At 48.8% G+C, this 72,089-nt stretch overlaps 1 protein-coding gene across 1 annotated transcript; it reads right to left on the reverse strand.

Moving 5' to 3' along the window:
* Positions 1-10,734: 10,734 nt before the first annotated feature.
* Positions 10,735-50,233, reverse strand: LOC130403222 (tyrosine-protein kinase CSK). Its single transcript, XM_056607471.1, has 13 exons — positions 50,013-50,233; positions 29,609-29,682; positions 27,544-27,657; positions 26,970-27,082; positions 23,375-23,594; positions 18,948-19,041; positions 16,917-16,982; positions 16,316-16,415; positions 15,673-15,763; positions 15,217-15,290; positions 13,905-14,100; positions 13,009-13,095; positions 10,735-12,151 (listed from the first exon to the last, which is right to left on the reverse strand). Exons 2-13 carry the CDS (start codon positions 29,621-29,623, stop codon positions 11,969-11,971), a joined length of 1,353 nt encoding a protein of 450 aa, XP_056463446.1. The 5' UTR covers positions 29,624-29,682; positions 50,013-50,233; the 3' UTR covers positions 10,735-11,968.
* Between the last annotated feature and the right edge of the window lie 21,856 nt (positions 50,234-72,089).

The raw sequence follows: 72,089 nt of genomic DNA on the forward strand, positions 1-72,089 counted from the left end.
GAGAGGGGGGAGGGAGAGAGAGAGGGGGGAGGGAGAGAGAGCAATAGAGACAGACAGAAAGACAGACAGACAGACAGAGAGAGAGACAGAGAGAGATGTCTTGGTTAAAATGCCGTCATACCTGTCACGCTGCCCTCCACACACCTGGCCTGAGATGACAAACCCACACGCACACACAATTCTAATCACATGGTCAGGGGGGTCGACACGAAGGTCCATTAATCACAGTTCTAAAGGTTCCTACTGGCACACGCACACACACACACACACACACACACACACACACACACACACACACACACACACACACACACACACACACACACACACACACACACACACACACACACACACACACACACACACACAAATATAAACAGACACAATCAGTGGTTCACTTACAACCACAGAGGTGTCAACATACACCATCAGTCTTAATGGAAGCAAACAGCGCTCCTCCTCAACACCACGTCCATCCGAGGAACTCCAGCACACACACACAAGAAGGTCACAGTCTCGCACACGCTCTCACACACGCTCTCACACACACGCAGCTGTCTGGATGCAGTGCTTCTATAGCCTTCACCTTGCATAAGGACTGCGCTGACAGATCGCTCCCCCTGTCATACTCCCTGCGGCCCTGGAGAATGTACGAGCAGCTCCAACCCTTCACACCGCGATCTGTACACATAGCGGTTCTCTAGGAGTGGGCGGGAATATCTATTGACAAATATTGGGGTCATGTGCAGGTTCACTAGAAAAACAAAAAAACGTAGAAGGAATAAATAAAAGGTCCAACACGATCCGTTTACTCCACATTTGGCACTTCATGTACGGACTTATTGTATGTGGTACGTCCTAGCCCTGAAAAATAGTACTTAGCATTGTGGAGCATCTCACCCTAGCCATCTCTGTTGTATACGGGGAATGGGTTAACCTAACAATTGTTAGTGCTTTGCACTTGGTTCTATGAACATCCTTACTGTTCAGACAGCGATATACCGTTGTTTCTCTTTCTTCTGACAATTTGAAGTCCCTTTGGATATAAGCATCTGCTAAACACCCTTAATGTAAATGTAATGTTAAAATGTTATTTTGTGTTGTGTCTCTTCCTGTTCCTCTCCTGGGAACCCACCTCCTCTCTCTGGGCTTCACGGTCTTCTTCCCTGGACCCCCGCGGGTCAGACTCATCCCAGCACAGACGGGAGCGCTGGCTGGAGACCGAGCCTTCTGACCGCCCGGGGGAGGGGGGGGGTCCTCTGACACATGCTTACATAAATCGTGTCGTCAGTCCCTCATTAGGCTGACTCCTGCTCGCTGTGATGCCCTCGTGATGGAGGGCTGTGTGTTGTTGTTTACCTCAGAGCCAGGTGGGATGACGCACCGGTCTGAACTGGGTCAGCCTGAACCTCTGGTGAGGAAACCCTGAACCTCTGCTTAGGAAACCCTGCACATCCTTTGTGAAGAGTCCCCTAATGAGGAGGAGTTCCATTCTGCTGTGAACACCACGCCAATGTAGGGCAGCTTTGTTTTTCAGATCTAATGTTGTGCAAGTGTGCTTTGTTTATTCTAGTCTAGCAGTCTAGCCGGCTGCCTCTGGTTGTACGCTCCTATAATAAGGAGGAGGGATAATACATCATGCAGCGTGGCTCCACTCCGAGCCGTCAGGGCGCTGGAGCCCCGGGGCAGGGGGTCTTATAGGGAGGGGGGGGGGGGGGTCAAACAGCACCAGCGGCCAGGGTTTCACGGCTGGTTGGCGGGACAAGGCAGTGGGGGCAGACGCTAACATGTGTAGCGGCCGCTACTCCCTGGTCCGCCATTCAGAGACAAACAAAGAACGCAAACACACAAGACCAACGGCCTGCCCGCTGCCGCCGCACGACGTGACTGTAAACATGTCCGCGCGCCTCTGAGTTGCCACAATGCATCAACCTAATTAACGTGCAGCCGACCGGCCGCGAGTCATCTCTGCCCACGGTGGAGGCGGTTACATCACGTGCGCAGTAAGAGCAGGGAGAGAGCAGGGTTATCTAGGGAGGGCTCACGTCTCAGTGTCTGCACGCGCCTCCCTTGCTCGTCACACGGTGCAGGCTGGAGTCGTACTACGACAAAGCATCGCTTTCGATAACGTCCACTAGTGAGTCTGAGGTCATGTGATTTGGTTTCGTCCTGTAGGAGTACATAAAGCCGTCTGCTCGATGTTCTAATATGGACTCCTTTTTATCGGTTGCTTTCTGGTGATTAGCTCCTCCTTCCTCCACGATGTCATGGTTTGACATCCTACTGTCATACCGTCTGGCTCCCAGCCTGCTCCTCAGACCTGGTATCTGAGGGTCTGGAAACAGCAGCTGCCCTCCAACGTCAAGGGCCACCCATCCCCATCGGCCCTGCTACCAGCCCGGAGCCACAAACAGGGGCCCCACACCGACACAGACTTAACAGAAAGGTTGCTAGTTTGATCCCCGTGCACACATTGACCCCCGTCAATGTGTGCATGAATGGGGGAATGTTAATATTGTAACGCACTTTGAGTGGCCACTGGTTAGAAAGCGCTGTATAAATGCATTTCCCATTACAATCATACAGTGGGGACAAGCCTTGACCTGCCTGGGTTTGCTTCCCGCCCCACAGCAGTACACAGACCATCACATTAGTCCCGGCTGACTGGCCTCTCGTGTGTCAACACCACTTACAGGCCTCCTGGTGACGCTAGCCAAGCTCCCCAAGCGAGCCTCTGATACACAAACGCTTGTTTTATCGCCGGCTCTGGTTTCCTTGAGAGAGGAGCAGCTTTGGCTGATCGATGGAGATAAACGTCTCAAAGGCTTCACTCATCTCCGTCTGTTTATCGTGGGCAGAGATCGATGTTAATGCTGCCTGTGACCTGGAATATCTAGTTAGTTTCCGGTAATATGAAACTAACTGGGTATAACGATCCGTGCATCTGGTGAAGACGATGATTCCTCAGTTTTGGACACTAATAAACACATCCCAGTTGATGTCTGCTCAATGCCTTCTGCTCAAGTGATGAAGACTCTGACAGCCGTCGGACCTGTTAGCTCCATAGCGTGTAGGCTCATGGCTAACGGTTCTTTGGCAGTGAGGAGGCGTGTCTGAGTTTACCCACTCTATAACCCACTCAGACCCACTCTGTAGTAGAGGCTCCTAATAAACCTCCTTTATGGCAGACGGTGGTGATCAGAGGGATGGGCCTTGACGACCACATCCCTGTTCATCCATTCCTCAGGAATGGATGAACAGGCTGTAAGAGGAGGAAACAGTCCCCTCAACGCCACCAGGGAGGAATCAGGCAGCCAGGAAGGGGAATGTGGGGATTGAGGATAGGGATCATTGTGGGCTTCATGGACTGTTCATTCATTTAGCAGAAACGTTTCTATCCATTCTCTCTTTAAAGGCTTTAGCCCTCAGTCTTTTTGCTCAATGCCTCCGGCCAGGCTGCGGTTGTTGGGGATCAAACCCCCAACCTCTCAGCCAGGAGTCCAACACCCTCGTCGCTGCACCAAGCCGGGTTAGGCAACCCAGGAGCCACGGGGCCCGTCCTCCCAGCCCAACAGATGTGTGTTGGCATGCGGCCCTCCCCCATCAACCTGCGGGTGATGAGAGCAGCGATGAGGGAGGGGTTGGCGGGGGAGGAGGGGGGGAGGATGAAATGTCACCAGAGAAAATGTAAACTCCTGCAGACAAGCGGTGCAGAAAACATGTTCTGTCTGACTCGAGGAACCTTGATATTTCACAAAGTCAAATGAACATGGCAGGCGTAGCTACAGGGGATTATCAGGCTATTTAAAGAGGAGGCCTGAAACGACCCATAAATAAACACACACACACTCTGACACGCACACACAAACACACACACACACACACACACACACACACACACACACACACACACACACACACACACACACACACACACACACACACACACACACACACACACACACACACACAGACACGCACACACACGCACACAGATACAAACCCAGAGAAGGACACACACACAGCACCGTTGCATCACCCTAGACGTTCAGCCTATCACAGGCTGCCGTTGCCTTGTGGATGACAGCGTGGGTCTCTGAGCTGCCCGGTCTCAGCGTTCTCTATCTGAACACCGAAAGCCCCTCGTCACAGAGGTGGCACCGGGGGACACAGGTCACACCACACACACACAAGTCGTGCTCATAGGAACAGTCCTTGTGGGTCTGCTACTTGTGTGTAGCAGGGAGCAGGTAGGAGAAGTAAACTAACCTAGTAACACAACACAGATTTACCATGGAGCCTTTGACCAGGGCTGAAACATTAACATTGGGGTTCAAAGCACCATCAGTGGTCACTGTGTGGTGATGACCCCTAGTTTAGTCTACTGTATCCCCTGGTTCATAAAGAAACAGAGACATAATCAGTGTCATGAACACCACCTGTTTTTGTGCTATGATGACAACTCTGCCTTATTGTGTCGTTTTCTGTTTTGTGTCATTTACACATTAAAACACTAAATGCTGCTAGAGAGTGCCAAACTGTATTTCGTTGTGTATTACAATAACAATTGAACTCCTTGATTGTGCGTCAAGCCGTGCGCGAGTTCAGCTCTCATTTGCGTGATTCATCGCTTCACACAAGCGACGACGACTTCCTCAGCGGCGGCGGCTAAACTGCGGCGAGCCTCCAGAGCTCATCCTGATGACATCACGAGCCCCGCTGCCACGGTGAGATGCCCCGCAATAAAACACTGGGCGGTCGATGGCGCGCTGGAAGGCCACGCAGCAATCAGGGCCGTCTCCAGGGGCCAGCGGACCCTTCCTCCTCCTCCACTACCCAGCCCCCTGTCGATTGAGAGGGCCCCCCTACCGACACATCACTCCACAAGGACGGAGAGGATCATCAACATGGTAAATGGTAAATGGACTGCATTAAAACAGCGCTTATCTAACCAGTGGCCACTCAAAGCGCTGGTCATTACTGCCTCACATTCACCCATTCATGCACACATTCACACACCGACGGCGCTGTCAACCACGCAGGGCGACAGCCAGCTCGTCAGGAGCAGTTAGGGGGAGGTGTCTTGCTCCAGGACACTTGACACTCTAGGTGTCCCTAGAGGGTCACCTAGAGCGAACAAGATCGAACCAGAAACCTTCTTGTTACCAGCCGACATGAACAACGTGCTCTATCTTTACCCGCCGTGTCTGTCATTAGGGGCCGTGTGGGACACGCAGGCTTCCGGAAAATTCCGTCGCGAAACCTACACATTCAGCCTGACCCACGCAATGCAGGAGTGAAGGCGGTGGCAGCCATCTTTGAGATGTTAATTGGTCTGTCTGCACTGTGGCCTGAACACACGCCCACAAATAGAAGCTAATTACAGTGGGAGTCGTCAGCTGAAGGGGAGAAAACAGAAACACGTAGTTTAGGGCTTCTTGGCGGAACGACTGCAGAGCGCACGATCACCGATCACTGATCCCGGACAGGAAGGACAACACTGGGCGGGGGGGGGGGGTGACGGTGACGGACTGTCACCTTGGCGGCCATGTGGATCCTGCCACCCATCACCGTGACAACATCAATATTACTGCCTCCTCTTGTCCCCTCCTTTGGTCAACACCCCTCCCCGTCGCTGCAGAGAGGGCTGGAGAGACGCCCTCCCGCCAGACCCACCCCCCACTGCTCCTCTGACCTGTCAGGCCCACAGGACAGTGGGGTAAATACGGCCCCTAATGGAGGCCTGTCCGACCCCCTCCAGGAGCCGGGGATCTGGTTTTAACCAGAACAACAGCCTGGTGACGGATTAGAAACAACAACATACCGTTTTCCGATCACTGGCCGGCTGTTTGCGTCATTGACTAGAGAACTTAAAAACTATATGGGACTGGAGCTTTGTTCTCGGACTCCTAAGGACAAGGGAGGCTTCACAGTTCCCTTTAAAACTACAAGGTTAAGCGTGCTCATTGCTTCATTCGTAGCTTTTATGAATGGGCGAAGGCTCAGAGAAGGGTTCACTTCCCACCTCTCAGGTCTGTGTGTAGTCGTCATGTCAACCCGTTTTCATCTAATTCATATAGTGCATGCATGTGTGAAACGTAACGACGGTATCTCTACTGCATCATTATCTACATCTAGGTAGCATCGATAAACTCCACGACCCTCATAAGGCGATCGGGAAAATTAATGATCTTCAATTTGCAAACTGAATGACTTAATGAAAGTCTCTAAGATAGTCTTCCTTTGTTTAATTTCCCCAGGGACAGAATCCACTGACAAGATGTGATCACATCTTGTGATCACATCTTGTAATCTACGATTGTTCAGCAAAACCTGACTTAATACCGGCTTTCATGAGGTGGAGAAGGTAATCACAGACATTATATCGTACAGCAGTCCCTTTGGGTTCTATACAGTGGTGCTGCCTCAGCTCCCAGCTGCGCCGCGCAGAGCTTGGATTGATACTATTGGAAACGACCTCGTCCACCTCCACACCATCCGTTCTGCTACGTCTGTCGAGTCCGCCCTCCAGCAGCCCTGAGGCGGGAGCCCACAGCCACATGCCCGCTCCACAAAACATGTGCAGCCATCAGCATCTTAGCAGATTTATCCAAAACCTGTTGGCGTAATCAGATTAATTCACAAGCTAATTTTCTGCTGTCGACCGTCGACGGCCTTCAGCAGAGTAGATCCATCGTTTATCTGAAGCAGCTTAACACATCCGCCCCCCTGAGGCCCCAAGGCTTGTGGGGGGGGGTGGCGGTGCAGGGGGGAATTAGCCAAGTCTGAATGACAAAACGGTCAGCCTGCCAGGAGATACAGCAGCTTATTGTGGTCGTGTTTTGAGCCGTCCAGGTTTGCACGAATCGCCGCCATGACCTGGGTTCGAGTCCCACTAGACTAGAGATTTCTTAAACCAATTTTACGATTCTGTATGTTACATTTCCCAGCTTAATGAGAAAGCTGACGGCGGTGAAACGTGACGGCTCTGCTGGAGCCGAGGAGACGCATTGAACTGAGAAGCTTGCCCAAGGCCACCTTAAAGGTGCACTCCGGTAAACTGGGGATTGAACATAGAACCATTTGTTGGAACTACCGGGCCACTGTCCGCTCCGCTAAGAACTCCTCGACCAAGACTATTCGGAGGGACTCAGAGTAAATGATGGGGCGAGAAAATCGTCAAAAACTGTCTTGAACGATGCCGATGTCAAAGTGACAACTTTCAAGAGTTGTCTTCTAGAGCCACTTACCGACCCCCGACCCCCCCCCAACCCTCCACCCCAGCACACGTGACGTCACAGCGTCTCTGCACAGACTGGCCGTGGCCTCAGAGTCCTGAAGGGTCCTACGGTTCAGCAGGGATGGGAAGCAGCAGTGACATCTCCTGCTGTGGTCCACGGCGGCACTGTTGCGTAACAGCGTTATCCCGGACCTACGGGGAACTGAGGTGGCGTATGTTGGAAGCACGCGGAGAACACATCCATCTTCCACCACGGGAGGATTTGATTTGAGCCCAGCCCTGATCTCCACGGACAAGGCTGCAGAGAGAGGCTACAAATCTCCTGCAAGGATTTCACAAAGGATAACAGCACCGTCCAGAGGGCACCAACAACATTAATGTTTCATCTCATACAGGAAGAATAATAACGGCAGGGACCTCAGAGTGGCCCTCTCGGATCTAAACTCTTGCTGGGTGGCGTGACTGAACGTGTATGTGGTTGGAACACGATGTCGTAGTCTCGGTCAGTGGATTCACAATGAATTCTTGATCAAATCACATTTTTGAATGTCACAAAAACGTGTCTGCATTACAAATATGCTTATTTCTGTTCATGCTACCGAATTACCAAGATTGAGCATCTAAATCGCATTCCGTCCCCGCCACACTAAAGAGGTTATAAAGGTATATGTAGTGTAATGCATTGGATTAGAGACTATGTTGGTTTTTTAGAGTATGAATTACACAGGATTTAAACTCCATTGGGGGACAGTATTTGACGAACAAAATTTCCCAAATAGCCTAATGAGTTACGGACCTCCCAGAGGCCGCATGGGGCCTCACCCGTCCGTGGCAGGACGCACACTTGTTGGAGACTTGGAGTAATGGAGCGGTGATGCTTCACGTCGCACACAGTCGTGGCCACGAGCGCAACCCCCCGGCCTAGTTTCTTCATTGGTCCATGGGTCTACGTCACCAGTCCGGTGTTACCGTTCTGTCACAACCGCTGAATCCCCTGGGGGTCAGAGAGTGAACCTCATACCGTGGGATTCTTAGGGTGATATTTTCGAGTAGGTTTAAGGAAATCTCTGACTTACTAACAAATAGAAATACTGGACTCAAAATATAAATAAAGCAAAACAAAAAGCAGCAGAAGCCGAAGCTGTGTGACCGATTGCATGTTGTGAGTTATGTTGGTGAGCACCGCCCTCCCAGGCTGCTGAGGAGCTCTGATAACACAAGGCAGACGGGTGGAGGAGGCTCACACACAGCTCCGTCATCTCCACCTCTCCACGACACCTCGGCTATAACGGGGTCTTCATAGCACCTATGCCATCATAGGAGTGAAAATTGCCTGTGAAGTAGCTCATGAATATCTCATTCACACCACATCCGATTGGGGACATAGATTTCACAATATAGAGCCAAAAGTAGGCCTACTGGTTCGTACTGTTCAATAAACGTACATTGTAAAACATAATTATCCAAGTATAGATCAAGAGTTGACAGATGCTACAGGCTATGTGGGGCCACAAATTGTTGGGCCAATTTCAGTTAAAGCTACGGTAGGACATTTATTTAAAATTGAGGAAATATTTGTTTAAAAAAGAGACATATTATACCACCAGGTGTGAGTGTGATTAGCCTTGCAAGCCGTTTCGAAAATCTGCCCCTTATGACATCACTAGTGGGTATCTATGCTGGATAAATGAGCAAGTTTACTTCAGTCCACTTTGTAGGCTGGTAGACTGATGTTTCCAGCGCAGACCTAGGTGGACACGCCCACTAGTGATGTCATATGGGGCAGATTTTCGAAACGGCTTGTAAGGCTAATCACACTCACACCTGGTGGTATAATATGTCTCCTTTAATTCTCTTTACATCCTGACAGCAAACTAAATAAATTGCATGTTCTGACAACAAAATCGGGTGTCTGTGGCTGGCACAGGCCTGTGAAACCCTGTCCAATCATTTCATTCGGCTCGAATGAAATGATTGGCTACCCAGCTAACGGAGGCTAGCAGACCTATTGCTAAAGCTAGTGAGCTCGTCATGTGTTTTGGGGGCGTGGCTTTGGAGGAAGGCCTAAACCTAAAGGGAGCGATGGAATTATATTTTCACACCATACTTTCAAAATCAACCTTATTTCGGCTTGTTGCCTACCTCAGCTTTAAACGAAGCGGTAAACTCACACAATCATTGATGTACAATACATGCACAAATTAATCTTTAAAACCATAAGAGGTCCATAGCAGTAGCGAGCTGTGACCCTAAATTTAATTGGAGCAGAAACAACTGGCGCATGACCACACTCACAATTAGTTTTTGTAATATGTATATATTATATACATAGATAATATTGTATTATATATAACTATATATATATATATATATATGCTTCACATCACTCATACCCATGGTCCATATCCCCTTGTTCTGTGCAAACACTTACACGAAAAAGTAGACATAGGAAACAAAACACAGCGTTTCTCTTTGAGCAACCACATTTTTTATTTTCAAACCATGTTCGGGAGAAAGTTATGTTGTAAGTTTTCCCCCTCTTCCTCGTTTGTTGGATAATGTGGATGTCGGGTCTGTCTGGGCCAAGTTTTTTGATTTCTAACTTGTCTTCCAATTTTTTATTTTAACTTCTCAAAGGTTTTTTTTAACAGAAACTCAACACTTAATCACAGGTGCAACACCATGGGGCGGACTACTTTACGACCATATAGGTGTCTTTTAGCGGGCAGTGCAATTTATATTGCAGACTGCAGGATTGTGCGATAAACATACGGAGGAACGCGGCCGCTGAGCTGTCCTGCCCCACATTGCATGACACGCCACCATCATCCAAAATTAAATGTCAAGAGACCAAAATAGTTAGAAAGGCTGAATAAACTATATAGTTAACGTGAAATCCACATTATTAATAAAGAGACTTGGAGCCATGATTTACTGAGGAACAATTTTTTTGGGAGCATGCTTTTTCAAGTAGTTAGCTTCCCTATATGGCCTATATGGATGGCCCGCGCCTGGTCCATAGTCAGTGTTGATGTTCTGTGATCACCGGAGAATTTATTTCATCATATTCTACCAAACCTTTTAGTGTGTGTTTGGATGGTAGGCCTAGTGTGTAGGCCTTACCTCATTTAACACACACACACACACACACACACACACACACACACACACACACACACACACACACACACACACACACACACACACACACACACACACACACACACACACACACACAGTAAGACATCCAGGCTGTTCAGATGGAATGATTTATTCATAATCATGGTAGCATAATAAAACAATGAACATTGAAAGCACTGACGTTTGAACCCAAGCCCTCCCCCACTCAGCATGCACCACCCGCCCAGGACGTCCCGGAGACGGTCACCCAGCGTGCGCCCCCTGCTTCCGGGACCCCCCCCCCCCCCCTCCCAAGTCCTTCAGATGTCCGTTCTCAGTCAGTTTTTTTTCTTTTCCTTGTTCACTTTGAGTAGTTTTTTTTTTTTAATCCTTTAAATATATTTTAATATAAAAAGCCCACATTTAACGACTCGACCGCATTAGTGAACAGTATTTCCCCCCCCGTCCCTCACCCCCAGGGATCCAACATGACGGCCGGCGGGACGCCTCCCCCATCTCTCCCCCGTCTCCCTGTGGATGCTCTCTTTAACGGGGGAGGAGCAGGGGATAGAGAGGGGGAGGGGGGGGGGGAGCTCATCGATAAACGTCCCTGATCAGCCGTGACACAACAGAAGAACAACAAAATAATGAAAAAAGATCCATAAAAAATAATGAACTTAAAAAAAGGAACGAGCGAATCGTCTGATGGGCGAGCGGGGGAAGTCTGATACTCTGGACTGGAGGCACTTTGGCTCAGCGAGAAGGCCCCCACCTGGACACACACCTGGACGCACATACATACACACACCTGGACGCACACACACCTGGACATACAAAGACACCTGGACATACAAAGACACCTGGGGACACACACACACACACACACACACACACACACACACACACACACACACACACACACACACACACACACACACACACACACACACACACACACACACACACACACACAACGCAGGGGGTGTTGATGGTGTCTGGACTGAGGGACTGCATGGGGGGGGCTGTAGTAGGGGACATTGTAAGCATGCAGCGGCATGTCTTGGCACATGGGGCTGTGGGGGAGATGGAGGCAGAGCTAGGGGCCCCGGTCATGTGGTGGAGGAAGAAAAGGCCAGCCTCCCCTCCTCCTCCTCCTCCTCCTCCTCCTCCTCATCATCATCATCAACGCCGTGTCCACAAGAGGAGGGAGGAGCGCAGCACAACTTAAAAAAACACCTTGATCCAAAAAGAAGATCAACCTGGAGTGAGTGAAGAAGAGTGATGCAGAAAGAGAGGGACATAGAGAGAGAGGGCGGGACAGAGAGAGAGAGAGAGAGAGAGAGAGAGAGGGAGAGGAGGAGAGCACGGTGACCCCCTCTCCGAGCTTGGGGCACCCTCCTGGCTGAAGCTATACGACACCGACAGGAAAAACAGTCTCTTCGTTGCTAATGGAAGCAGAGGGGGGACGGCTAACAGGCAGGGGTTTGCCGGGAGAGAGAGGGGGGAGGGAGGGAGGGAGTCCCCACGGGGCAACAGCGTGGTTACAGGTAGTGCTGTGCCGGGCTACGTCCGGTCTCTTCCACCTCCTGCTCCTCCTCCACCTCCTCATCACAGGTACAGCTCCTTGGCCCGGATGTGCTTGAGCTTCTCCCCCAGCATGTGGAAGCTGGGCCGCACGGCCGCGTCCAGGGTCCAGCACTGCTTCATCAGGTCGTACACCACCGGCGAGCAGCCCTCAGGGGCGTCCATCTTATAGCCCTTCTCCACCCGGGGCACCACGTCCTTCAGCGGCTGTGTGTGTGTGAGAGAGAGAGAGAGAGAGAGAGAGAGAGAGAGAGAGAGAGAGAGAGAGAGAGAGAGAGAGAGAGAGAGAGAGAGAGAGAGAGAGAGAGAGAGAGAGAGAGAGAGAGAGAGAGAGAGAGAGAGAGAGAGAGAGAGAGAGAGAGAGAGAGAGAGAGAGAGAGAGAGAGAGAGAGAGAGAGAGAGAGAGAGAGAGAGAGAGAGAGAGAGAGAGAGAGAGAGAGAGAGAATAATTGTGTGCGTTGACTTTTGACCCTTTTAACTATTAGATATAAATAATAGATACAGAATAATATATATTTTTTTATCTCTGTTTTGATTTGTGAAATTTGGTCACAAATCTGAGCCAGCCAGAGAGGGCAACAGAGAGCCAGATCCAGATGGGGACGGACTGAAAAGACCCTTCTGGGAGTGCGAGTCCTCGATAAAGCATGCCCTCTGCTGGTCCTCAGAGGGTTTGACCCGCCTGGGAACACTTCTCTGTGTTTACTGCGCTGATGCTCATGAATGCACTATAGATAATGCATCTACGGCTACAGAGGAACGTGGTAGATATTCATGGTAAGTTAACCCAGGTCACTCTAAGCTGTATCGCCGCAGTATCATAAATAACCCTATCATAAATATTTGGCCTGTTAAGAGAGATTGTGTTGAGACTGTACCTGTGATTAAGGGCTATACAAACAGTCAATGTGCGTGGGTGTGGGTCATCCATGCTGTGTTTAACCACTATGTACGCAGATGGAACGACGTTTCAGACACCCCAGCCACATTAACAATAAAGTTTATTTATTTATGTATATCAAATGGCCAACAGGTTCTTGGCAGAACAGGGAGCTTCTACTTACAATTCTGGGATAAGGCACGCGCCCAAAGGAATAGATCTCCCACAGCAAGATCCCATAACTCCAGACGTCCGACTTGGTGGAGAAGCGCTGGAGGGCGAGAGAAAAGGGACAAAGGCTGGCTGTGAATAAAGAGCAGGCAAACTCCTGCAGTCAACGTTCTTCAACCGGCATCGTCGCCACGGTTAAAAACATGGTTAATATCAAGCCCCCATGTTTTTACAAGTGGAAATGGACTTGCAGAATGACCTGTCCTCATGAATGAGAATCTAGAATCACCAAACTAGAATACATAATGGAAAATGAACCGCTTTTATACAGCGCTTTTCTCTGGGGGGCTCAGGTCAGGGGTTTTTCATAAATATAAGGCCTGTTAAGCCCTTTGAGACTGTAACTGTGAAAAAGGGCTGGAAAAATGAAATTGAATTGAAAATGTAATTATAGCCTCATATTGTGGCTCTGACAATGGGGATGTGGTACCCCAGCTATTGCCATATCAAGCTCAATCTTAGATTGCACTTTGGTCTGGGGAAGCTGCTGTACTTTTCTTCAACACAAGAGGCGTGATCAACGGTTCAAATTACTCTGTATTTAATTGGCTGCTTGCCGTAGCTTCCCTGTCGTCATTGTGTTAAACCAGCCAATAGCGCACCGGGGGGAAAAGCCAGCTTGGTGATTGGCTCCCACAAATTGTATCGAAATGAGAAAGAAATGCATCGCTCTTCTCCAGACCCTTCTGCAGGGCGAACTCAAACAGCCGGCAGAATGGGCGGGGCAACCCAGTCTGGGGACGCTGCATAAGGTGGGCCTGACTGAGACCCTCAACGGATCAACGCATATACAATGGCTGTGACTTGAGGACCGGTCCGAGGCAGTCGGTGAGGGTTGGGGGGGCCCACCTTCTCTCGGAGGGCCTCGGGGGAGGTCCACTTGACGGGCAGCTTTGCCGTGTCCTGCGTGGACGACGCCTCCTTGGTCAGACCGAAGTCGCTGACCTTGGCGATGTGCTCGTCTGACACCAGCACGTTGCGCGCCGCCAGGTCCCGGTGGACGAAGTTGTTGGCCTCAAGGTACTCCATGGCCTCACACACGTCACTGGGAGGGGGAGAGGGGGAGAGGGAGGGAGGGAGGGAGAGGGGGAGACAGTGAGAGAGAGGGACAGGGCAGAGAGAGAGAGAGAGACAGAGACAAAGACAGATTGGGTGAGGAAGAGGGACAGAGAGAGATAGAGAGAGAGAAAAACACACAGAGGGAGATAATGAGAGATAGAGGGAGAGACATAGAGAAACAGACGGAGGGAGAGAAAGACAGGGAAGGGAGAGGGGGAGAGAGAGAGAGAGAGAGAGACGGAGACAAATCAAGACATTGACCATCAACAACTATTTGAGACATGTCTTCACCTCTGAACATACGTGATAGCGCATTGATTGTGGGGAACTTTGATGACTGGAAAGGAGAAACAACCAAATCCTTTCCTAACCATTTACACCAGGGGTGCCCAACCTTTTTTGACCCAAGATCTACTTTTCAAGTAGCCAACCTCCCGAGATCTACCAGCAAACCTACCTTCAAGCGGGGGGGGGGGGGGGGTAGAGAACAATTGTTGACGGGACGGGACGGGGGACGGGGGTTGTATCGTGAACCTACGAACTTCAGTGGGGGTTTCATTCCGTCTGCGCACGGCACCTTCTCAACGATAATCAATAATCTTCCTCCCACTCAGGGTGAAAATGGTAGGTCTTAGCTTGTTTCCCCTCAGTCATGCCAACGTTTAGGAGTGTGTAACTACTGTTGACGGCTTTCAACTGCTGTTAACAGCACATGCGCTACCGCGCGTATATGTCCCGCGCAAATTTAATTTTATTAAAAAATAAAAAAATAAATATATATTTTTTTTTCTTCACCCCTCGCGATCGACTTGGGATCTGTCGGCGATCTACTGGTAGACCGCGATCGACTGGTTGGGCACCCCTGATTTACACCCTCCCGTGAGTGGTGGGTTTCTGTCGCTGGTTAAATCCATCACACAGAGCTGTTGTATTCCTCACACTGGCTGAAGCTGTGAATCTTCAGGCAGATAATTGCGAAGGACTATAGTAGTCTTTCTTATGTACATGTCAGAAGAACCGCTCTAAAGAGCGGCCGACAGCTGAGTGCTGCTCAGAGGACCCGGTTCGGAGAGTCTAGCGGCGGAGGGGGGAGGGAACTCACAGGGAGAACTTGAGAAGGCAGTCCCCGTCCAGGACGGTCCGTCCTCTGGACCGTAAGTAGTCCACTAGACTGCCCTGTGGACAGGAAGCACGGGGGTGAGCACGTCACCGCTGATACCAGCGCACAACACAACAGCCAGAGCTACTTTATACCACCTTAAACGGTTCTATAGGAAAGGGAAATTACATGGGATTTATTTTATACCACCTTAAACATTTCTATATAAAATAAGCCAAAATAACGTGGATTTATTTGAAACTAAAAATAAATGATTCCATCATGGGATCTGACCTCTGAGGGGCAATGGACTAAGAGTCGAAGCAGAAATGTCAACAACTCAGAATGTCCTAATCTAGCCCGCTTTGAGAGAAAACTAGACGGACGGAGATGGTCCGTTCCATCTTCTGGTCTACGTCCTGAGGAGAGCAGCTTGGTGGTGGTGGGGGGGGGTCTGACCTTGGCCATGTACTCCGTGACGATGTAGAGACTGCCCCGCTCCTCCACTATCACCCCGAGCAACTGCACCAGGTTGTTGTGCCTCAGCTGTCTGTGGAGGAAGACCCCAAGGTCAAAGGTCAAGGGTGGAACCAACAACAACATCAAACAGACACTTCAGCTGTTTACCGCTTCTGTTGATGTGATATCTCATCTCTGCATGAAGAGCGAGATCCCAGCACGCTATTCCTATACTCAGAAGTCCTTTTACATGGTTGTGTTTTTTCTAGTCTAGTGGCTAGGGTGTTTGACGCCAAGACGTAAAAGGTTCTACGATTGAATACCAGTGCCCACCAAAGGCCTAACTCCAACCAGCGTCTGAAGGACTTATTTGGATCAAAGCAACCGCTAAGAGACTAAATAGTACACATGTTAAGACTAAACTAAACAGTGTATGTGTTAAGACAGTTGAATAACTAAATAGTACATGTCTTAACACATTGAAAGAACTAAACAGTGTATGTGTTAAGACAGTTTAATAACTGAATGGAATATGTGTAAAGACGGGAACCTGTTCACTGGAAGATACCACCGTGTGTGTCTTGTGTTTACAGGTTTTATTTAAAGTGGGCTACAGCACAGCGGGGGTCAGCGGAGGTCTTACGTCATGACGGAGGCCTCAGCGATGAAGGCCTGCGCCGTGGCGTCGTTCTTGATGCACTTCACCGCCACCTTGGTCCCCCTGTAGTCACCAACCATGACGTCTGACGCACACACACACACACACACACACACACACACACACACACACACACACACACACACACACACACACACACACACACACACACACACACACACACACACACACACACACTTAAAAGGTATAGGTGCCAACTGACATAGATTCCCAATCACGCCTTCATACCCTCGCTGAGAACATTTAAAGCACTGTTATCCACGCGGAGCTGAGTACAGCTGAGCTCTCCCAGGTAAAGCTGTGATGGGGAGGCTCTCTGCAATGACTCATCTGCCTTACTGATTACACACCTAATAGTGTCGAGCAAATGTTCAGAAAACGTTCATAACCCCAACCTCTGCCCACACTCCATTCTTAACAGAGCAGAAGGTATTTAGCAGAGCAGTGAGAACTGCAGAACAGCGTAACGGCTGTCTCACCCCTACGGTAAATATTTCCTTTGGTTTGTCGCGACACTAAGCAGAACTCTCCCCAGAACCCGTCCTGCTCCAGCACACGCCTTTACCTCCGAACTCTCCTTTGCCGATGGTCTGGATGAGTTTCAGCTCTTTCCTGTTTAGAGACCAGCCGCCTGTAGAGAGAGAGACAAAAACCATCAGTCCTCAGCACTGACCCTCACGCCTCTGAAGTTCAACCCAACAGCGACCACACAGAGAAGACGGTCGCCATGTCACACATCAAGCTGGGCGGGATCTTCTGGATATCTTCCAGACGTAGTGTGTGTGTGGTGTGGCTTTTAATGCAAGGAAGCCCGAGTGGGAGGGGCCGGGTCATCCCAGTGGACCACTGCCCTGCGAGTAGCCCCTCAGAGTTAACGTTCACAGGACTCTCAGGCAAAGCAGTAGAATCCAGTATGACTGATTCAGGGTAACTGCAGCATCAGCTGGGCTTTAATGTGCTGTAGCACAGACAGAGGTTTGAACAGATGGGTGTTGCAGTTTCACTTGGCAGAGACTGTCAACAGTCGGCCATTAACGGGGAAACCGAGCTTGTCGTGAAATGACAGAAAGAAGAAGAAGAAGTACGCGAGTCCGGTGTCTGAGAGAGGTGGGTGCTGCTGTCCTTCAGAACCACGTTAGTGACCGCCAGCCGCTCAGATCAGCGTGTGGGTAAGCCTTGATTACCCAGAGGACTAGTGTTAGTGGAGCTTAGGAAGGGCACCATACCCCTGGCAGCTGTGTGTGTGTAGAGCAGTGTACGGCCGAGGTGTGTGTGTTTCAGTGTGCGTGTTCGCTTTAGGAATGTCCTTCTATATGCCCTTACATGCCAACCTCTAAGCGGGACATTGTGTGTGTGCGTGCCCGTGTTTGTGTGTGTAAGTGCCGGCGCATTTGTGCAGGCAGAGAACAGTGCGAGTCTGAGGTTGGTGTATGTGTGTTTGTATGCATGCATAAGCGTGCGAGAGGACGCAGGGCGATATATCGGGCTGGGCGATATATCGATATTTGAAATATATCGATGTTTTTTTCAAACGAGATATAGAATGAGACGATATCGTCAACATCGATAGTTTAATTTGCGTTGAAAGTACAGCATAATGTATCCAAATAACAGCAGGTCGAACCGCGACTGCCGCCTGCAATTCCGTAACTCTGCTTATCTCTCTCCCGCTCTGCCTCCGGCACACACACACACGGCCCGGCCCCCCTTCCCCTCACCTCACTTTTTTAAATCCCCTACGGCGCGAAACATGGAGTACGCCGGCAAACGCGGCGCACAGGAGCTTGTATGTAAGCGGAAGACAAATGGCTACATAGTTTGGTAGAGTGCTTCAAATCTGTCGCAACTCAAGGGTCGAGTACGACCAACCTCTTCCATCACTTGCAGCAGCACGTGCTCAACATGCTAAAAAATGCGTGCAGCGAACCAAAATCTTAAGCTGTCTCGACATCAATTATTTTTATTTTACATACAGATAAAAGGCAGTAGGCTACATTAATTGTCCCAAAATGATTCCGGACACCCGCCGGATTGTCCGGGGGGTGTCCACTCCGGTGGAGATCAGCTCCGGCCGCTGTTGCTCCATGTCACAATTCAATTCTGCGCTTCAGATTGATGAGGAAGTGAAAGAACCAGAGACGTCGAAGAACCCGACAGTCGGGTTCTCGGTCAGGAGATATATTAATAATATAATTATTATTATATTAATAATATAATTATTATATATAATATTATATCCCCTCCCAATCAGCAAGGCAGGTCAACAAATATCAATATTTATCTTATATCTATATTCTGCTTGAAGATATCGAGATATGACTTTTGGTCCATATCGCCCAGCCCTAATGCACGTGTATGTGAAAGTGTGCATTTGTGTGTGCACAAGGAGAGTGGATGCCAGGTTTGTGTGTGTGTGCACGAGGAGTGTGTCGTGTGTGTGTGTGTGTGTGTGTGTGTGTGTGTGTGTGTGTGTGTGTGTGTGTGTGTGTGTGTGTGTGTGTGTGTGTGTGTGTGTGTGTGTGTGTGTGTGTGCATCAGGTGTGTGTGTGTGTGTCTCAGGTGTTTGTGTGTGTCAGTTGTTTGTGTGTGTTCTTACTCCTGGAGAACTCGTCCTGCGCCGCCACCGTTCCCTCCATCAGCTTGGGCTTGATCAGCTTGGTACACAAGCCGTCGGCGTCTTTGGTGTAGTGCTGCGGACACACACACACACACACAGATTTAGTTCACCAGTCCCTGTTGGAGACGTGTCGCCCACCGCGGTGGGTCGACTCTACAGACGGGGGGAGCGAGGTGGGGTTTGGGTGGAGGTGCAGCCGCTGTGAACTCAATGTTCCTCTGGGACGACGGAGGACGGAGCTGAAGCGACGCGGGGTCAGGACGGATTAGTCCTGAGGCCGCGAGGACCTCGGCAGAACCTCAGCTCCTCTCCACGGGTCTCAGGAGACGCACATCGAGACCGGGGGAGACGCGTACCAAGGTACAAGACGAGGAATGGAACAAAGTAACGTGGGGCCTGTTGGGGACACGGCCCGCAGGCTGCACTTCGTGGTCTAGTGCCGAGTCACAACACAGCACAGGCCTACAAGTGCCATGATGCACTTTGGGACGTAAAGATGAAGTTGTTTGCACTTCCTGCACAATTTATGTTCCGTATGCAGACTTATTAACCACTGACAGTTCTTAAGTGCGTGTGTGCGTGCGTGTGTATTTCGTTGTAGGTATATTGTTCTATATCGGAGTTCAAGGTTTGCGATTTGCCCACACAGAGGGGGGGGGGGGGGGGGGGATTAACGCAGCAACCAGCAGAGGGTCGGGGGTTATTGATGGGGATCACTGGGTGAAAGGTCGGCCCTTGTTGTCTCCCTCCCCCCATCGGATCCACGACAATATCAGCCCACAGCCAGTCCTCCTTCTAAAGATGGTCACGGTGCGGTGTGAGGTTCATATTGACGCGAGATCAAAATAGAAGCGGACCTATCGACCCAGTGTCAGACCACCCCTCCTATACTGAACCTATAGAGACAAGGAGGAGGAGGTGAGATGAAGCGCGGGAGAGGAATTAAGACGTTCAAAGATCTAGAGGAGGATCAATAGTAACGTACAAATCTGTTGCAAGGTACCGATTTTGGAGAAAGCGAGATACAGACAAAGAGGGAGTGAGGTAGACAGACAGACAGGCAGACAAAGAGAGAGAGACAGACAGAGAGGTAGACAGAGGGAGACAGAGAGAGAGACAGAGACAGAGCGAGCAGACGTTGTAATTCAGATTGAACAGCCAGGAGATTGATCGTGGCTCTTAAGCAGGCGCTCCAACGGTGTGATATGTTTAATTAATGCAGTAGCATTCACCTCCCAGAACCATGCTTAGCGTCCTGGCAGAGAGGGGGGGGGGGGGGGGGGGGGAGATTAGGTTATTCATGCTCCATGACTTCCTGCTGGGACCGGTCGAAGAAGGCGCGCCGTTTTAGTACGATTCCCGACGCCCGTCGCCCCGCTGTGTGAAACGGAACGGTTGAACGTCTTCAAACACAGCAGCAGCGCTGGGTGGCGTCGTGGCTTTGGTCTTTTATACAGTGTTCCAGCCACCCTAATGAGACGCTCCCGCGCGTGTGCAGAGATTTCAAATGTAGAAATTACATCATAAACCAAGTCAAACATTAGCCTGGATCGTGGGAAATTCAAGGAAATTATGCTCTACTTTGAAGCGATTCTGCTCCGGGACACACATTCTGTAGCCGTTACAAATCTTTCATGTGCCATGAAGATTTCAGGGGGATATGCAAATTAACCCTCAGTGTATAATATTAATATATTTATTACTTGTGGTAATGTTACCCTCTTATTCATTCATAAAATAAACCATAGTAGTTTTTAAAATACACTGATTCTTAAATGTATTGATTGGGATTTCAAACGGAAGATATCTAAATAAACTGGACTGCTTAAATTAATGATATTTAAGTATTAAACAGACGCAACTAATTAATTGTAATCCCCTTGCTTCCATGAGTTAATGTTGTAGCTTTTAGTTTTAACCACCAGTGGGCAGCAGAGTGCCGAAACAGAACTTCCTTCTAGAATATACACCAATTACACATCAAGTCATTAAGACCAGCGCTGCCAAGATGCTGATTATGCACAGTATCAATAATCACAGACCAGTTCCTTACTACTGCCAAAGGTTTATCTAAATGCAGTAAAATAAATCTGTATTTCACACTGGCTTCCAGCAGAACATCCATGTAGTATTAGGATTATTCATAGTAGCAGCATCTTGTTCGGTTCACAGCTAGTACCCACTCACGCTTCATGTCCAACACCTTCTTAATGCACAGAGCCGGGCTGACATCAGGGTACCTGTAATACCCTCAAAGAAGACTCCACAACGCTCAATTCCCCTCAATGTAGACAACATCACCGTCATTTACATTTACATTCAGGGCATTTAGCAGACGCTTTTTTTGACTTACAACAAGTACATTTGTCAAAAGAAGAGGAACAATATAGCGCTTTCGGTACAGTAAGGAAGTTCATAGAACCAAGTGCCAAGCACTGACAACTGCTAGGTTAACCCATTCCCCGCATACATGGTAGCTAGGATAAGATGCTACAAGATGACGAGTACTATTTTTAAGTGTCAGGACCTACAACATACAATAAGTGTGTACATTAAGTGCCAGGGCGTACAACATACAATAAGTATGTACTACTTTTCAGTTTGAATCAGTTTCCCATCCGTCACTTTGGGTTTTTGAAGCGGGTAAACGGATCTGCGACTACGTTCATAACCCCGACCCGAGAACAGACTTGAACCTCTCCCTGTATCGGTTCTCTGCCTTGACGGGTGTGTTACCCAGCCCAGCCCTGGACTGGTTCCTCTGCATTGTGGGGGGAGGGGGCGGTTAGGCAACAGCAGCGTGGCCAGCGTCGACATAAAGAGGAATGCCAGGAATCCACTCTCAGCCTACTATGGAGCGCAGAGACGGAGATGACAAGGGAGGAGAGCGGGAAGAAAGAGCGAGATGAAAAGGAGGCGGGCGAGAGAAGGGCGGTGATACGGCCAGCAGGAGGCGAGAAACAAAAAGCGAGAAACAAAAGAAAAGGGAAATGAGAGGGGACAGACGACAGGACGTCTAGTGAGGCCCCGGACCAGGGGCCCAACGTGGAGCCAGCGAACGCCTTCTGCTGCGTAAGGTGGGAAGACCCTTTGATCCCCTGCCTCCTTCACCGCTCTCAGAGGGGGAGAGCAACGTGAGCGGATCTCAACAGCCTTAAAGAGCCAGTGAGCCCAATGGTTCAGCTGGAATGATCTTAAAGAGCCAGTGAGCCCAATGGTTCAGCTGGAATGATCTTAAAGAGCCAGTGAGCCCAATGGTTCAGCTGGAATGATCTTAAAGAGCCAGTGAGCCCAATGGTTCAGCTGGAATGATCTTAAAGAGCCAGTGAGCCCAATGGTTCAGCTGGAATGATCTTAAAGAGCCATTGAGCCCAATGGTTCAGCTGGAATGATCATAAAGAGCCAGTGAGCCCAATGGTTCAGCTGGAATGATCTTTAAGAGCCGGCTTGACTACATATCAATCTTAAGAAACACAACAGCTCCATTTTGGTCATTCAGGTTTCACAAATACCACAATCCCCCGTTTTATTTTCCATTGATTAATCTAGAATTGATAATACAACTAAAATATGAAACAGATAAAATCGCTCATAGCACGCCATCCAAAGTGCTGTTTTCCTTAAACAAGATCAAATATTTGAATCCGGTGTTCATGTAAATGTCATTGGAATGCCTTGTTAAATACGGAAATGGGATTTCAGATTTTCTTTTCATGGTGACAGGAAATATAATTGAAGAAACATTAAGAATGCCAGAAAATAATGAGGACCCCGGGCAAACATGTGCCCTTTAGTGACAAAGAAATACGGCTGACATTATAAACCTGAGGGCAGTAAAACGTTGCCTTTTACACGCGTGTAGCATGTTAACATGATGAAGGGTCTCTGGAACAGGGAGGACATGTGTAGCAGAGCATGGTACTGGTCCACCATGAAGAGAATTAATCTCTTTCTCTTCTCCTTTCTACATTCCAGTAGTGAAGAAATATGTTAAAAACAAAAACAGTACTGACCCCTCAAACTCGAGACCCAGTCAACGCTGGGTCAATATTTCTTCACCACGGGCAGATAACAAAGCACTCTGCCCTTACCTGCAGCCTGACCAAAGCACATTAACCCGGATACGTCTGGTGTTTTCAAAATCACCCAGATGGACACAACGTTAAAATCTGATTAGAAGTGTCTGCAAAGTCTGCATACAAGACCACCGTAACCCTGAATAAAAAGACGATGCCGGATTTAGCTCCTGATGGAAATAACAAATCACAAAACGGGTGAATGATTGGATGAATGAGTGAGTGAGTGAAGGAATGAATGAGTGAATGGATGGGATTTGGCACCAACAGACATAACCAGATAAAGCTGGCTTCGGGGCCAGCCAGTCGGGACTCGACTCCGTCCCTCACCTCCACGAGCTGCATGAGGTTGCCAAAGAACTCCTCCTCGTCGATGCTGAGCTTGCCATTGTGGTAGATGATGCGGTAGTGCTCCACCTTGCTGTCGCAGCTGACGCAGAGGGTGTAGTCGCCCGGGTAGTTGGTGCTCTCCCTCACCAGGAACAGGCCCGTCTCCGGGGGGTACAAGAGCCGCTCAGCCTGCTCCCTCGTGATCTTACCATGGAACCACCTGGGGAGGAAGAGGAGGAGGAGGAGGAGGAGCAGGAGGAGACAGAGGAGGAGGAGGAGGAGGAGGAAGAGGAGGAGGAAGGAGGGCGAGGATGAGCAGGAGAAGACAGAGGAGGAGACAGAGGAGGAGACAGAGGAGGAGACAGAGGAGGAGACAGAGGAGGAGACAGAGGAGGAGACAGGAGAGGAGACAGGAGAGGAGAGGAGAGGAGGGTGGAGGTCGAAGGAAGAGTGGGGAAGGAAGAAGAAGGATGAGAGGGAGGAAGAGGAGGAGGAAGAAGAGGAGAAGGAATAAGAACACAAGTCTGAACCCCAGGTCGGCCCTAGCCGTCCCTGTCCGTGTACCGTTGAGCCAACACTACTGACCAACACTGCTAACCCAGTTCTCGGTTGCCCTGGATCCAAGGTTTGAGTTTCTGCCAGAATTGCCACTGAGCCCCGAACACGTCTCAGTGAGGAGAGGTGAACCCCCCCCCCCTCGGAGGTGGCAGGTAGCCTGGGGATGTGTGTGTGGGGGGGGGGGGCTTCCCCCTTCCTGTTATCCTGCCATAACAGGAAGCGAACAGGAGGAACACGGCTGGGGCCGTCTGGCAGGACGCTCAGAGCTAGGCTAACCCCATCGTAGCGGCTGGGAGCGAGGCTAACCCCACCGTAGCGGCTGGGAGCGAGGCTAAACCCACCGTAGCGGCTGGGAGCGAGGCTAACCCCACGGTAGCGGCTGGGAGCTAGGCTCATACACTGCAGCAATTATGCTTCTTTTGGGAACATAAGAAGAAGAAAGGACAATAACATTCGCGATCTAATCTCCTCTGTAAAACACCACCTCATGATGATGATCAGATATAAATAAATAAAATATCTATCTATCTATCCATCCATCCATCCATCCATCCATCCATCCATCCATCCATCCATCCATCCATCCATCTATCTATCTATCTATCCATCTATCCATCTATCTATCTATATATATCGTACAAGCATGAAGTAACCATATGATCACACATCAAATCTTGCGTTCAAACATCAACAGAGACTTCTTAAGGATTTCATCCCTGTTTCGATGAAGGTCGCCATGTTTGACGTCTGGTGGGAGCTCTGAAATTATCGCTGAATATCCTTTTCTCAAGGTTGCTTTGAAAGCAGTCTAGACCCACACTCCCTCTGCAGCAGCAGGGAGCCCCCCGGACCCCCACGGACCTCCGAATCACCCCGGGCGGGACCGGACACACCAGGTGATTTATGTATTGCAATATCAGCCGAGCGAGACGACTGCACCAGTGCCACGCAGCGCAATCAGCAGCGAACATCACAGTGTGATGTGGCCTGAGGGGCCGCAGCCATCGGTACCGGGTATTAGTGGAAGGCTTTCTGGGAACGCTGACCACACACATCGCGTTACACCTCTCTTCCCCTGAATTAGACGTTGACCTTTGCTCATATTTTTAGCTGCCATTTTGTTCCTTCCCGTATGCATAATATATGCATACGGGAGCGCCCCGTCTGTCCGTATCCCCAACGTAACTAAATATACATTTCAAACGTTTTGGCTTCACATCCAATATGAGGGCCCCCTCCCCCCCCCAGGCCAGAGCCACCGGCAGAGGAGATCAAAGGACCACCGAGAGGAGGAGAGCACGTGTGAACCGGCCCCGCCACCCAGGCCCCCCAGCAGCAGCGTGGGTCAGACGGTGGCAGACATGCCCACGGGGGGCCATCTGACAGGCCGGCTGGCCAGTGGGCGCTAATTAAATCCCCTTATTGATTCTCCCCGGCTTCCTCCTCCTCCTCCTCCTCTGCCCTGTAGAGACAGACCGGTGCAGAGAGGAGCAGAGCGTGGGCCCCAAGCCGGGGGCCCAAGTGCGGGGGCCCAAGAACGTTGGGGCTCACTGCTACCTCCAATGCTACAAGGTAAACCATAGCCATGGCCTCCGGCGACAGCAGCACCACACCACACCCAGCCATCGCCTGTAGCTACTGATGAATGTTTGAGTGCCAGCCTTCTGAGTCACCACTCGGGCATGAACTTCCTCTTCTCCACAGCCATTTCCGCCAGTTCACCTTTCCATCAAAACACAGCACATTTACATATGTTCAGTTTCTCAGTTCCCCACAAGCGGAGCGCAAACCCGCGATGATGACATAATCACAGCCCCCCCCTCACCCCCCCCCCCCACCCCACCCGACATGTTTCTGCTCCCCCCTCGCCGGGCCGGCACCCAGCTGGCTCGTGGGATCGCTCACTTTCACATGATCCACTCAAATCCCCATGGATCAAATCAGATACACCGTGTTCACAGCTCGGAACACAACCCAGTGGGCACTGGCCGAGGATACCGTCTGCGACGCCAGAGACCGAACCAGACACCATGGGGGCGCTGTCATTCTGTCCCTTACACCCCCGCCAACCTCCGCCCATAAGCCTGATGTCCCCGCCACAGGGAGGCGATAGAGAGCAGCTTAATGAAATAAGAGATATCCAGGAAGCACCAGAGAGATGAGGGGAGTGTGCGTCCGTCTGCACACAGAGCCCCTCTGTTGCCATTATGTAAGGCCGTGTAAAGGGAGAGGTCCTTCCCAGACACATCTGCTAGCAATTCATTACCCAGTCCGCGGGCGAATAGCAGTGACTGCAGGGCCCGTGACCCCCGCTGACCCCTACCGCCATGGAACCACCGGCCGGCTATGCGCTGACGTCAGCTGCGGGGGTTTGATGATCAGGAGACGACTCACTTGCTATGCTGGTTCCTGGGCAGGGAGTGGGCTGCCATGACGACACGTTGCCTGACCCGTGTACTATTGGACTGAGTGTCTTGAACGGGAATCGACCATCCATCACCAGATAGCTTCAGTGTTCTCCTGGCAGAGTCCGTTAAATCAACAGAAAGCGGATCCCTCTCTAGATCTAATCAGACTAAATGACATTAATATAAATTACCCCAATAGTCACTAGCAGTCGAGTCGGTAAACACTTTAACATTTGGTCACATTCTGCATTGACCTACTTTCAGAGGACCTCCCCACCCCCCTCATAGGTCACCTTCCAACATGTAGCTCGGAGCTTTAGAAGAAGCTTCGTGGCAACCATCTCTGGTGGAGATGTGAAACGAGGGCGAGGGTTACACAGCTGCACCACTCTGCCCTCCCACTTCCTGTTTGGGTTCCTTCACACAAGCCTGTCGTTACAGTTCCCCCTTTGAGTCCACCTGCTGCCCACACAGAGCGGGCAGGGAAACCCCACCCAGCCCAGCCACCATCCCCACTAGAGGACCGAGCCCTGAAGGCTAGAGGAGATAACATAGGTGGCAGGTCTGGTAATCAGCTGGGATTGGCTTTGAGGCCAGGAGAGTGGGGGTCAGGGTTCAGGGGAACTCACGGCATGAGGCTGAGCTTTCCTCCTGACTTCACGCCTTCTCTCTTCTGGACATAGTTGGCCGGGATGGTGCCCTCTCTGGCCCCCGTGTTCCTCGCTCGGTACCAGTTCGGATCCTGGAGAGAGAGAGAGAGAGAGACGGAGAGAGAGACGGAGAGATAGACCGAGAGAAACAGTGAGACAGAGCCACACACTTTTAGCTGTAGCTAAACTTGCACTTACACTGCACTGGCGGGTATTTGCTCAAACATAGGGTTACAGCCGACTATCAGGCAAAGAGTATTGCTTCAATCCACAGTTTCGCCAGTCTACTAGCAAGTATCCTCGAGCAATGCCTATCACCTTCTTACCCCTACTAACAAACTAACTAACCAAATAACTAACTACTACTGTGCCTGATTTCCCTGGAAGTCACTTTGGAGAAGGGTTTTCTCTGACTACAGTAAATCAGTAAACAGTTCGCTCCCTAGCTGGCACCCCGGTCTCTCCAGGGACCAGGGAGAGGGTCTGACCGGGGTCTATGCGAGGGTGAAATCTGCGTGGGTGAAATCTGCGCGTGTGAATGGGCCTCGCTCACCCTGGTGACTCCGATGATGGTCAGCACGTCTCCCTTGGCGAAGGGGAGGTCCTGTTCGTTTGTGGCCTGGAAGTTGTACTTAGCTACACACTCTGTGCCAGTGGACCACGGCACCTGAGGGGAACACCAGACAGACGTCACCAGACAGACGTCAGCACGGGGCTCTGAGGGGCCGAGCATGTGGGCCTTCCTGAACAGGGTTTCCATTCAGGTGGGCGATACATGGATGCATATTGTTTCGCTTTGTTTAGAAGCACTATGTTACACACATGAACAAATCATACAGGGACGGTTCATAGTGTCAAATATGATGAGTATAGTAAAATAATAACATTATCTTTCATATTACATAGCCTTTAACCACACAGAGGCATAATTAGGGCTGGGTATCATGGCCAAGTTCCTGAATCAATTCGATTTCGATTCTGAAGGCTTTAAATCAATTAATCAAGATTCGATTCGATTCAATCCGAATCGGTTCCATCTGCTCCTAGATTGAATGATAATTTTCTTAAGTTGTAAGGAAATATTCTTTATAGGCTATCATCATTAATTCATCACTAAAATCATTAATTGTGACTAAAATCTTGTAGTTGTGACTGTTAATTAACATCCTTAGCAAGATTTTACATTCTATTCAACGTGATGGCCTGCCTAATTCATTATATTAATGAAATTATCTCCATGCAACCATGCATCTCCACTGCAAAATACTTTTTTTTTTTTGTAGGCTACATTAATGACAATCCAGGCAACTATAAACAAAACTGCCTCCATCTTCCTAAAAGATATAAATATAACCATTGTAAAGATTATACCATTTAAGATAAAATATTCAAGTATTATAAAACTCCTTAAATTCATATTTTTTCAACATATTTACAAAAAAAAAAAAAAAAAAAAAAAAAAAAAAATCGATCTCATGCCCTGTGAATCGATAGCGTGAAATTTAAACGAAATCGATCCAAAATCGATTAAATCGATCTTTTTACCCAGGCCTAGGCATAATTAACCTCAGTTGGATCTAAATCGTACCGTTTATGAATTCATAGGAAGACGTTCATTTATATATATTAATGTGTGAGAAATACCTCTTGAGTACCACGTGAGATGAATCATTTATTCTGGCCCGGGTCTATTTTCACCCTCTTTCAGAGAACAGATGTGTCTCAATTTAAAGGCGGGCTCTACTCCCCTCAGCGTGGAGCGTCTCTGACCTTGGGAGGCGGTTGCCATTGGTTACCCGTACTATTGGCCTGATCCGACAGCGAGAGCTTGCTCTTTTTGTTGCCGTGGAGTCTTTAATTGGCCCAGGGGAAGAGCAACAGCTAGGAGGCTAATGTGTAATTATGTGTGAAGGTGAGGCGGAGACAACGGAGGATTTGGCTCAGAGACGGTTAATATGAAGGCAACGCCGAGTCTGTGAGTGCATATATATATATATATATATATATATATATATATATATATATATATATATGCACTCACAGACTCGGCATTACCTTCATATTAACCGGTGGTAAATATTTCACAATTTACCACCTCTCGTTTTGAAGGCTGAACAGACAATTTGACTGCAACTACTTAGCAGGTGTCCGTATATAAGGGGTTAATGCACAACCTGCAGCCAATCAGAATCAAGTATTCCCCCAGACTGTTATGTATGCAAATGAGTGTGTGTGTGTGTGTGTGTGTGTGTGTGTGTGTGTGTGTGTGTGTGTGTGTGTGTGTGTGTGTGTGTGTGTGTGTGTGTGTGTGTCCTACTGTATATTTACAACATATTTTCATTCATTTGGTTAGATTGGTATGCTGATTGTTATTGGATCCCAATGTATGTTTGCGTGTGTATGTTCGGCCCCTTTGTCTAACAGAGTGAGGCTGGGACAGAGCTAAATCCCCAGACTGACACAGAGCCTCATAAAGTCTGGTTACGTGTCTAATGGAGATCATGCAAAGGCAGGCGGTGTGCAGACGGAAGCATGTGAGCCCAGCCGGCCGCACAATGGCTCCATCCAGCGAGGACGACAAACACACGGGAGGGACTGAAGCCCCCCTCCTCTCTCACCTGGACCCCAGACATGACGCAGGGTGGGGGGGGCGTCCACACTCGGGCTCACTGGTCAGCAGGTACCATGGGAGCTGGGGACACAAGAGGAGGAGGAGGGGGTTAGGATCCAGTCCGCTCGGGGCCAAGAGACACCGCAGGCACAGGCATTAACAGATAGAAGCGTTGATTGTTCACAAACGTCCATTAGTGCTGCAGCAGCAACATTTCTAATGATGCATCAGAAACACTATCACTGTGCTTCCCTGGAGGAGGACAACATAACAGCCGAGCATACATGGACCCACTTCTTAGTATGTAGGATCAGGCATTGCAGCGACGGAGCTCAACTCCGCTCTCTCCACTAGGAGCCTCTCAGTAGTGTTCAGCAGCCTCCGCTACCCCCCCCCCTCCTCCTCCTCCTCCTCATCTCCCCTCCTCCCCCTGCCTCACCACTCTCCCCCCCTGCATTCTCTTCTCCCCTTCCCAGTCCTCCTCCTCCCCTCCCTCCGCTACCCTCCCTCCCTCTCCCCCCCCTCCTCCTCCTCCTCCCTCCCCTCCCCCTCCTCCCTCCCCTCTCCCTCCTCTCTAAAACAGAAGGGTGTATTTTGGAGAGGTGACCTTGGAGTGTATCTGTATGAAGGGGGAGTCGGTGTAGCCTGGATAGAGACAAGCCTCTCCCTCCGAGGCTGATCTAGGGTGTGCTGTCGTGTGTATCGGGGGAGAGGCGCAGAGCCATGCTTCACCTGAAGGGGCTTCAAGTGGGACTATAGTGCATGAAGGGATGGAGGGGAGACGATAACACTATTTGAGTAACATTGTGGATAAATGGCTTAACTATACTTCTGATTTGGAAACCAGGTCTGCCATGACAAGGCTGGCAAAGGAACGGGCTACAGGTCAAACTAGTAGCCCAAAACTAGTCAACGTTGTCGACAGACCCTTTTTGTGTACCACTTTCGTACAACCACTGCTTAACGTCACATTACGTCAACAACGATTAGCCGACAACGCCACATGACTCCTAGTAGTGTGTCCTTTTCCCAGCGGTTTACTCCTGGTAACTTCCTGGTACTTTTGGATTTAAACGGTCATGTTATCGCTAAACAAACAGCCCACAGAGTGAGCACATGGTCATATACTGAAAGCATTGTGTCGGCCAGCAGTCAAGGGCTCCCTTGTAATAGAGATTTCAATATCTTCACTTGGTTAAATAAAGGAAAAATAATCCAAAATAAATATCACAACCTGCCGCTCTAATTTTGCAGGATATAGCCCACTGCAAGGTTTAGCAAGGCAGCATATCAAGAAGACTTTGTGTAGGAGAATATGCTTGTGTTCTGTTGTTTCTCTGCTGGCTGCGGACCAATCTTCTCCCCCATCTCCCTTCCCACAGGCACAGAGAACACAAGGCAGCGAAAGGGGAAGTGGCTCACACACATTTTCCGATTGCGTGTGCGCGGCATTTCCTGTATTACAATCCACGGTGATCCAGTGTGCTCCATCAAGGGGGAGGGGTCCTGCTCTTTCACCGGCCAACGTTCTCGCCAAGGTTAAGCTGGAGGCTGAACACTTCTGCTCACATTAGGACATGAAATGCACTCATACAGTTTAGATTCCAGCGTTTCCTCTGGGTCAAAGTGTTCCACCCTAATCACAGCGTAAACACGCTTTGATCCGCCTCCCCGATCGTATCACAGCCTTCATGTCGCCGTGTTTAGAGACCTGCGTTCGTCCCACTCCAAAGCCACCAGTGTTTTGTAGCACTTATACGTTCCAATAGGGGATGTTCATTTAATTTGTCAGTCGCGTGCCGAGAGCAAACGACTTCCATGTGTGGATGTCTGAAAACCCAACAACAATAGCTGGTGTTCGCTAAGGCACCCTGGGCTCGCTGGCCTTCCCTGATCACGTCCCCGACCCGGCTTACAGCACTGCCACATCCTGCACAGGGAACAGGAAGGGGCCTAATTGCAGAGTCCGTGACAACCAAATTTAGCCCCGGCTAGGACCGCTCTCTTCGGCGGAGACAAAGAACGTCTCTTTAGGCAGAAAACACAAACTAGCACAAAAAAACAGATGATGTCATCTATGAGTATCGAACACATGTTTGCAACAGCGCTGACACCAGTTCTGACTGGAAGTCCCCACAACCGTTCCAAACGTAACCTCCAGCCCGTCATCATTAGATCGAATGTGTCACGGACAGAGACTTTCTCACCGACCCCGTTGTGATTTCCACAGAACGGGTCAGGACTGGATTGTGGTGATGGTTTGGCACATGGCTTACCCCCCCCTCCTCTCTGGAGGCCACTGCAGTGTTAAGGAGGAGGGGGGGAGTTTACAGGATGGAGAGGAGGAGGAGCGGACGTTGGCGTCTCCACGGCGATGCTGCTCACCAGCCCACAGCGAGGCTCCAGCCAATGGGAGGAGGGGAACAGGGAAAGCTATTCTTATCGCGTCCCTCGTCGGCAGGAGAAACCCCCGGAGGCGAGGAGAGAGCCGCTGCATTACGCTCACTTCTCCCCCGCACTCTGAGGCAGTCAGTCAAGTGGCTTATGGCTCGGCCACTGAGCGCGTGTTTGTTTGTGCGTAATTACTGTATGTGTGTATATGATTGTGAAAGTGGGTGTGAGCGTATGCAAGGGCGTATGTGAGCATGTGCATGTATGAGTGCGTATGTGATTGTGTATGTGCGTGAGAGAATAAGACGATGTGCGTGTGTGAATGCGTGCGTGAGTGATCGTATGCGAGTGCGTGTGCTTGCGTTTGTGGCTGCGTGAGTACGTGCGTGTGTGCGCGAGTGCGCGCTGCAACCCACGGTGATGTGCTCAATGGACCCGACGTGTTACTACAGCTGGCAGGACTGCAGTGCCAGCAGCCCGCTCCCTTTGTTATCATCACCGTCCCCACGACGACACCGGGAGACTGCGTGGCCACAGCGCCATGGCAACTACTACAACAGCTGTAGGGAGCAGGCAGGGCTGTGATTCAGCAGGGCCCCGCTCTGAGCCGCGGCAAAGCCTCCGCGGTGGTTCTAGATAACGGTCATTAGCGGGGCCAATAGTTCAGCCTCAGCCGGATGTTGGTGGCCAGCTCCACTCAAAACAGATCCATTTATCTTCTGCTCTGCTGCAGTCTACCATGGTACTGTGCTTTGCTTTGTTCATATACGTCTGCATTTTCAAAAAGGTGAACGATTCATCAGAGAACCCTGATCAGGACTGAACTTTAAAGCATTCAGATTTACCGTTTACAACATCTGGATCAATGAGAATACTTCTGTTATGTAGTGAGACTATTCAAAGAGCGATATTTGACCACCATACAAGAGCTTCACCTTTGACCTACTGACATATCGACCAAACACAGAAACCCTTTCACATGAGGTGCAATATAACCACATCCCTAATGGCCATGAACGACGACGGATGAATCCATCAACAGGAATAACCAGAAGAAGGTCTCCAGCGTCTGCCTGAGAGCCCCCTCCTCACCGTTAGAGAGCAGAAGGATACGGTGTCGAGTATGGCGACCACCGTCCCCAAAGGATGGCTTTCCTGTCCTAGTCTGGATGCATCAAATATTGAAAGAAACCGAAAAAGAGTCTATAACGGGAATAACGGGATCCCATAAGGGAGCAGGAAGATAAAACACTAGATTAGGAGACGTGAACGCTGCTCAGGGTGAGGCGGTGTTTAGGTGTGAGGCACGGGCCAGGAGCCCCAGATGATCCTACAAAGGGCCCCTGCTGGCCCAGCCTTCCGCTGGGGGTGCAGGGTGCATCCTTATCCTCTCGGGGGACAGCGGGGCCCCTAATCGCCCCGTTTCATGTGGAATGGGGCCCAACTCACGGCAGAGCGGCACTGCACGCAAAACGGGGAATCGAGTCGGGCTTCAGTTTTATTTCTCCTGATTTATTTAAATTGTGCGTCTGCTCGGCTACACCGACGACAGCAGACGCTCGAATTCCAGGAGGAAATGTAATTTACAATCCCTAGTGACAACACTGTAGGGGCTGTCACACTCGGCCACAGACAGCCATTCAATACGTGCCAGTTAATGACATTCCCAAAGCTCGGTGCGTCAAGCAAACATATGAAGGCCGGGAAGCAAAGTGCTTACGGTTCAAAATACCAAACAAATCTCACGGGTTTGTCATTTCTCATCAATCTGCTTTTGTCTCAGCTAACGGGGTTGGGCATAGAATGGCCAGGTTGTTTCCCCAGCTAAATTGTACTCGAGCAGGAGGAACCGCATATATATTGAACCAAGAGACTCCTATTGCATATACAGGAAGTAACTTCAGTTCCATATCCAATATGGAACAATTCGATAGCATGGTTGACAGATGATACATTGGATTGATGAGCGACACACAATTAATAAACACACATTTTGTGATACATTTGCACTTTTAGAAGATGGGGTACTCATGTTAACATGCAACATATTTCCTATGAAAACATATACACCCCATACATCATGATAATTCCTTTGACTCACAGTATGAATGACGCCATCATGGCACACTACTGTAGATTTCCAACATGGGTCCTCTGACCCGAAACTGAAATAAAAGAGTAAATGTCGTTAATCCTAAAACAGCCAGCAGCCTGGTAGAAAGCGTTCTATTGCCTGTTTTGGTAAATAGCTGTGGTGTGCGTCCACACCGCAGGCAGAAAGTGTGAAAAACAGTGCGTGTGTGTGTTTGACACATTGGTGACTGACTTCCTTTAGAGCTTCTGGTGAGGCCTGCAACTGGGGACACACACCATACAAACGTTCACACACCAAACCTACACACACACACACACACAACGGGATCTGACAACACCCACTCAACTTAATGAATGAAAATAGTTAGTAAATATAGGTCACACACAGAAGTGTTTAGAAACTGGCTATTCTATTACGACTTTAATATGAAATACTATATTACATCATAGTTTTGTAATATTGTAGAACTGTTTAGTACTTGGCTCCAGTCCTCTAGATTATTACTACCACACACGATGTCGAACAAACATCAATGTTTATAAGTTTGTATCCTCCACTACATAATATTGCTGGGGCATTGCTCACAATCCTCTTGTGTTCTGTGTAGAAATACAATTGTGGAAACCTTCAGACTCTGGGGTTTTTGCATACGGTTTTGAGTAGTAACGTTCCGACAGCTTTGAACACTGAACAACAAGCGAGACACGCAGGACAACAAGTCGATATTCAAACTCAATCATGTCACTGGGAAAATAACACCAGACAACCATCTGACAACTTGACATTTCTGTCTATATTCATGGAGAACACTACAGCAACGAGGCGAACAGAGAGGAAGAATACACCGTGGACGTAGATAGGGCTTCAAATTCCACGTTAACACATTAATTATCGGAGATGATTCAGACCGATCGGATTCAGGGGGAACTGCAGCAATAATGAAGAACTCTGTTGTGCCAAGTACATTTCACTTCACACCATAATACTTCCTCCCCCATTGCACACAAAAATATGTAAACAAACACAAATACTGCATACAAAGCTTTTTCAATTCAATTCAATTCAAATTCAAATTACTTTATCTTTCCGTTAGGAACTTCAGATGTGGAGGAGCAGCAGGGTGTGTCCATACCAAACAGTACATACAATAAACAAAATAATTATTTTTGAATTTCTCTTAGGGACTCTGCGTTCCATGCCGATGTCAGGACCGCAGAGTCGCTCCCCACCTCCCGCTAAACACTCAAGACTTACTTGTTCCTTTGGATAAAAGAGTCTGCTAAATGCCTTAAATAATCCACCCGGTTTTACAGTTACATGTCTTTATTGATCAATAAGGCTGGCCGGAGGACTATCTATGTGCTGCCCCAGAGTAAGCCCCGTATCATGGTTTCCCCCCCCCCCCCCCCCCCCACCGATCGCCAATCTCTGGTGGGCACCGATGACGCTGTCCCGGGCCGCGAGCCCAAACGGACCGGCCGCCGACAGAGAAGCAGCGCTTTGATGAAGGAGGCGTCAGCTGACGGACGGCTTTGTGCGGACAGACGGCACATTGGCTGTTCTTTTCTCCTTCCGTGAGCCGGCCGCGTCCGAGCACAGCGCTGGTATTGTCTTTCAGCGGCAGTGAGGGAAAGCAGGCAGCGGAGATATGGAAATGTGACCTACTGGGTATGCAAATATGAAGAATCAGCTCCCCGCGTGCGCACTGGAAACACGGCGTCAACACGTCCTGAGCAGCGCTCTGAGCAGGCCGCCACGGGGACAACCTCTCAGAGGGTCAACAACACAGGAGTTGTGTGTTTCTCTGCATTTCCTCATGTGTAGAAGGCCTTCTACACATGAGGAAATGCAGAGAAACACACAAGGACACAGCAGTGCCGGCAGGAGGAACGCAGCCTCCAGTCCTCACAGTTTTCCTTTCATCCTTCCTCACACCTTCCCCATCATCCTTCTTCACACCTTTCCTTTCCTCTTCCTCAGGTGGGATTGAAGCGTGAGCAGTAGGGTGCGGTGCCCCTTCATTTCGGTGGGGCAGAAACTACTGGCGTTAGGCGTATGACCACACCCACAATTTATATACATTTTTAACTTTTTTTTTTTGAGCTACATTAAAACATGTTAACTAAACTAATTGTGAGTAAGAATTAAAAATAAACTAATACCCTAATGTTACTGCATGCTTTTGAAGTGCCATCCGCAACACTCGTCATATGATGTCGGGCTAATTAGAATAGCCCATGTGCAATGGAAATACCAACTCTGCAAAGTCAAGGACAAATTCGACATTATAGGGAAGTTATTTCTTCCATATTTTATTTTAACAATCCAACAACAATTTAACAAAAGGCTTTGCAGTGCATTGCAAATACATGAAAAGTAGTAATACAAGTCATCAATCAAGCAGACCTTCGATTAGGAACTTGGCCCAACGATGTGTGCAAATCTCTCAATAACAACTTTTGAAATCAGGTATTTCTCAATAACAGCCGTTTAAATCAGGTATGAAATCAGGTATACAATTTAAATACCTGCTGAAATAAATAAATAAATAAATAGGCTTCAATGCCAAAAGATACAGGCGGAGTAATTCGATTTTAAACAACAGTCCTAGAATACGACCATTATGACATTACCATTATCACAATTACCATTATTATTTGCGGGGAGTTCGCCGCCCCACCTGTGCCCATATGGACGGCACGCGCCTGAGCGTGAGATGATTAGCAGGGAATCGTCAGGTTCATGAGCGGTACAGAAATAAAGAAAGCGTGTTTCAGTCTCCATGACTCCATGAAATGATATGCTAATGAAAGGGTACACATGTCACATTATGTAAATGACAGTAACCCTGTTGAATGGAGGACGCTACAGCTCTGACGTTATCTACCGTCTCCCCATTTCCCCCTCGAGTGGATGCAGACACCGTGTCACCTCTGACCCCATGAGAGCAGGAAGTTCAACACCACGCCGTCAGCGCACAGATGCCCACTTCCTTCCTGGTGAAAAAAACATACGTTAAAAAGATGCCCCCAAGGACCCCCACGTGATTGACACCCGGTCCTTCTGTCTCTGAACAAGCGCAGGTGGCATACTCTCCGTGGAACGGGTGGCATGCTTTAGGCCGAGATATGCAAACGAGTATTTAAATGAGAAAAAATTATAATCTAAGGCTGCATTACATCCAGAAGCAGAAAGCATAGCATCTGTTTGTTTCTCATTCAAAGGAAACAGCCGTGAGCGAAGTGGTTTCAGAAGCTTGCCTATTTTAAAACCAACACACCGGTGTGACTACAGCAGAAGAGTGTTTATTCTGTGTGCGTCGACGCCGTGCTTCACCCCAGGTGAGCCATGGGGGGCGGTGACATAAGACCCACAATGCCGTTCAGCCGGCTACACGACGCAGGGCCGCGGCATCCAACGCCAGGGAGAGAAACAAACACAATGGATCCATTCTGTTTCCCTAGAACAACAGAAGGAGAAGTTCCCCTGAGTGTCTTTGATCCTCTGCGCGCCGTGAGTCAGAGCGCGGGCGGACGGCGACGCCACGGAGACCGGCCAGCGGGGAGGAAACTCAAAACAGAACGCGTTTCCGTCATGATGTAATGTGGGCGCCTCTGACGCACGTTTCTGACCATGTGTATCCAATAATCAAAGTCATAAATAAATACCTTCATAACAGTCAGTGACTGAGGAGAATTACACATTTTTCACGTATGGATTTTGTGGAACCAGTTAGATAAGTGCTGCAGTATGGATTTCTTTATCAGGTTATGTGCAGGAGTCCCAGAGAGAGATAGACTCTGTCCATCAGTAGGGTAAACACGGACTGACACAAGCCTGTGAATCCCTTCCACACTGTAGCTGTAATTACGGGCTTTCCGATTAATTTCATCAGCCCTTCAGAAGGGGAGAGTGTTCTGCTATGATCTCCAGGTTAGGTGATCCTGCAGACCCTCTCTACTTAACTTAATCCCACCAAAACAAGACCAGAAACTATCTAGATGTAGGCCTCCGTATGGAAAGTAAGCCATGAAAGTGTAAGATGAACAGCAGTACTCGAGTCACGCATCAATACAATCTAGGCCGGGCTTTTGAAACTGAAACACACCACAAGGATCCTAGCCACCTGCACACAGAAATATGTTGCATGGTTTTGACAGAGTACTTTATGACTGTTTTGGTAAGCAGCCAAGAAAAAGCAACTGTGCCATCTGTAGCATTATCAGTTTTTTTACGTTAGCAAAAGCTAAAAATAATAAGATGAGTTATTCAAACCAGTTAAGATGTGGAATGTATTTAAACCCAGTATTAAAATATGTGTCAGACCTGAATTGGAAATTTGATAACTGTTTAAGGGATGGGTATCACCAAACCTGATAGAAAGGGAGAAGGAGAAATAAGAGGATCTCATGCTACTGAGCTGAAGTGTACATCCTGACCAGCAGTCACTACAGACACCTCGGTTAACAAAACTGCCAGAGCAGCATCCTCTAGTGCAGACCAGAGCGATGCAAATTCAGACACTAAACGCAAGATCTAAAAACGTTTGGTCTGCAAGCCCTCTGTGGCACAAGAAATGAACCGGGGGGATGCACTTGTTGGGGAACAGGTGCTTACGTAACGGGGAAGCCTGTTTGTTCAAACTGCAATAACGTAGTGCACTATGTTATATTCATGAGCGTTTGTGATCCTCTCCATGGTTTCTAAATGAGCCTCTAATGTGCGTACACGTACCTTTAAACTCTTCAGTGATGGCTGTGGACCCGGTGCCAATAGAACAGCAATGATACTGAGGGATAATACAGACCCGAAAGCCATCAGACAGGAAGGCTATTTGGAGCCGTAATTACTTAATTGAGAGACCAGCTCAACATTACCATTGAAAGAGCATCAGAGAGCGAGATAGACAGAGACACAGTGAGACAGAGACAGAGAGAGAGAGAGAGAGCAAGCTAGTGCTTGGGCATCCGTCTCTGTCCATGAACAGACGGAAGCTGGCTAGCTTGCTGGTGCGTGTGGACGTGCGTGCGTGCGCTGGTCTGAAGTGCTTCTCCCCCCATTAGCTTCAGGTGAGAGTTCCTGTTAACTCAATTTGGTTGATGAGCGCAGACAGTGACAGAGCGGTGGAGGAGGAGGGAGAGCTGAGGAAGAGCAGCGGACAGAATGACTGAGCGGAGGGCGAGAGACGAAGATGAGAGAGAGAGAGAGAGACGGAGACGGTGAGCGAGAGTGAGAGCGATGGTGGTTAGGGGGAAAGTAAGGGAGGAGAACGCAGTGCATGCTGGGAGCTTGGCCGTGCTTCAGAGGCAGAGACCGGGGGAAAAGATGGCGTTCTCTTGAGCGCCGCAGGACAGGCTGAGGTAAGCAGGCGGCGATGGAATAATGTATGAGCCTCGCAAATGAGGAAGACCAAAGCCCCCCTCCGGAGGAGGTCCCTAACTGGCATCATGCAGGAACCTCCACACATTTATATGTTCGACCCAGTCGCCGCTCAAAGCACTTTACAGTATTGCCTAACATTCACCCATTCATGCACACATTCACACACCGACGGCGGTGTCGACCATGCAAGGTGACAGCCAGCTCGTCAGGAGCAGTAAGGCTGAGGTGCCTTGCTCAGGGACGCCTCGACACTCAGCTAGGAGGTACCGGGGATAGCACCAGCCACCTTCCGGTTACCAGCCAACCCGCTGTACCTCCATCGTGAGCAACATGCCGCCCCTCTGTGAATACCACAGTCACCCTCCTCCTCCCTAACGCTAGGTGAACGAGGTTAAAGTAGCAGGCCATGCTGCCCACTGCAGCTATAAGCCTAAATCATGATTCCAATATTCAGGCTATCATAAACAATGTATCAATATCAACTAGTTCATATCATGAATGCCATGTGAAGGCTCCAGGTGACCTCTGACCCGGCTGACTCAGACTGTGTTACAACATCACAGCGGCACATCCAGAGAGCTCAGAGGGGGGTGGGACTGATGGGGGGGGGGGGGGGGGCTTCCACTGGGCAGAACCGCAGCACGTCCCCGCTGACTGCTTATCCTTTCACATCAGTCACAAGGGGAGGGGGAGGGTGTGAGTGCGTTTGTGTGCGTGCACACAAAAGCTGCTTATTAGCGGCGACAGCTAAAGGATGGCAGGGAACCAATATGGCAGAAGTGTGTGTTGTTGAGCTCCGTTCAACAGATAGAAGCTGCATTCAGAGATGGCTGCACTGATGATATGGAGGGAGAGGGAGACAAAGAGGGACAGAGGGAGAGAGAGGGAGGGAGAGAGAGGGAGAGAGAGAGAGAGACAAGGGGGTGAGGGAGGGAGGGAGAGGAGAGGGTGAGAAAGGGAGGGAGAGGAGAGGAGAGTGAGGGGGAGACGGTTCTTGGGAGGCCGTTATATTCCTGGTGCTGCTTGGAATGGAACGAGACGCCCCGCATGAATAATGGAGCCTCCGCCCCTCTTGCTGTAGTCTCACCAGCCCCTCCCACTCAATAATTGATAGCCAACCACAGGCCTCCATTTGCACAAGAACCACTGCTGGGACGGGGGGGACACAAGCAAGAAGGCCCGATCCCTCTTAGAATCAGAATCCAGATATGTCGGCCGGAATTCAAAACGGTACTTTGACACATAAAGTACCCCGAGTTAGTAAAGTTAGAGATCTAAACTGTAATAGTGCAATAAATAACACTAGATAAATAGAAATGAGGAACACGCACACGCACACAGGAAGGCTAGCTTTAAAACTATCTGCACTGCCCATTTGTGCTATAAAAGATGAAATACTCCTTTGGGCACAATCCAAAGTTCAGCAGTACTAACATTACTTCCTGTTTTTTATGATTGACGGAAACACAATGGTGTCAAAAGGTAACTAGTCTATTAACGATTCTCCACCACTGCTGAAGTTAATTCAAATCATGTTTATCAGGTCAGGTAACACACACAGTACACTGTAACATCAACATTGATGGTCTGATGTTTTAAAATAGAATCTTGCTGTCCTAACACACACACACACACACACACACACACACACACACACACACACACACACACACACACACACACACACACACACACACACACACACACACACACACACACACACACACACACACACACACACACACACGATGTGGTTCCTTTTAATCTCTAGTTTAAAGGTCCCATCACGGGGGGAGGATTTCATCAGCACAGAGCCATCCTGTTCAACCATTGCTCCTCCTGTTTGATCAGCTCTAAACGTACAACATGTAGTCACAAATGTGTTTTACATTATAGCAGACATTTATTTGGCTATCAATCAAGCAGATCAGTGTGGCGCCCTTGGGCAGATAACTCCCTCGTTAACTAGGGCATGGAGATCTTTTCATAGGCTCGGCTAAAAATGAAGTCGAGTGATAGGTGTCACATCGTGAGTTAACTAGGCTAGGAAAGTTTCACCGCTTTTCAAATGAAAGAGCGAGGATCACCCGCCCGCCGCCAGCAGAGGAATCAAACGGGACTCCAGGAACTACATAAGACGTGGAAGAAATGAAAACAGCGAATGAAATGACCCCCCCCCCCTCCCCCCCTCAGAGAGAACGTGTGGATGAATGCAAATGTCGGTAATAACTTGGACCGGATATTGAACCGATTTTCCCCCGACCGTTCCATCCACCGTTCCGTTTACTCGTCCATCTGAGCCAACGTTCGTGCTCATGTGACAGACTGCTTGAGTGAGAATGAAAATGAAAATCCAGTCACAACAGTGTGTGTGCATGCATTAGCATGTTCCCCATGACCACTGCCTATTGGGCTAAACAAACTTTATCAGATTACTGTTGACAATGCTACCTCAGTTTCTACTTGTTTCCATCCCTGCTTCAGCACAAAGATTGGCGATGGTCATGCAAATATTGCAATATTATACAAATATAATATGATCAGATCCTGCCAAATTTGATTATAGTCGCGGAGGGGTTCACAGAGTTTATAACCCCAGGAAAAAGTTTTTAAAGGTAAACTGTAACTCCTGTTCATTTAAAATGTAAACGTGGCTGAGCTATAGTACCGCTGTTAGTTTTAAATAAGTGATATTGTTTACTTGGCCCATGTGTGCCAGAGAAGCACGGCTCAGCGAGGAAGCGTTAAAGTTTCACCAGCAACAAATCCAATAACCAGCTCGCACGCCATAGCATGAGACTCCTGACTCAGATCACAGAGCCGATATTAAACCGGCCCACCATGTGAATCAACTCCGACATGAATCCAAACTTGAGCCCAACGTGACAAAATGAGGTCAAAGGCTGTGACCTGGACAGGGTAATGGTGAGACAGACCCAGGAGCCAGAGAGCTCTGTGGGTTTTCTTTAGCATGGCCCGGGCCGGCTGGTAATATGATAATATGGTGTTGTTCTGTATTTAGTTAAGGTTGTGTTGTACGATGGGACACTTTGTGGTTTAGGTTACAAAGAAACAGTTAATCAAAAGTATGAAAGTGTTTAAGTGTGTGTCACAATTAAACAACCAATACTAATTCCCAGCCTCAGACTAACTACTCCTGGTCTACTCCCAGTCTATGACAGAAAGGAACTGGTTCTAAACATACCTAACCGTTATATTGTTGTGCAGAAGAAAAAACAAGATTACAAAATGTTTGACACAATTTATATAGATAATAAACGTCACGCTAAATTGAATAAGCATGCAGCGCAGACAAATATAAAAAAATGAAACAGGCACGCAGGTATGTAGGTCATCAGAACGGTTCCGGCCAATTGCAGGCTTTGGATAAGGGTTACCTCATTCTCTGTGGTCACAACATGACCCCCAGCCACCCAGTGCTGGTGGAAGAGATGCAATGTGGGCATAGCGTGAAAACAAAAGCCCCCCACTGCAGTGTGCCGCTCACAATGCCTGTCCACGAGCCGGGGCCCGGGAGGGCCTTCAGCGCATCACACGTTCTTCAGCAAAACCAACACAAAGCCATTCACAACGTGGACTCTATTGTTATTCTGCAACACACACACACAGGGTCAGGCCCAGGCTGGTGGATACGTCTCATAGTTCTGCTGGGCATAGGATGTGCTTTTGAGCAACTATCAGCAACAGTGTGATGAACTATGGACAACCACTTGATTTGATTGCGTTTGAAGCTCAAACGACAGATAGTGGAGGGCGGTGGCTTTAGGAGTTATTGAGAGTATTAGGACGACTAGGGACACAGAGTGAGTCCACGTGTCTCAGCAGAGTGTAGAGTGTATTCCGATAAGCGCGTGACTCAAAAGAAGAACGAAGTGAAGACTTGTTGAACGATAGCCTCACCGCAGACCCACCCCTGCGAGCCACAGGGCCGGTCCTCGGCTCTGTAATCTCCTTTCCTGTGACAATCGCTCGTATTTTTAGAAACCAGGAAGTGAACTTGACGAGACGCAGACAGGCGCTCCGACCCAAAGTGCGACGTGGTCATTTCCTGCCGTGGGCGGAGGAGCAGAGCAGTGATTTGAGAAAAACAATACGGGCAGCGTGGAGAAGGCCTCACTTTGGTCCCCCTTGAAGAAGGCTGCTCTCCTCCCTGCCCGCCCAACAGATGTGGGCAGAGGGCTCAGGAGCAGGTCAGCACTGTTCCAGCAGAGCGAGGGTGGAAAGCCACGATAAGCTCAGGGATGTGTAGGACGCTGTTGATAGTGGCCATTGAAACAATATCAAACTTTTACGATGGATAAAGTGACTTTAGTTTCAGCATCGGTGGGTTAAATCCTCACATGAAATGCCAGAAAGTAAACAATGGTCTAAATTGGAACTTGTAATAAGCTATTGCAAAAAGCAGAAGTTAAAGGAAGTAAGACCCCCCCACTACTAGAACCTTAGCCCACTGATTGATGGGACGGGTTATCATACAGAGTGGTGTGTCAGCATCACCCTGCTCTCACGGCCTCAGTTACAGTACCTCGCCAATGAGCGACAGCTAGAAGATAAGCCTATCTTTAAACCCTCCTGAGTCATCCCGGCCAAAGGCCGTAGGAGTCCTAGACAGAGGGCGCTGGCCCCTGGGTTACAGCCCTTGATTTAGTATCCCTAGCAGTGACGGATGTGATGGAGCAACAAGACCACCCATCACCAAGTAATGACAGGTGGTTCCAGGAGCAAAGCTTTCTAGCCCTGCTGAAGCTGATGCAACGTGTTGTTCTCCACTAGGAAGACACTTGAACTCAGAGCAAATCCCATCTGCAGGCTCTCCGGACTCAGGAATACACAACACGGATCATGTTGACCTACAAACAGTATTTAGCTCATTGGAATGATAGGTGCTGAAGAAAGGAGATTAACCGTTTATAAACCATAACTCCCCAGTCTTATACGATAGTGATCTATTTGGCCATCTGTCCATTCAGGCGACAGTTACATATCTTATGAGGTAGTGAACACTAACAGTAGGACTCCAACATCACAATTACCGCCTCCATTTTGTAATGCCAGGATCACTATGAAATGCTCCAATAAATAAAATTTCATTATGTTATTTATTGGAACTTTTATTTAAACTTATGTAATTACTGTAATTCATCGTTTAGTTATTACTCTAGAAGTAATTCGTGATTATGCGAGACGTTCTGTTTGAAATGGCCAGTTTTTCTCATGCGAGACTTGGCAAAACAAGGTTTTCATTAGCCGAGGTTACAGTGTCTCTCTTGAGCCTGTTCAATTCGATATAAGTATCGCCAAGTCCCATGATGCATTCTGATGTTCAAACCCTATACTGGATCTGCTAGTTCCTAGCATCATGTACTAAGCTAGCTACCTTTCTTCAGTCATAAAACACAACAAAGATAACCTGTACAGCGTCTACACAACACAAAGAACCCAGGCAGCAGTAGATGACTAGGATTTCTATTGAAAATTTAAAAAAGGCAGCTGATAATTTTCTTTAGTCAATATCACTTACTTTCAGACTCGAGGAACATGAACCAAACCAACGTGTCTACTGCCAATTAGACAGCGGAAGAACAATGAATCTTCAAGCATTAGTCAAATATCCGCTACAAACCGTACCATTGAGAATACCTGATTGCACCATGAGAGCACATCAAGTTTCACTTCCTGTCCCAGTGCAGTAGCGTATAGCTAAAGAGCAACAGTAAGGCCTGTAAAGTGTCATCAGTTCATCAACCCACACATCATTGTGTGATGTCATTAGCAGCGGCTGTATAAGGATAGACGTGAGGCTTGATTGAACCTTCAGTAACCTCCTTGTATATGTGCATCATACGTCAGGTAAAATACATGGCTGCATGGGATTTGATTGGGTTTGGCGACATATGTGACGTGAATAAGCCACTTATTAATTAGCTTATTGAAGTCACTATAGTTATGTATGCATTGACATTCTCTGTGTAGCAGGCTAGCCCGGCGGTACCCTAGCGCTCTGTATGTTATAGCCGACAGTCCCACAAGTTATGTTTGACATACTAAGAGCTGGTGTTGTGAACCCAGACGAACACCCCGGCCTCCGTTGTGTTGTGAACTGATGCTGAGTAGGGGCCCTGAGAGTGGGGGCTCCTGAGGGTAGGGGCCCCTGAGAGCCGCTGGTTAGCAGCTCCTCTGAGAACACAAGGGTGAACCCAAGGACGCGCTCGTTCACCACAGGAACCACCATCAGTACACAAGGGAGACGCAACGAGCAAACGGAACAGAACATTACGTTGAGTATGAAATGGCCTCACTTTACATTGAGCAGATGCATTAATCCAAAGCGACAAACAACCATTCATACACCCAGTCACAACGCGACGGCAGAGTCAACGACACACTGTGACAGCCAGCTGGGAGTTTAGGGTGAGGCGTCTTGCTCAGGGACACCTCAACACGCTAGGAGGAGCCGGGATCAAACCAGCAACCTTCTGGTTACAAGTCAACCCGCTCTACCTCCTGAGCCGGGGATCGAAGTAGACACCTTCTGGTTACCAGTCAACCCGCTCTACATCCTGAGCTACTACCGCCCAATCCATCTCCATCTCCTGCTCAGGCTAGCCATCCAACCTGCTCTGATTAGAAGACGCTCCTTCAACTGAGTCTATAGGTCAGACATAGCTCCGCCCTCAGCATGTCCACATCACTCTGCGGTCGTTAATCTCTCTGGGTCGGCCTGACAAGGCGGGCACTTTAATGAAACGCACCCTGAAACACCTAATCAGGGTGGGCATGTCTACTTAGCAGATGAGCTCCTCCGTCCTCCTTTCGTCCGTTTCTTTGTGCCGGCCGAGTCCTCGTGCCGGCTGTGCAGCCCACAGCCTTCTGAGTTAAATTAATCACGCGCGCCTGCCGCACCGCAGACCCCAGCCCGGCCATCGCGGCTCGTCAGCCTGAGAGCCCCCACATGTCGGGGTCCGGTAGAAGGAGGGAGAGTCCTTCACCCGTGCGCCCCCCCGCTCATTAATTCCAATCTGCTACAGAATAACAAACAATCAAAGACCACCTGTGGTGTCGATAAATAACCCAAAGCACCTGCTGTGCTGTGTGTTGTGTTGTGCTATGCTGTGGCGGGAGTGTGTGCGTGTTTATTTTTCCATTTGAAATCCAGTAAGGGACGATAAACGATGCTAGAGTAGGTTCTAGGTACCTAGCCACATGTGTGTATGTGTCTTGTTGTAGATGGCAGGTTATAGGATTCTGATGAAACCAGTTTGTCTAACGCGCTGCTGGTCTAGTAGATTGATTCTGTGATCAGTAGTGAATACTAATCTCAGGGCTTTCACATCGTAGTGACTGTCGCCATTTGGGGAGTAAGCATTGGAGGCTAGTTATTCTGTAATGCTAGCAGTAGCGGTGTTTCGGTCATCGTTTGGGCATAATGGTGAACGATTTTTTTATTATGGGAGACAGTGTGTTTGAAACTTCCACAGTGTTTCTCATGAGACAAAACACAGTTTTCATTAGGCTATGTTATGCTACATTCAAATTGATTTAGGACTTTACAGAACTACAAAATATGCCGGAGTATCACCAACAACAACAACAAATCCCATGATGCATTCTGAGTACAAGCCTTAATCAGAATGCAATGCTGTTGGGATCCAGGTCAGTACTTCCTCTTGGCACACTTCTCTAGGAGACCATAGTAGAGCCTGACAGCTACTGGACGCTAGGGGACGAAGTCGATATTAGGGACTGAAGAAATTCAGATCGAAATATCGGCCGATATTCTGAATATAAATATATATCGGCTGATATTCAATATGTATATTGTGGCAGCTCCTTGGGATACACGAAACTGATATATCTGTGAGAAACCAATATCAGACAACCGAAAGAAAGTCCTTCCCAGTACGTAGACAAGTAAGTCACTCCTAGCACGTAGCCAGACCCTTCCCAGTACGTAGCCAGACCCTTCCCAGTACGTAGCCAGACCCTTCCCAGTACATAGCCAGCACCCCTCCCTCCCGGCCCCATGCCTTGGCTCCAAGTACACGGCCACGCGGGGCCTCCCTGCCTCCTCCAGGAGCGTGCCGCCTGGCCCCCGCTGTCCAGACGGGCCGTCTGCCCACGTTGGCGCCCAGAACGGACGCCACAATGTGCCTATTCTACCGGGCCGCTCAACCAGGGGGAGAGGAAGCGGGGGCGGGGAGCCGCTCCGGAGGCCGGGCTGAAATAACCGCGGCGGCAGCTGGAGGGCTGGAGGTACGAGCTCTGTCCCGAGTCATGACAGGAATGGAGCTCGCTATAACAGGCCGAAGGTGTGGCCGTCTGGTCGCAGCACCAGCAGTGATGCAACACATCCGCCTTCCAGGACCGCTCAAAGCCCTGAACAAACACAGGGCGCAGGGTCGCGTTCCCGGGAATCCCTTTCAGAAGTGTTGGATGGATCTTTTAAATAGATTGATCCCCGTACGTTGAGCACTGGCATCCGGCTCGCGGGGAATTCATCCACTCATTGTGGAAAATGACCTCAGGTTAGTACAGAATAAAGATCAGCATGGATGCTTTCTCTGAATTAAAAGATGTGAGTTCATGAGCGACGACCCTTTGAAATAGTGTCCACTCGATGGCAGCAGGCCACCGCGGAACATTGATTTTACTCGCATCCATTTAATAGACTAAGCCTGGGACAATCGGAGGCCCAAGTGGAGCCTGGGCCTCGCGGCGCCTGGTCTGCCGGGTATCGGACCAGCCTGAGGCCCGAGCGCCTGGCTTAGTGTGAGACAGTAACACAGTGCAGCGCCACACCAGCGAGGTGATGAGCTTCCCCTTCTAAGCACTCTGCTTCAGAAAGACAGCTGACCGCCAGCCAATCAATGGTCAGCCGAGGGGACGTGGCCAGGGAGCATGTGTCGATAGTGACAAGACGGGGTGCTAACCATTTGATGGACTGGGCGGTAGAGTTCGGGGATATTTTCAATATTCGATGGCATCTGACCCCATACCTGAAATACCGTTGTACCGTAATAATACATAAGACCTACTCTGCATTGAAATTAATCAAAATGTAATAATAACACCTCGATGTAAAGAGGAGGAGAGGAACCAGGGAAATTATAAAAGGAGTTGGTAAACAATTGACCAAAAACGATCACAAGAGAACCCTATCAATAATCGACGGAACGTGGTCCGAGTAGGATGGAGTGGAAGAGAGAGAGAGAGAGAGAGGACCCCTCGGCCTCAGTACAGCCCTATAGTACGAGAGGTGGGACGGCCCGGACACACGCCACATATCGAACATGTTGTCATGTGGTTGATCAGATTCCAGGGGGGATAATAGAAGTCCTAATCCGTAGCTCCGAGCATCATGGCAACAGATTCCTCCAATGGCAGCCGCTGAGCTATCATTCTGCCTCATTACCCTCCCTGCACTCATGCTAATTAGTCAGCCACTTAAGGAAATTGTTTACACGAAGCACGATATTCAAGCAGGGAAGCAACCGTTTGAAATTGCTATCTTCCTTATTAAAATGACATGGGGAAGTTATGAGTTGTGTTCTTGCAACGATGAAAGCGTAATACCTTAAATCGAGATGTTAAAAGGGGATATGGTTCTATCATAGCGTACTATGTGATTCATTTAAGGACCTCTAATACATGGTAATGAATTAACGTTTGTTTGTTTTTTACATTGAAAACTGGGGATTTAAAATACAAAAGAAGACCATAAAAACCAACATGAAGGGAAAGGCGACCACAGTACCAATGCCAATAACATCAATCCCACTGGTGCGTTATTATCAATTAGATTAACAGTTCAGTGTTGTTCTTTATTTAAAGCACCAGCCACCACCACCAGAACCATCATATCGACCATCGAGACAATGGCATGATCAACTACAACATTCGGAGGGGGACAGTGTTTCTAAACGTCCTGCCACACCACGTAGAGGTATGCACATCTAAACACATGTCCCGGGTTCATGTTGTAGTCCTGACCGAGAACAACAGAAAACAACAGTCTACTGGTGAGACGGGCAGGTCAGGCGTCTTCTCGGCCCGTTTCCTGAACCCTCCCAACAACAATCCCCGGTGCACCTCCTGCTCATCCTCGGCTGGATGCAACACAAGTCATCTCTGCATGACTACGCGATGCATGGCGTGGCAGAGTGGAGCATTCATTGCGATAGAACACATATCACTTATCCTTAGAACAATAAAGCACTCAACAGTGATCATGCATGCAGTGTTGATATCGGAGTCAGGAGGAGGTCCTGCTGCTGTGGACGCGGAGGAGGCTACCATGTAGCGGCTGAAGCTACCTAATGCCCCCAGTGGAGACACAATGTGATCAGACGGCCGGAACACGCATGCGTTCCGGTGGTACACAACAACACTACAACACAACAGCCGATACGGGCCAATTAGGGCCTTTCCTCGGGGCTTCATCCACCAAGCGTCCTGGCTGGAGTGTTGCTGCCCTGAGGAACACAAGGAGAGCCCACATCGCGTGTAATCGCTGTGAACTCACCGTAAACGAGACCACTTTGGGGTTGGACCAGATGTTGCTGCAGATCAGGGATGCGCTCCCATGAGGACGACTCCTCGGTCTGCGGGGCGTCCGGGTTCGGGTCTCGGGGAAATGAGCCAGTCCGGGACAGGGCTGTAACGAAACGCTCCGTGGACTCTCTGCTCGGCGATCTCTCTGAAGGCCTGGAAGAGGAAATGGTCTCCCCAGTCAGATCGCAGCGCACATGCGTAGACGCGAGCGGCGAGCGGAGCGGAGTCTGAGCACCGCGCTGTGGCCGAAGGGGTGATGAGAGCATCATGCAACATGAGAATCAGAATATACAATACACGATAAAATCAATAAAGTAAAAAAATAAATAAAAAAATTAAGTAGCAGCATAGTCTCAAAATAAATATTAATAATAAAATAAAGTAAGTCATAATAAGATAAACTAAAACAGTAGTCATAATTAATGAGTGTAGTAAAGTTTAAAGTGTAAATACATGTGATCCTAACCCTAGCCGTAACCCTAACCATAAGTGTACAGCTCTTTATGTGATGAAATTAAATGGTTAAGAAAACGAATTCAGCATTTATTAGAAGCAGCATTTGTGATGCCGAGAATTAATCCAAGAACCCCTCCGCATAACATGATTGAACTGAGATGGTGAATTATAGGAGGGCCAGAAACTGATCCCGCATTATTCAGATTGAGTTTTTGTTCTATTTATCGTGTTTGATGCAGATGGACAGCATGTGCATCCATCGACTGAGATACCAGTCACCAATCTAAATTTAAAAACACTTAACTGCCACCTGGTGGGCAACTTCCAAAAGTACATCCCCCACAAGCAGCAAGGCAGTACTGTGGGTAAGGTAGGGCATGTACGAATTATCTCATCCTAAAATTGTGCGTTAACATTTTACTTTTAATTCTTTATTTTTTTATTTGTTTTATATCTATCTATCTATCTATCTATCTATCTATCTATCTATCTATCTATCTATCTATCTATCTATCTATCTATCTATCTATCTATCTATCTATCTATCTATCTATCTATCTATCTATCTATCTATCTATCTATCTATCTATCTATCGATCTATCTATCGATCTATCTATCTATCTTTCGTTCTTCCTCTCTTTCTTGCTGTCTCTCATTATTTTCTGATATATCTTGTTTTTATTAAGGCTGTATTGATCTGTGTGATGCAGCAAGATAATGCTGATTCAGTTACTATAAGAGACTCTGTCTGTAGGTCATTTAAGTCATTATTTAGCTAGCTATTATGTCAAATAAGTTGGTGTTTCTATTACATTTCGTAGGCAGAAATAGTGTGTTGATTTCTTTAACATAAAATAAATAATAATTAGTTTACATTTGGCCTATTCATGAATTTAGTAGGTGATACTTTTACCCAAAGCTACTAACAGTGGATCCAGATTCAGGGTATTATGTAAAAGGCATCTTGCTCAAGGAGGCCAGCAGTTTGTGGATATTTAGTGCTGTTTGTGTCCCATTCCCCTTACACCAGTGAAGAACACACTCCCAGCTGCTGGCGGAACACACCAGTCTCCAGATGTCTAATGGTCTTCATAATAACACAACAATGGAGACGTGGTCTGGATGTGATAAACGTTTCAGATGAAGCATCTTGGGTGGCGCTAGGAAAATCCGAACCAACTGCATGCATTCGGTGATGGATGATGATGATGGTTCCAAGCCATGGATCCACTCTAAAACTCATCAGGAACAGGGAGACTTTTTAAACGGCTGCTTATTTCCGAGGGTACCAAACATAATTTGGTTTTACGCCTATAATAACAAATATAGTATCTTAATCGTAATCCCTCATCGTATGAAAACAAATCTCATTGAATTCAAAGTTAGTGTTAGTGTGGGCGTATCCCAGCGGACTCTGACCAACAGGCGGACAGACAGGCTACACTGAGGTGTCCATCCCAGTCACACCCTTGCTATTCCCCTGGGAACCAGCGTGTGGGTCAGACGACGTCTGTCCTCAGCTCTCTGGAGCAGTGAGAGCCGCTATGCTGTGCACTGCTCAGCCATTTAACACTCAAAGGGCCCCTAATGTACCACCAGGGGGCAGTGTGATAAGCCATTACAAGCCGTGAAAATCTGCCTTTCCCTGTGCCTCGGTGACATCACAAGTGGGCATATCCACCCAGATGTGCACTGCATAGATCAGTCTACCGGTCTACCCAGTGGACTGTAGCAAATGTTGCTGATCTATCCAGCGTACATCGAGGTGTCACTAAAACACAGGAAAAGGCTGATTTTGAAACTGTTTGAAATGGCTAATCACACCCCCACCTGGTATAATAAGGCCTTTAACCTTAATACAAAGCCATACGTGGTTTCACAAACATGTAAACAAGGAGCCGGCATCTTGTTCAAGACAAGGGGTGTGTAAATGTATTATAGGGTGCAGACATTGGGAATTTAACCATTTACATTTAGGGCATTTAGCAGACGCTTTTATCCAAAGCGACTTACATTTAAGGGCTAGCAGTACATTTGTCATAAGAAGTGCATCAATATATCGCTGTCGGTACAGAAGAATGTTCATAGAACCAAGTGCAAGTACCACAATCGCTAGGCTAATCAATTCCCTGTGTTACAGCCATGATAGCAGCTACTGCAGTTGCTACACAGTTAAGTACTATAATACAATACAATACAATGCAATACAATACAGTGTACAATGGTGGCCAGAAGGGGGAGGGTGGCTATGCAGAGTCGAGGTGGACTCTGAACAGGTGAGTCTTGAGTCTTTTTCAGAAGATAGTGAGCGACTCTGCGGTCCTGAGAGTGGCAGGGAGCTCGTTCCACCACTGAGGTTGTGACTTTGCTGAGCGGCCTTTGCTAGCTCTTAGCGATGGCGGTTCCAGACGTCCAGCTGAGGTAGTTCAGCGGAGGGATCGAGCTGGGGTGTGTGGCTTTAGCAATGCTTGGAGGTAGGCAGGGGCAGTTCCATCGACTGCCTTGTATGCCAGTACCATCGTCTTAAATTTGATGCGAGCTACTACAGGGAGCCAGTGGAGGTCCCGGAAGAGGGGGGTCACATGGGAGAACTTCGGTAGGTTGAACACGAGGCTCGCTGCCGCATTCTGGATGCGCTGCGAAAGTTTAATCGCAGAGGCAGGAAGTCCAGCCAGGAGTGAGTTGCAGTAGTCGAGGTGGGAGATGACCAGTGATTGGACTAGAAGCTGAGCTGCTTCCTTTGTGAGGAAGGGTCGGATTCTGCGGATATTGTAAAGTGCAAATCTGCAGGATTGGGCGACCGCAGTGATGTTTGCAGTGCAGGATAATTGATTGTCCAATACAACACAGAGGCTTCTGGCAGTTGGAGAGGGAGATGCAGTGATGTTCTTGACGGTGACCAGCTAGTCCATGTGTGGGCAATCTTTCCCTGGGATTAGGAGGAGCTCGGTTTTGTTGAGGTTAAGCCTCAGTTGATGGGCAGTTGTCCAGGTGCTGACGTCCGCCAGACATTCCGATATGCGTGTTGCAATCAGGGTTTTATCAGATGAGGGGAAAGAGAGAAATAGCTGAGTGTCGTCAGCATAGCAGTGATAGGAAAAGCCGTGCGATGCAATTACCGAGCCCAGAGACCTGGTATAGAGGGAGAACAGAAGAGGCCCCAGTACAGAGCCTTGAGGGACCCCAGTTTCAAGCGTGCAAGGTTTGGATAAGGAGCCATTCCATGTCACTTGATAGGTGCGGTTCGTCAGGTAGTTTCCTGTCAGGAAAGAGCAGATTCAGCAATGCCAAGTTCGGCAAGAGTGGCAAGAAGGATCTGGTGGTTCACCGTGTCAAATACTGCGGACAGGTCGAGGAGAATGAGAACCGATGAGAGGGACGAGGCTCTGGCAGCACGGAGGGACTCAGTCACCGCGAGGAGAGCCGTCTCGGTGGAGTGTGTCTTCTTGAAGCCTGACTGGTGAGGGTCAAGGAGGTTGTTAGATGAGAGATAGGAGGACAGTTGGTTAGCAACGGCACGTTCCAGTGTTTTAGACAGGAATGAAAGAAGAGATACCGGTCTGTAGTTCTGGATGTCGGTGGTATTAAGAGTTGTTTTTTTGAGGAGAGGCTTTATTCTGGCAGTCTTGAAAGACGCTGGAACAATGCCTGAAGTGATGGAGGAGTTGATAATTGAGGTGAGAAATGGCAGGATGTCGCTTGAGACATCCTGGAGGAGAGAGGAGGGGATAGCGTCAAGGGGGCATGGTTAGATGTTATTATTCTGTTGACCTCGTCAGAGGTGAGAGGGATAAATTGGGTAAAGACAGAGGAGGGGATGGGAGGAGGGAGAATGGAGGCAGGGATAAAAGAGGAGCTAATGTCCTTCACTTTCTGGGTAAAGTAGGTAACAAAGTCATCAGCAGTGAGGCAGGAAGGAGGTGGGGGTGAGGGAGGGTTGAGGAGAGAACAGGGAAAACAGTTTCCTGGGGTTTGTGGTAGAGGAGTTGATTTTGTTCCGGTAGAAGGCAGATTTGGTTGGTGACACACAAGAGGTGAAATCTGAAAGAAGGAAAAGATAGTGAAATAGATCATTAGGACAGTCTGATCTCTTCCATTTCCTCTCAGCTGCTCGCAACTTTGTTCTACAAGTCCGCAGAGGATGGGAAAGCCAAGGCGGGGGCGGTGAAGATCACGCAGGTCTGGAGTGGAAGGGACAGAGGGAATCCAAGGAGGAGGCGAGGGAGGATAGCAGAGTGTCTGAAGATTAATCTTTAGATAGTTGAGAGAATTGTTCGATAGAAGGAAGTGAAGACAGAACAGTAGAGGCAAACGTAGAGGGAGAGAGGGATTTGAGGTTACGGCGAGTGGTGAAAATGTGGGAACTAGAGAGGAGGGAGGGAGAGGATTTCAAGGGGAGAGAAAAATCAACAAAGTGATGGTCAGACACAGGGAGCGGGGTAACGGAGAGAGCAGAGGTGCCGCAGGACCTGGTGAATATTAGGTCAAGCTGGTTCCCGGCCCTGTGTGTGGGAAGAGAAGGGGTTATTGTTAAGTCAAAGGTGGCAAAAAAGTTGGTTAGTTCAGGTGAGTGCAACTTCTCTGGCAGGATTTTGAAGTCACGAGTGGGGTGCCATCCTCAGGAAAGCAGCTGAGGAGGGCATCCATCTCGTCGTAGAAGTCACGGAGGGGACCTGGAGGACGGTAGATCACCACAATGGAGAGCTCGATAGGAATGGTGACCGTGACAGCGTGGAGTTCAAAAGCAGATCTGGCCAAGTGTTCTAGTGGAAGGACCTGGTAGGACCACATGGGCGAGATCAGGAGTCCGGTCCCCCCTCCTCGCCCGGATGGTCTAGGGGTGTGCGAGAATGAGTAGACGGTGGAGAGGGCAGCAGGAGTAGCAGAGTTCTCTGGAGTGATCCAGGTCTCTGTCAGGGCCAGGAAGTGAAGGGTCATGAGGGACGCGTAGGCTGAAATCGAGTCCGCCTTCTTGACCGCCGACTGGCAGTTCCAGAGTCCTCCCATGACCTCTAGGTCAGTGTAAGCACGGGTAGGTGGATGGCGAAGATTAGACGGGTTACTGCGCCGAGCAGTGGAGCCATGGTAACGACGTCTGCGGGTTGAAATCCTGACAATGATTGAAGTACGACACATAGCTGCAATAGGGCAGGTGGCCTCCCCGGGACTTCTTCGAGGGACTCCCGCAGAGAGACTCCCTCAGTCTTTGTTTCCCGGGTCTTCGTTTGCTGGGTCCTGACGCTACAGCTGATGCTAATAATAGCTAGCCCTTAAGTGGGCAAGGTAGCTCAGGCAGACTTGGCTCCGCCCAGCTATCAAGGCTTTTGTTCCCACCGTAAGTGGCAGAAACTAGCAAGAACGACCACTTAACTGATCACAACAGCAAAGGCCTTCTGACCAACTGCCTTCTGACTAGGAGTCAGACACCCTGTAGCCAGGATACACTTCTTACCTTGTGCTGCCTGCCTTACATCTTACCCTACACAGTACTTCTGTGATTAGGAATCCATTTACTTCACAAATATTTTCAGGAAAAATCACATTGAACCTCCATCACCACTACCCAGTGAACCTCCACCACTACACAGTAACCTCCATCACCACTACCCAGTAAACCTCCACCACCACAAAATGAACCTCCATCACCACTACCCAGTAAACCTCCATCACCACTACACAGTGAACCTCCATCACCACTACCCAGTGAACCTCCATCACCACTACCCAGTAAACCTCCATCACCACTACACAGTGAACCTCCACCACCACTACACAGTGAATCTCCATCACCACTACACAGTGAACCTCCACCACCACTACACAGTGAACCTCCACCACCACTACACAGTGAACCTCCACCACCACTACACAGTGAACCTCCACCACTACACAGTGAGCCTCCACCACTACACAGTGAACCTCCACCACTACACAGTGAGCCTCCACCACTAGACAGTGAGCCTCCACCACTACACAGTGAGCCTCCACCACTACACAGTGAACCTCCACCCTTATCCCCACCCCACACCAGCGTGCCAGAGTGTGTGAGAACTACCACCCAGCTGGCCCGCGGAGAAACCCCCGCCTCACGTCCAACACGGCCGCCCTGATCTGGTGTTCCAGACAAAAGAGGAAACAGGAAGGGGGTCAAAGGGCAGAGGTCAGCGATAAGGAGAGTCACAATGGTCAGCAATCTGCGTATTGACTCCCGGGGGTCGCAGAGGGCCACACGGAGCCCTTATCACAGCACCTGACGCCACAGGAAGCCTTTCCCCTCGCCAAAACAAGAGACCGCACGCAACCCCATGCCCGCCGCGGAGCTGCTGATTGTGTGTTTGTGTGTGTGTGTGTGTGTGTGTGTGTGTGTGTGTGTGTGTGTGTGTGTGTGTGTGTGTGTGTGTGTGTGTGTGTGTGTGTGTGTGTGTGTGTGTGTGTGTGTGTGTGTGTGTGTATAGCGTGTGGGTGGTTTGGAGGTAATGTTTGTGTGTGTGTGTGTGTGTGTGTGTGTGTGTGTGTGTGTGTGTGTGTGTGTGTTTGTGTGTGTGTGTGTGTGTGTGTGTGTGTGTGTGTGTGTGTGTGTGTGTGTGTGTGTGTGTGTGTGTGTGTGTGTGTGTGTGTGTGTGTGTGTGTGTGTGTGTGTGTGTGTGTGTGTGTGTGAGTGTGTTTGTGTGTATAGCGTGTGGGAGGTTTGGAGTATTTGAACGTAACAAACCATCACTGATCGGAACATGGGCGGTTGGGTCTGAAAGCCATGAGTCGGAGTGCTGCTGTGTACATTCTTGGACGGCCATTGTTTTGTCAATGCTATCGCTGTGGAACTCAGAGCACAGCGGCGCCTGATCTCTGTGTCTGTCTCTCTCTCTCTCTCTCTCTCTCTCTCTCTCTCTCTCTCTCTCTCTCTCTCTCTCTCTCTATCTCTATCTCTCTCTCTCTCTCTCTCTCTCTCTCTCTCTCTCTCTCTCTCTCTCTCTCTCTCTCTCTCTCTCTCTCTCTCTCTCTCTCTGGTGATACATACCATTCCCCATTCCCTCACCATTGTCTCTCTGTGTATTTTATTTTCTGTGTAATAATACATGAGCATGATCACCAGGGATGAGTTCACCCATCCACCATCACCAAGCAGGACACCCCTATAGGAAGGCGGGCCATGACCCAGTCAGCCTGGTTCTGGAGGCTGATTGGAGCTGACCCCTGATGTCCTGGTTCTGATTGGACAGCAGACTGGCACTAGATCATAAAAACTTTTATTATTGTAGAGGTATCAGAGAGGAGAGACACTAAGGTACAGAGTTGTATTGTACCTTTACCTTATAGTCATTGAACAAAATGAATCTACCTGAAGAACTTGTTGAATTAAAAAGGACCAGCGAGCTGAATTGGAATAGATTGGTTGCTCTATCTATCTTAATTTTTTTAAATAAGATCTTAATACTATCACTCTGTGTAATACTCACGTCATAACGGTGAACATATCAATCCTCTGGGCTGATAAGGTATGTTCTGGTCCGGAATAAATCCACCAGAGGGAGACACTGAGACAGTTAGGGGCCATTCCACACCGCTTGCATACCCACTGGGAAACGTCATAATTTATGCCATCACTAATGTTGCATGGCATGCTGTTGTCCCCAGCTTCCAACAGATACAGATCCGTCTTCACGGTATGGGGCGGCTTTACCGAGAAAAGGTCAGTGATTGCGGAAATACCAAATATGTTAAATTTCAACATTATGAGCTAGGAAAGGGAGTCAGCAATCTTATCACGCACGCAGTAGTGCAAGAGTTCAGTAGTTCATGATTAAGTTCGCTAGAGAAGGCTTGATGTCCCGTATTGGAGGAGCTGTGACTATATAATGCTATGACTATATATATACGACTATATTTATTGATTTATGGTTTATTTGAGACAGATACAATGTACATCGACAAACTGAGAACAGCTATTCAAGGCAAGTACCATAGTGCTTATAGCGGATGCTAATTTGTAAAACAATGAGTAAATGGTAAAAAATAAGTTTAACCGAGCGAGATACAATAAAGCACAAGGTAAAAATAAGATGGAAGAGGTTAAAACAGTGAGCTAAAAATAAGGTAAACTGAGTACAGCGAGATACAATGAAGCACAAGGTAAAAAAAAGATAAACCAAGCACATCAAGATACAATAAAACACATTAGTAACATGCTACAGACAACTAGACATGAGTACAATTTTGTTGCTGAATTAACCAGGATTTGGTAATTCTCTTAAAAGTGTTGAAGTTTGCTATAAGATGCCCCTTCACAAAATGTAATATTAATTAAAAGAAAATTAGTTGAAGTAAAAATAAGACACTCTTTTAAGACCATAGTTTAACACAGGTGAAATAATTGACAGAGGTAAGGTGATGAGGCTGAATTAAAACCAGGGAGACACCTGCAGGACAGAAGTGAAATTACACATGGACAGTTAGTCTTAGTGAACATCTGTTGTCTCGGACCTGGACTCCTAAAAGCTCAGATAGTTTCCCTTGAGGCTGAAATGCATCTCCTTTGCCATTATGAATGTACATAAAACGTTCATATAATATATACAAATATAATATACATGTTAATGTATCTAATTGTCATCTATATATTATAATAGCTATTACATCTATGAACAGATGTAGCTAAATATGGGCAAAGGAAATTGAAATTACTAACTTACTAACGAACCAACCTAATCCTGAGAACATCTCCGGTGTTTCTCAGACCTGTTAAGGTGAGCACCCACAGGGCAAAGGTCACATCCACACACTCACGGCCAATCTGCACACCAGTACACGCCGTTTAATGTCAGATAACACGTTAATCTTTATAAGGTCCATAACCGCTCATAGGAATGTTGGATTCTGATTAATTGAATGTGTGTCAACACATTTTTTGACAATGTTGTGCTGTCCCATAATGCACCTGGCTCCATCTGAAAGCATGCTAAGTAGCTGCCAACGGTTGGACTTATTATTTAACATTCCTTTGATTCCCACAGACACACACAAACACACACTCGCACACACCAGACACCCCAGACACACACACACACATTTGACAAGACACACACACACACACACACACACACACACACACACACACACCACATACACACACCGGGACACACACACACACACACACACACACACACACACACACACACACACACACACACACACACACACACACACACACACACACACACACACACACAAACAGCAGACACACAAACACACACACACACACACACACACACACACACACACACACACACACACACACACACACACACACACACACACACACACACACACACACACACACACACACACACACACACACACACACACACACTCCAACTCGTACGACATCAAGCGGCACTCCGACCTGTTGCCCTGCAGCTTCTCCTGCTACCGGCGTGATATCAGGTGACCTGAGGAGAAGCCCGCTCAGGTAGTGAGCCCACAGCCGTGGCCTCCCCACCAGAGCCGGCAGAATCCCCTTACGGCGATCACTGTGACCGGACTCAGAGTGGAGGCTGGAGGTGGAGTGGAGGCTTATGGTGGGGGCCGGGGAGGGTGGAGGCTGGGGAAGGTGGAGGCTGATGGTGGTGCTAGGGAGGGTGGAGGCTGGGGACAGCGGAGAAGGCTGAGCACCGCTGTAGAGAGCAGAGGGCAGGCTGTGCCGTTTGAAACAGCGGTGTTACATAACAGGGCTGGCAGATCAGAGTTCAGCGCGGTCGGTTCAGAAGCGTTGAGACACAGAGGTCTTATTGAACTGGTTAAATGAAAGGATCCCTGCAGCTCTCTGAGGACAATTGTTATCTGAGACTGGGAACCGAGGCGCTTTGATCCTAAAGTAAAAGTAAAAAAGAATAGAAAGGAGAAAACACACACTCACAGTTCATAAGAGTGGCATAAACAAAGGAGCCGTGCAGTGGGAGAGGCTCCGTTACGCGGTGTGATTAAGGTGAGCTGCTCGTCAACTTGACTTAAAGTCCAGGGGCCCCTGGGCCCCTCCACACACACACACACACACACACACACACACACACACACACACACACACACACACACACACACACACACACACACACACACACACACACACACACACACACACACACACACACACACACACACACACTAACACACTGACACACTGACACACACACTGATGCACACACCCACACACACTAACCCTTCTGCAGGGGGTCAGGACCAAGTCACGCATATACCAAGAAGAAGAAGCTCATTCTGAAGCCGACTGCCTGGGCCCCTGTTTAGAGGACACGCTATAATAAGCTTTTGGGCCCCGGGCGCAGCCGGATACCAACACAACATTACCTTCTGATCGTCACCAATGAGACACACACCCCCTGTTAGCGTGAGCCTGCTCCCTTAATTATGTGTTTACTGTTTCAATGACATGCTGGCTCCTGTGGTGTGTGTGTGTCTGGTGAAGGGGTGAAGGGTGTCTGGTAAAGAGTGTCTGGTGAAGGGGGGAAGAGAGTCTGGTGAAGGGATGAAGGGTGTCTGGTGAAGGGGTGAAGTGTGTCTGGTGAAGAGGTGAAATATATCTGGTGAAGAGTGTCTGGTGAAGGAGTGAAGGGTGTCTGGTGAAGAGTGTCTGGTGAAGGGGTGAAGGGTGTCTGATGAAGGGGTGAAGAGTGTCTGGTGAAGGGGTGAGGTGTGTTTGGTGAAGGGGTGAAGGGTGTCTGGTGAAGGGGTGAGGTGTGTCTGGTGAACCGGTCTGATGAAGGGGTGAAGAGTGTCTGGTGAAGGGGTGAAGAGTGTCTGGTGAAGGGGTGAAGTGTGTCTGGTGAAGGGGTGAAGGGTGTCTGGTGAAGGGGTGAAGTGTGTCTGGTGAAGGGGTGAAGGGGTGAAGGGTGTCTTGTGAAGGAGTGAAGGGTGTCTTGTGAAGGGGTGAAGGGTGTCTTGTGAAGGGGTGAAGGGTGTCTGGTGAAGGGGTGAAGGGGTGAAGGGTGTCTGGTGAAGGGGTGAAGTGTGTCTGGTGAAGGGTGTCTGGTGTAGGGGTGAATTGTGTCTGGTGAAGGGGTGAAGTTTGTCTGGTGAAGGGGTGAAGGGTGTCTGTTGAAAGGGTGAAGTGTGTCGGGTGAAGGGTGTCTGGGGAAGGGGTGAAGGGGTGAAGGGTGTCTGGTGAAGGGGTGAAGGAGTGAAGGGGTGAAGGGTGTCTGATGGAGGGGTGAAGGTTAGCAGACGAGTGGCATCCCTCTATGTTCTCGATGGAGGTGTTGGTGTAAGACTCAGCAGAGACCTGGACTGAACCGAGACTGATAACACTGAGCCACTGGCTGGAATAAAGACATGTGCATGTTTGGTTATTACTTCCCTTTGTGTTGCAATCGTGCACCATTCATGTTTCAATCATGTTTCAGTCACCAGATGTGTTTACTGTACTGAACCACACAAACAAAGTGCTATAGAAAGTGGACCTTATTTCATTAACAATATGGTCAGGTTGTTTGTTGTGGCAATCTGTTTGACACAATGCGAACGAACAATGTGAAAACACACACAGACTGAATCCAGCTTTACCTGTCTTGATGTCTTGATGTGCAGGAGTCATGCTATCAATTAAAAACCCTCTGCATGATTTCAATACAACAGCTATCTCTGTTGAGAGATCACAACAATGGCAGCATGCGTTGTTTAAGATCGTTTTTGATGCACGGAAGGGGGAAAGGAATGCAAATATTTAGAATCAATACAAGGTAATCAATTTGAATGCCCCGTGTCCCTTGATGTGAAGCTAGTTTTCAACATGGCCAACAAGAGTGACGACTTTTAGCTATTCGCTTAAAGGAAAGAAGACTGAGGCTGACAACATTTTGAGATCTTGGTTGAAGTTTGAATAAGTTATATATTTCATTTTAATGAGTTTGTTAGTAAAACACCTGTTTGTGAACATCAAACCATGTGTTCTCAGCAGCTATTTCGAATGTTCCTTAGTTTGTTCAATATGAAATGCTCTTATATTTTGGATCGCTACCCTGTTGAACGCTTAAGTCAAACACATTGTACCCTGGAATGTAAGCCAGCGGTGCCGGCTAATCAAAACCGGAAACATTATTTTCAGCACCTCGCAAAAACACTCGGAAAACAACTCACCCTGCACTGATTTAAGTATGTGCTAAACAGCATCTGTGGATTTCTCTCCATTGTTAATGTAGCGTGATCCTGTCCTTTAAACATCGCCATCACAATAGCTCTTTATACCATTGAGACAAACACACAAACATTATAGTGGCAAATCAAATCATCCTTGATGGACAGCCTCGTTACAGACGTATCGTGAAAGTTTATCATACTGTGGTAAATGCTTACAGATGAGGGCTTGGTCACACATGTTAGATAAGTTTATTGTCAGCATCATGAATGTTTAGTTATATTAGGTCAATCAGATACGATGGGGAAGGAGTTGCTATTTCAGTTTCCCTTGAATCGAGAGGAGAATAAAAAACATTAATCTAAAATAAAGAAGACGAGAAAAGGGGCCAGGTGTGAAAATAAGGAAGAGAACAGAGAGAGAAACACAATCAGACGATGTATCTTTGACGTTTGTCACCTTCCGGGACTCATAGAACATCGTTAGCACGCTGGCGGGGAAGCGAAAGAAAACATTTGCGGCGGTGAACAGCTGCCCTGAGATAAGGATAAACATCCGCCTCCACGCAGCGAGCTCCAGCGAGAGGCTGGGGGGGGCGCGTGTAGGAGCTCTGAGACCCTCACGCAACCCTCAGTCCCCCACCACCTCCACAACAACCCCACCACAACACCACCACCTCCACCACCACCGCAAAACCCTCCCCACCACCACCACAACACCATAACCACCACCTACACCACCACCACAACACGCCCACCACCACCACCACCATAACAACACACCACCACCTCCACCTCCTCCTCCTCCTCCACCACCACCCCGACCTCAACCACAACACCTCCACCACCTCCTCCACCACAGCACTTCCACCACCACCACAACAATGACACCACCACCAGAACATCACCAACACAACACAACACCACCTCCTCCACCACCACCACCTCCTCCACCCCCAGCCCCCCCTCTACCCTCCACCCTTGACCTCCACACATTCCCATCAAGGAAGCTCCTCTCCTCTTCCTCTCCCATTTGTCACTGTCGTCCGCGGCAACAAAGGGAAGATTGACGTTACAAAAACATGGCAGACATAAGGCGGGCCCCGTGGGGTATCCACGGCCCCTGTGTGCCCCGGGTTCACACGCAACACCGTAAACCCGGACCCCCCCCTCGCACGCTGGGGAGGGAGCAAGGGGGTGTGTGTGTGTATGTGCCTAGTGTGTGTGTGTGTGTGTGTGAGAGAGTGTGTGTCTGGTGTGTGTGTGTGTGTGTGTGCGTGTGTTTATGTGTGTGTGTGTGTGTGTGTGTCTGGTGTCTGTGTGTGTTTGTGTGTGTTTGTGTGTGTGTCTGGTGTGTGTGTTTGTGTCTGGTTTGTGTGTGTGTGTGTTTGTGTATGCATGTGTGTTTCCGGTGTGTATGTGTGTGTGCCCAGTGTGTGTGTGTGTGTGTGTGTGTCTGGTGTGTGTGTGTGTTTGTGTGTGCCGGTGGGTGTATGTTGTGTTTGTGTGTGTGTGTGTGTGTGTGTGTGTGTGTGTGTGTGTGTGTGTGTGTGTGTGTGTGTGTGTGTGTGTGTGTGTGTGTGTGTGTGTGTGTGTGTGTGTATGTGTATGTGGTCGGTGTGTGTGTGTGTATGTCTGGTGGAGTGTGTATGTGTCTGGTGTGTGTGTGTGTGCGAGTGTGTGTGTGTGTGTGTGTGAGTGTGTGTGTGTGTGTGTGTGTGTGTGTGTGTGTGTGTGTGTGTGTGTGTGTGTGTGTGTGTGTGTGTGTGTGTGTGTGTGTGTGTGTGTGTGTGTGTGTGTTATGGTTGGGGGGGTGGGAGAGAGGAAGACAAATCTGTCAAATATGAACTGTGAGTGAATAAAGGTGACAAACATCTCAGATCGACTGGAACACCTGCGCCTGTATCTTTCTTGCTGGGGGTGGGGCTGGAGGTGGTGGGTGGGGGTGGTGGGTGGGGTTGGAGGTGGAGGTGGTGGGTGTGGCTGTGGGTGGGCTGAAGCAGTGCATCATGGGGGAGGTTTCTCTGAGTGTGGGTCGAAAGTACAGGTGAATGTTCCACAGAGAGGGAAACAGATCAGGTCCTAATAACCCCAGGCAGTGATTAATAATTAGAGGAGGAATGGAACAGTGCGTACTACCAGCTGATTGGCTCAAAGGGAACCGGGACCGAGTGACAGATAACCGTTTCATAGAGATTGACAAGTGACGTGTCTGACACACTCTGAGCAAACGTGTAGGAATACAACGTGCATAATCTATTCCGCAGATAATGCGTGAAGAAGACCTCGAAACCATCGAAAGCATTATTACTGAACAGACACAATGAATGAAGTCTGTAAACGATCATTACAAAGTGTTCAGTAATGTGTGTCAGCCTTCAGTCATGCAAAACGTCAACGGAATTCACACCAAGCTTCTTCACTGCCAAGATCACACACACACACACACGCACACAGGCTCACACATACACACACACACACACACACACACACACACACACACACACACACACACACACACACACACACACACACAGGTACACGATGACACACACGCATCCACACACAGACATACAAACATGAACGCACACGCACGCACACGGTGAAGCACGCACACACACACACACACACACACACACACACACACACACACACACACACACACACACACACACACACACACACACACACACACACACACACACACTCACACAAACACACACACTCCCATTCAGAAAGAGACTCACCTCAACAGCCTAACATCAACAGGTTTGCATGGCTACTAACTACTTAAAGACTTCCATTCAGAGGTGTGCGCTGACACAAAGACATTCATGTTGTTGTCACTCATTCATACCTCACAGCTCAGCACCTTGGAAAGGCTCGGTGAAACCAGACTCATGCTGATACAACGGCCTCCTGCAGGCTCCTGGCCCCGCTCTCACTCACACACACACACACACACACACACACACACACACACACACACACACACACACACACACACACACACACACACACACACACACACACATAAGCACACACACACATGCACACACACAAACACGCACACACGTACACAAACACACACTCTTGGAGGACAGGCATGACCGGCGGCCGGTGGTGTGAGACCCAGCCGGATATTTATGGCGTGCGCGGCCGTAGTGAGTCCTTATCTCTGGGCTCGGTTGGTTCAGCTCCTTATCCGCCCCCTGACAGCGCTGCGGCCGGCGGGGCGAGTGCCGCTCCGCCACCAGTCACGGCAGCCGATAAGAGGCGGGAGCCATCAACTGCTGCTTGTCATGCAACCCTGCGCCCTGCAGGGCCTGCAGCCTCACAGAGAGGCTCAGTACCTCACAGAGAGGCTCAGCACCTCACAGAGAGGCTCAGCACCTCACAGAGAGGCTCAGCACCTCACAGAGAGGCTCAGCACCTCACAGAGAGGCTCAGTACCTCACAGAGAGGCTCAGTACCTCACAGAGAGGCTCAGTACCTCACAGAGAGGTTCAGTACCTCACAGAGAGGCTCAGCACCTCACAGAGAAGCTCAGCACCTCACAGAGAGGCTCAGCACCTCACAGAGAGGCTCGGAACCTCACAGAGGCTGCACCTCACAGAGAGGCTCAGCACCTCACAGAGGCTGCAGGGGGCTCTGCACCTCACTCGCATGCACGCACACACACACCCTCACATATGCACACACGCACACACACACACACACACACACACACACACAAACTCACACACACTGGCTGAAGCTGCATTATGCTCACGTACGTCCATATGTGAACACGCACACAAACAATGGTGAGCATACAGTGCATGCATGTGCACACACACACATATGGATGCACGCTCAGATTGTACACACACATACATGCGCTCACACCCGTGTCCATACATCCGCTGACACTTACACCCAAACGCACGCACGCACGTACTCCCATTCAACAACACACTGCAGGGCGGTGCGAGGAACAGTCAGGCAACAACATAAACTGGCTCGACGGGCTGGAGCAGCACGCAGGGGCCGTAAAATAAACTGAGCTGGAAGCTATCCTTCAAGCATGACAGGAGCAACGACAGCGCAGAAAGCAATACACGCAGGTTGGACGGGGGCCATGTGTGATTAGAAATGCGCTGGAGGTGTTGTTGGACGAGGCGGCTTCCTCGCCTGTTGCTGCAGGACTGGAAGCGTTGCAAGGCCTCTGAGAAAAGTCTCAATGGGGAACGGCCATGTTTGTTGTGAATCAAGTGCGGGAGGTGAATGAACGACATAGTTAAGAGCGCAGCCCAGAGTTAGCGTGTGAACGAGACACACACCGCGCCGTGTTGTAAGCGTCTGAACGGAGACGGGTCCTCTTCTGGTAAACAGAGCTGAGAGGGTAATGAGTAACGAGGCGTCGTTGCAGCGCGGCCGGAGCGGATGTTGAAGTTGCGCCCTGCAAACATGCCCTCTGGCCCCTGGAGCCGCGGCGGGACGCACGCGAGGCCGCCGGTTTGGGCTGGGGAGTTTTGAGTGTCAAACACACTATAGGAATGAAGAGAGCTGCAGTCAACAGGATCCCTTCCCTACAGAGTCAATACTGGTGTACATTGTATGCATGCTGCAGTCAGATGCAGACGTCGGGTTGTGGGAACAACCTGGCCTGCAGCCCATGCAGATGCAATGTTGTTCCTCAGTTGTGGATGGGTTCTTTTTTGAAAAGCTTGTTGTTTTTAACCAATTCAATAGATATATTTCCTAGTTGAACTAATTGAGTGTCCAACAAAGCAGGCTAACGTGTTCTGTCACTTTTCAAACGGTCCAATTAAATCCTGAGGGATCGAATCGCAGTCCTTTATGGTTCGCCCTGTGCTAATGACCTGTTTTGCTTGCTAATACGTCATATTAACGAAATAAGATATGACCTCAATGTTATTGACCGCCTTCCTTCCACTAAATCTTCAGGGCTTGATTCACTGCGAAAAGAATAACTCATTGTTAGTGTTTTGCCTGCCTCCACATTCAAAGTTTAACTAGCGTCGAAGCGACAAGGCAAAAACAACTTTCACAAGTTGCGACTCGTCTTCGTACCGTAACCCGTTTTGAGGCTAACGCTGTAAGCTAACGTATTTGAGTTGGAGGACGTATCCGCACCCCAGCGGTGGGGAGCGGGGCTGTTGACTCTGATGCGACGTCCGACCCTCAGACTATAGGGTGGCAACGGGGCGGGGGTACGACTACAGTGGAGCTGTTTATGTAAAGGCTGCAGGGCGGCGGGCTAATTACAGAGTACAGAGGCTGGGGATTAAGATGACAGGCCTGGGAAGCAGATTGTCCGGTACGGGTAGGAGCGGCTTTTAGGTTTCCGCATGGTAGTGAGCTGCGTCTCGGCACGACCGGATCGATGGAGCTCGCACTCAGATCCTCACAGCAACACGAGGAGGACTGACGATATCGGGACTATGTGGAGGTGTGGAGAACAACACTCTGTTGCAAAGTGCACCCACATTTAAGGGCCTGTTTAAATAACAAAGTACCTGGAAAATAAGTCTATTTAAGTGTCAAAAGTAAGAGTATGTACTGATTGGCATGGGCATTGTAGCTGGTGGGACAGTCATGTACTATCACAAACGTTTCTTTGAACAATGCAATTTGAGAAAAGGAAATGGATTCATGCCTTCATAATCCATCTGCAAAGCAGCCGGTTTTTCGAGTTCTACATCTAACCTGCGGTTAATGAACTTTCTAATGAATCACCATCACAAGTCACGTGGTCGTTAACCAGGGCATAATTGGTTATAGCTCTGCCACAGGCGACTGGGTTACAACTGGTTAAATACGTTGGGTGGGTAACCAGTTTCCACTGGTTCCTCTGTGAGAACTTAAAGACCAAAGGTAAGTGCTGCAGCCCAACGCACAGAAACACACTCAGAACTGGAACTCTAGTGCAAGCTTAGAATGGTATTTTTTGTGCTGTTGTTCTGAAACAGATTAGGACAGTATTGTGGTGTCTATTAATTTGTTATGTAACTCCTGAGCAAGACGTGGGAGAGGACGTTTCTGCATGTGTGTGTCTTTAGGCATGTATGTTTGTCTTTGGGCATGTGTATGTGTTTGTGTGTGTGTGTTTGTGTGCATATAAGTGTGTCTTTGGGAATGTGTGTGCCTTTGTGCATGTGTTATTGTGGGAGTATATATAAGAGTGTGTTTGTGGCTCCCTGATTGCCTACTCCTGGAGGATGATGCCTCTAGTTGGCCAATGGGAGGAGGCGTATAATAACCCCTACTCTGCCAGAGGTACGCTGTTCTACTCACTAGTGCTGCCTGCTTGTTTTATCGGTCGCAGTCGCTCAGAGCATCACAGCCCATGTATACATCAGCAGCAGCAGCACATGATGATTGAAGTATTCTGGCTTTGTAGAGGAGTGCCTGAAGTGTGTTATTTTTCCTTCTTCGGTGGTTGCCAGGCCACATCAAAGAGGCAGAAGTTCCCCTGAGAGCTGGTTATCAGACACCTGGAACACAGCGTACCTTCACTACAGCATCAGAGGGGAAGCATGGCCGGTCTGGGGCGGCCTCAGGTCACGTGTAAAACACCGGGCCACATGCTTCCCGTCCAAAACAACCAGGTCCACCTTCACCTCCACGTGGCTTTTAGGTATGATTTCGCTCAGTTTGGTTAATATATTAACCAAACTGAGCCAAACTGATTTCGCCCAATCTAGGAGGAAGAGCATCCAGATCAGGAACCTCCTCCTCATGTGGGACTCCACATCAGGCTGCTGTAACATCTTAACCTCCTCCTGATGGAACATCTAACCCGAGTGAACCCAGGATCCTCCTCCAATGTGACCCCTGTGGGTCCAGGAGGGGGAAGGCAGCGCTGATTACAGAGGAATACCAGTTGGGAGGGGGGGGAGACTCTATCTCCTCTATCTCCCCCAGAGCCCTCCCCTCCCACACACCCCCACCTCCCCCTCTACTCCACATATCTCTCCATCACGGAAAGATAGACTTCACCGAAAATACCCCCAGTGTTGCGGTGGCTGCAGTCTCCCGCCTCTATTTATGTTGGGGCCTATTTCAGGCCGGTCTTCACAGTCCATCTGTCGCGCAGATAACACTTTTCACGCACGCACTCACACTCACAGACACAGACACACACACACACACACACACACACACACACACACACACACACACACACACACACACACACACACACACACACACACACACACACACACACACACACACACACACACACACACACACACACACACACACACACACAAAGCGTACTACTAAATATTACGCTTTACCATGGATACAGCCAAGAGCTTTATTCATGCCTATAACACCCTACCTTTCCATTATATAGCATGATGCTTAGAAGATAAGTAGGTATATAACTGTTTGAGATTATAGATAAATCATAAGCAACAATGTCACTGCTGTTATGAGTTATTCAAAGACCCTTACGCAGGATGAAAGACCCCTACTCAGTCCTCATGATCTCCTCGTCTTTATCAATAAGGGCTACATTCTAAGAATACATGTCCTAAGAATATATGTTCTTATATATGTTCATAAGTTGTATGTTCTCAGAATGTCTATGTTCTGAAGGTCTACAGTACTTAAATGTCTATGTTCCCAGGCTCTATGTCCTTGGATTTCTATGTTCTTAAGTTGTACGTTCTCAGGGTCTATGTTCTCAGGATCTATGTGATTAGATGTCTAGGCTCTCCAGATCCATGATCATGGATGTCTATGTTCTCAGGGTCTATGTTCTCAAGATCTACATTCAGGGATTCCCATGTTCTCAGGGTATATGTTCTCAGGATCTATTTCCTTTGATGTCCAGGTTCTCAGGATCTACAGTATGTTCTTGGATGTCTATGTTCTCAGGGTCTATGTTCCCAGGATCTATGTTCCCAGACTCTTTGTCCCCACTGTTAGGGTCCATGCAGTAGCTGTGGTTGGAACACGGTTTCATCAGGTTCCTGGTCATTTTAGAGAATTAATCCTGATTCCTGTTTCCGATGCTGGCCGTGTACGGGTACTGGACTTTCCAAGTATCCTCTCTGCCTTTCTCAGTTTTCCCTCAACAGCACTACAATTTCTGCTGGCTAGGAGTCCGGTCATGCTCCACATAAGTCCAAACACTGTGATCCATACACAATAAGTAGCAGCAATTGCCCGTTTCGAGTTACCAACATGTACTTCCAGCCTTCCTATCTCAGTGAATGACAAATCCCTCAAACAGTGTCGGGCCATCAGCCGGTGAAACCAAAGCACTCTGGATGGCCGCATCAGTGCGGGCGTAAAAAAAACAAGAGACGATAATCAATCGCAGAATGCTGCAACGCAACAAAAATTACATCCATACATCTGAACCAGCAAAAAAAAAAAAGAACCAAGATGAGAACAAAAAAAAAAAAAAACTGGAAAAACCTGGCCCTCAACCTCAGCCGTACTTAGCTCTCACGCTAACACGTAGACAAGGAAGGCACAGTGACACGTTAATGTCAGTGTGACAGCTATGGTACTTTATACTCTCTCACGCAAGACACCGGGCCGCCTGGTCACAGTACACCGCCACCGATACAAAGGCTTCGGCCAATCACACGTAGCGGTTCGCTCTGCCTCTGTGTCTTTAAACCCTCCACCTCTGCACAGGGTATTGTGTTCCCCAGCCTCTCGGCTATATGCTCATATATATACTCTTTCTGTTCCTTTATACCGGGAGGCTGTCCGGAGCCGGTCTCCTGCTAACGGGCCCTTCGCAGCGGCCCCTGCAGCCCTCAGACCAACCCGTCCTTCATACCATCATGTTTGCTGAGGATGCAAATTAGCTTCCGTCTATCACTTTGTTTGATGACAATAGCAGTGAAACGTATTGGGCTGTGCGTGCAGCTCTCTGTATCGGCTGCTGGCTGATAGTGTGGTTGCTGCAGCCTTTGCTTGCATGCTGAAGAAATGACTCCTGAAGCTGAGAAAGAGGTGGATGTGCAGAGCGAGAACAAACACTCCCACATGGTCTGTGTGTTTCTTCTTGGGTACAATCCTATTGTTGTGGGCTTGTGGGCTGGCTCCTAACAAATTAAGAGTGGCCACCATGAAGATCAGAGAGTATAAAACAAGTGAACGTATTCTCTGCCTTTATTGTCTGCCTTTATCTGTTCATGGTTTGAATGACCCTTTCTACAGCCATATAATGGGGTGCTCCAACTAGAGGACAACTGGATGATGGTGGGTGATGAGCGTGGGTCAGGGTCACGGCCGGGTCCTGTACAGCTGACTTTGGGGGCAGGATATGGGGTGGGGAGATACTCTATTACTAATCTGGGATCCAGCCATTCTGCTTGTAAAGCAGAACACAGGGGAGACGGCAGAGAGTCTGGGCTGGAAACAAGAGACTACAAGGGGAAGATTTACACCTTTAAATCCACTTGAGGTGATTTACAC

The sequence above is a fragment of the Gadus chalcogrammus genome, chromosome 14 (genome assembly GCF_026213295.1).
Source record: "Gadus chalcogrammus isolate NIFS_2021 chromosome 14, NIFS_Gcha_1.0, whole genome shotgun sequence".
In the NCBI taxonomy this organism is placed as follows: Eukaryota; Metazoa; Chordata; class Actinopteri; order Gadiformes; family Gadidae; genus Gadus; species Gadus chalcogrammus.

Excerpts from the sequence above, each read along its gene's own strand:
- LOC130403222 (XM_056607471.1), bottom strand. Across the intron at positions 16,983-18,947 it reads GCAGGACGAGTTCTCCAGGA|GCGGCTGGTCTCTAAACAGG; the intron begins GTAAGAACACAC and ends CTCTCTCTACAG. Across the intron at positions 16,416-16,916 it reads CGGCAAAGGAGAGTTCGGAG|ACGTCATGGTTGGTGACTAC; the intron begins GTAAAGGCGTGT and ends TGTGTGCGTCAG.